This window comes from Tinamus guttatus, unplaced genomic scaffold, assembly GCF_059628265.1.
Source record: "Tinamus guttatus ecotype Peru unplaced genomic scaffold, ASM5962826v1 Tinamus_guttatus_pri_ptg000076l, whole genome shotgun sequence".
Classification (NCBI taxonomy): Eukaryota; Metazoa; Chordata; class Aves; order Tinamiformes; family Tinamidae; genus Tinamus; species Tinamus guttatus.
Genome location: NW_028288610.1, coordinates 634,516 through 706,604, shown reverse-complemented (window position 1 = coordinate 706,604; position 72,089 = coordinate 634,516). Strand labels below are relative to the sequence as shown.

General features: G+C 37.1%; 1 protein-coding gene across 1 annotated transcript; it reads right to left on the bottom strand.

The window, feature by feature from the left end:
- Positions 1-19,477: 19,477 nt before the first annotated feature.
- On the bottom strand, positions 19,478-46,582 carry SLC71A2 (solute carrier family 71 member 2). Its single transcript, XM_088519937.1, has 12 exons — positions 46,435-46,582; positions 38,770-38,865; positions 35,172-35,234; positions 33,023-33,150; positions 32,191-32,305; positions 30,151-30,369; positions 29,259-29,372; positions 28,545-28,616; positions 26,707-26,819; positions 25,001-25,098; positions 23,016-23,170; positions 19,478-19,869 (listed from the first exon to the last, which is right to left on the bottom strand). Exons 1-12 carry the CDS (start codon positions 46,564-46,566, stop codon positions 19,666-19,668), a joined length of 1,509 nt encoding a protein of 502 aa, XP_088376063.1. The 5' UTR covers positions 46,567-46,582; the 3' UTR covers positions 19,478-19,665.
- Between the last annotated feature and the right edge of the window lie 25,507 nt (positions 46,583-72,089).

Below are 72,089 nucleotides of genomic sequence, written 5' to 3'. Positions count from 1 at the left end.
AGTCACTTTGGAAGACAGTCTCTTCAGATCTGGAAAAATCTCTGCTTTCTTGCTGTCAGCCAAGGTAAGTTTTTCTCCATTATATGTGGGAAACAAGAATGATTTTTTCTATTTCATATTATTGTGCACTCTGCTAAGATTATAGAAAGTTTATAGAAAAAAACTATTTTTGGAAGCAGATGGAGAAAATTTTACATCCATTTCAGTGGCTCATTATTTTATGTTTCAGCTTGAAGAGATTCTTCTTCACAATAATCAATAAGTATAATTTCTATGAGTAAAAACATAAGAAAATTTCCTTCCATTGTGTTGTAATTTCAGCCAAACATGCCTTGTGATCTTTCAGAGATTCTAGGCTAAGCAAAAAGGCTCAAGGTGTAATTGATAATCTTTGATGATCTGTGGCTGAACAAAGCAGTCCTTAATGTAGGCAAAAAAAACTATTTTTACAGCTTTTATGTTCCTAAAGATTGATGATAATCTCTTTCAAATGCCATGACAATGTTACCAGAAAAGCTACCCTGAAGATTTGGAATTTTACTTCTAGAAGGTGTGATCAATAATTTCACAAAAAAAAACTTTCTTTGCTAAAATGATTTTGAAGGAAATGATATTTTCCTCTGTCTAAAAAGGAAAACCACTAGCAACAAAAGTGACATGCTATTCTCAATATCCTGCCTTTAAAAACTTACTTCATAATGACCAAATTCATCCATGACTTTAGCGAAATCTAATGAGGGATGAAATGGTCCCTGTAGCACTTTTTAGAACTATCTTCATGTAGAAATGTCAAGAAGAGTGCATTGTAGATGAAGAATTCATTTTCCTTTTAATTGCTAAAACTAAGCAATCAAAAGCAAAACAATTATGACTTTTACAGTATAAAATCAAAATTAACATCCAGAATTATAATAAACAGCCAAAAAAGCATCAGTATATACAAAACTATTTACTGCTTCATTTAAAGGTGAATTACACCTTACTTCCTTGCACCATTAAGAACACTATGAAATTTTCATCTGGAAGAGTTAAAGAAAATATGTTCATCGACAGGAAAGAGTCCTAAAACAGCTATACTTCCATTCAACTAATTGACTCTAAAAGTTTAAGGGATCAATAAAGCTTTGTTTGCTCAGAATTTACTTGTAAGTAATTAGGCAAATAAGTGTTACTTTATATTTTATTTCATTCACAAACACATGCTTGCATTTCTGCAGGCACAACGAAGAACTTACTTTTGAAAAACAGGCCATAAGGCATACTAGGTATTTTGGAAGCAACAATTTCACATGTCACGGGATTGCAGATTTCAGATTTTTAACCGTGGATTATTTGAAATGTAAAGTATATCCTCAGTTGGTCCTAAATAAACAATATTGACTTCACCATTAAACTCAATGCAAACAAAATGGGTGCTTCTGAAAATCTGATTTCTACAGTAGTCCTGAAATAATTGCAGTGAGAATCTCTAATGCTTGACAGATTAATAGTACAAAGAATATATATGACAAAACACCATAAAAATAGACCTTTTTCAATCATAAATTAAGTGACTTTTCGTTGCTTTTGTTGCTGCAATAAATTCAGTAAATGAAGTTTAAGTAGTAACACAGATGCAAGCAATTAATAGATCTGAAATGGGAAATCACTTCCAGACCTTCGAAACAAAATTGCTGGAGATGACATTTCCAGATGAAGTTAAAAGGTTTTGCCCTTCCCTATCATTACAAAATACTAATTTGTCTCCATCCTAGATAGGTTAAAAACTCTTGTGACCTCTCCCAAACCTTATTCCTTCAGAAGAATTTTACTTCAGGGCTATAAGGAAGCCCAGATCTGTAGATTTTGCTTGTCACAACAACATAGGCAATAGAGGAAAAAAAAAAAAAAAGGATATTTTAATAATTAAGGTTTTATGTTACACAAGATTACAACCCATGGACCATATTTGGATTAGGGTGAATAAATGTAATGGATCCGATCATTTCCTAATTCATGGAGGGCACAGAGGGAAAAGTCCTTCCCTTCAGAGCAAGAACCTTGGCTGTGACAGGCCCATGAAGAGCACCCATCAGTCCAGCCAGAAATTGTCTCGGAGAAATATGCTACCCTGAGATTTCCATCACATCAGATGGGTACAGTTTCAAGTAAGTTCATTCCTTCTCGCTGCAACACCTCAGAGGGTCATGTCTGGGGCTGGTCCTTGCTATAACCTAGAGGTGATAACAGCAGAGGTGCTGGAAAAACAGAACATTACACTGAATAACATAATAATCTCTCTTGCCTTCATATGGTTTTCACTCTCTACTTTCAATCTGCTGACACAGATTTTTTAATTAAGCTGAAGAAAAACCTGTAGCTCATTAAAATACATCTTGTTCCTACACAACCCAAAATATAGACTCTTTTTTATATATTATACTATGTAGAAATGTATTTTGAAAGACCAATCAATATCAGTCTTTAAGTTTATCACTAAACAGGCTGGATGTACTATAGTAAAAAAGTCTGATGATAACAGCATATTAAGTCTTTTCTCTAAGGAGAGGAATAGTGATTTTATTTATCTGAAATTTTACAGCATAGAAGGGCAGAAAGAACTCCTGCAAAGGAACTGTTTTTTTTCTGACCATCTACATCACAACCCAGGCCATAAAGACTAAATTCATATTTGAGCTAAAGAACAAGACCAAAATATTTCCAACAAGCAGAGCAGAAAATCTACCACAACAGCTATTATGTTGTTCAAGTACTTTATTGTCATTGGTGGCACTTTTACCTTCTGAATTCATCTAGGTTTGACTTCCATCCTTTGGGTCTTCTTGTATACCTCATTTTATACTGAATATACTTCTGACAGACCTTGTTAGCAGATTTCTGTCCCTCTGCAGATGCCAGTAAATTATAATTCATTCCCTTTCCCTTTGATAAGCCAAATCTGTTTTTCCCTGAAGTCTCTTACCTTACAAGAAATTCTTCACTCCTATGACTCTTCTCTGAATCTCCTCAGACTTTCCCTTCTTGAGTTTTTAACAGTTGTAAATGAGCCAAGATTCTGAGAAAAGCCACACTAGAGACAAATAGAGAACTGACATCTTCTGTCTTTCCACTCAAAAATCCCTTACATACATTATATTTTAGTTTAGATAATTAGGTGAATATAATTGAAAGCCTCCATACTAATTTGATGCAGAATCAGGATGAACTATACTTCGTAGGTAGCATGAAAATGATGTTTTACACTATAATTATCTAATAACTTGTTCATTTTCAAATCTCATAGCTAATATGGAAAGAATAATAGGGCAAAAATGTTAAAAATAGGCCGCATACTTTGGAGACTGGGTTTATGTGAAAATAGACTTACTAGGAACGGAATGAAGCAATCTCAAAACGCCTCTGTCATTAACATAATACGACTTTTGACCTTTACAAGATAATCGGATGCATTGTATAAAGTAATGAAAAAATTGTCTTACTGCACAGAGGGCTTAGCTGCAAGTGTGCAGAAAAACACAATGAGCAGTCCTTCGGAATGCACAATAACAGAAGAAATATGTAATTCTTATAGGGAGAAAGTAAATAAAATAGCTACCGAGTAGTCATACCTGAAGAAGTCAGAAAAAAAAATCCAGTATTTTGTTAGTTAGTATGTCTCCTACCTCAGGCCAAGAAAATTTCACTCTCCAGCTCTTGAATTTTAAGGTTCAAAAGGGGAAGAACAAAAAGAATCTTTTTTCTTTGCAAGAGATAGCAAACAGTTTAGGAAAAAAATGAAGTCAGATTTTATTTTATTAAAATCTTTACTGCCCATTAAATGATCAGGTGCAGTCCAGGATTCTGTGGGACTGACAAGACTATCTGAACATACATCACTTTACCTTTCACAAAAATGAAAATTGCCACATTGCTTCCTACATTTAAGCTAGCTTGCTCATATAACCTCTGACTACTGCTGATGTCAGTATCTGAATAAAGTAAATGTGCAGATGACACTGTTCCTGGTAGAAAACAGTCTTTCACAAAGTTGTAGAGCTGTAGAGTTGTAGAGCACAGTGCATTCTAACTTGATGGATTATAATGTATTTTTTTGCATCTGTTTAAATTTTTGTTGTGGCAAACAAGAGAAAAAAACATGTTAGAGGTAGATATCCTTTCCTTCCACTGTACATCTGGCCTTGTCAAAGGCAACGCTTGCCATCATGTCGAATAGTATTAAAATAAAAACTGACGGAATATAAAAATATATGAAAATGAAATCAGACTCAGAGCATGGACTAATTTGGAGTTCTCCCACCATTTTTGAATATTTTTCAGATTAACAGTTGTCAACACATTCTTAGGCAAAGGAAGAATATCCCAAAAGTCACAGTTCCATCCATTTTTCTAAGAAAAGCTGAGAAAGACCCACAGAAATGCAGAGTAATAAAGCTAGTGTCAAAACAGAAATACACATTTATCATTATAATACCACCTAGTAAATTTTATCTGCTATAGCCCAGCTCTTTGCAAAACTGACCATATAATCTCTACTTAGAGGCCTCTGGTGAGCAGTCTAATTCCTGTATAAATCCATCAAAGCACAATGATTTTTAATAACTCCTACCTATATTAGCTCCAGAGTATACATTTCAGGGAAGGTGCTGCCGTAAGAAGATGGCAAGGAATCAGCATGCAAAAAACATGTCAGGACACGGTTTGTGGTCAGTTATTTTCTTTTCCAGCTGCCATGACCTGAAGAGAAGCCAATAGGAAGGAAGAAATTAGAATGTAGGTATTTAAGGGTGAAGGTGTGATGTCACTTGTAATTATGATTATGAATTAAGTCAATTTTTAGATTATAAATATAATTACTTTCCACTAGTGAGCAAGCTCTTTTTTTCCCCCTTTCTCTATCATTGCACTTAAAAGCATCCATCTTTATGAATGATTATTAAGGAAAATGAGAGTAGTTTCCACATGACTTGAGCTCCACCTTGTCCCTTTTGTTTACCCGTGAGCGCCAGCAGAAACTTTATTTAGCACAAAAAGACATCTAGTGACTAAAGTTTCCTGAAGTAAACATTTCATTAACCTTTCTAAAGTGAACAGTTTCTCCCAAGAGAGAAAGTATGTTTCAGATAAAAGATAAAAGAACACCAAAGCAGGGTACATGATCAAAAGAGTTTTCATATTAAAGAGTAGGAGGCAGATATCAATAGCGCAAAAACCTTAGAGTTATAGAAGTAGATGATTACATACCAAAAACTCTTGTCTTTTTGCTAGCATCCAAATCACAGCCAGACTCCACTAGGCAAACAGCTGGCTGGAAGCCTTTATTATTATTATTATTATTTTTAGATTAAAGGATGCTACATCTATAGCTGTGCTGTTCACATAGCCTTTCACTCCAAAGACTGCAATTTTCTCAAAAGATGGGATTCTTCACGTATCAAGGAGCACTTCGGTAGCAGCTTTCAGCAACTGCTGCCCAGATTTCCACCAGCATTTTCAGGGCACTCTTTCACCTCCCAGGATCAGCAAAGAACAGTAGTCTACCCTCAACCTGTGCTGAATGTAAGTTTAAAATACCACACCCCATCCCTCCTACATGCCCCATTCTGGTGATTTATGCACTTTTTCTTTTCTTTTTTCTTTTTTTTTTTTCCTGTAATAACGTTCTCGCCATAAGCACTGTGTTCTTCTCCTGCTTGTTGCTAAAGGGACCACAAAATACTATTGACTGTAGAAAGGAGAATAAACAATGAAGACAGAGCACACACAAGCATGCTTCCAAATACACCAAGCAAACAAATGGGAACACGCCTGTTTTCAAATATCTCGATTATGTAAGAGACTTCAGACTCCTCATAAAATAACAATACTGAAATATTTTTGGTATGAATCCTTTCTTAAAATTCCTTTATAATTGATACTTAGATTTTATCCCATCTATTTCTTTTCTCCACACATTTTTTTTTCTTATCAGGATAAAACTTGATTTTATAATCCAGAATACTGCAGACAATGTTTTTAACCGATCTGCTTGTGTTTCATTCTCTTACATGTTTCTTCATGTTAAGAAATAATAAACTCTAAAGAATTGAGTGTCATATAAGTGCATGTCTCCACCTACTTGAAAGAGAGTTGATGGAAGCAACAAAGAATATATTGAATAACGGGATTTGAAGTGTATCTGGTGCATGAGAATGGGAATGTAGGCACCTTTTGTTGCCATCTTTACCCACCCTCATTGCTCTGAGCTTTTGAGCATTTTTCCTCTTGTTGAAGACAATGTTAAATGACGACATTGGAAACAAAACATAATGGATAGGTAGGAGGGGGTGGAGTTTAAAAGCATTTGAAGATGAGGATAAAATTCTTGAAATGAGCACAATGAAGACAACCATATAGGTATTTTATAGAGGTGTTAGTATAGTCCAAACTACTGACAGATTAAGATATTATACAGCCTTCATTTTCAACATACTTGATTGCTGGAAGTGAATAAAAAGTATTTAAAATTTAAGTTAAAACTAAACACGTAAAACTGGAGAGGCAAAAAAAAATCCTATAAGCAAAGGTTATTACTTCAAAAAAGATTTCTGCTCATTGTCCTTTCTATTTGCCTGCTAAGCTACACAGGAGCCTTAGTTGTGAAATATTCAAAAGTGTCCAGCCCCACTGAAATCCAATTTCTCTTTCTATTTTTAAAATTAAAGGTCTTGAGTCAACCCATGATATATTATGCAATGAATCTGCAACAGGAAGCGCTGTATAACATTGCCAGCTAGTGGTCATTTGACATCAAAACACAATAACTCAATTCTATCACAGTTTTAATATTTTTGAAATGTAATAAAACCTTTTATAGCTGTAGTTTAAGAAGATGACAAATAAATTGCAAACATATTTCTCTAGCTTAGCTATCAGAAGTAAAAATCTGCATGAAGGTTGCATTTAGTTCATAAATGTTACTCTTGCATTTATGTTTAGTTTTCCAATTCAAGAACGCATGGACATTTTAAGACTGTAACGGCACTGACTCCCAGAGCACAAGAAACTGTTACAGTTTTATGTTTAGTCTTGCTGCCTGTGCCAGTTCTACCATTTCTGACACCTGGATATTAATATGGATTTCCATTATGATTGTTGCAGAAAAATACTATATAATCAAAAGTGAACTCCCCAAAACGTGCAGATGTCAGCAGAACAAACATGAAAGATATGAAAGGGCAAGGAAAATGCAGAACAGTGCATTTATAGTAAGCTACACATTTAAAAGTACACATAAAATTATTAAGGCAGGTAACTTGTTCTCTAGATCCACTCTGTAGTGTAAGGCCTCACTTCAAACACCCTGTTTTGTGAAGTAGGGCATAAAGAAACATGTTTATCAAGTAATGTAAAACATATGGTAAGAGCAAGTAAAGGAATGGAAAGACCTGATCCTGTTCATATCCTGCAAAAACACACATGCTTAACTCTAGTTTTGTACATGGCTTCAGTGGTTACATTTTCCTTGTAAAAATTAAGTCGGCATTTGCAAATCAGGATGTAAAAGCTATAGAGCAGAAGATACATTTTAGGAGTGGACATAGGAAAAAAAAAAAAAAAAAAAGGGAAATTCACAGAATCACACGCAGAATGGTTAAGGTTGGAAGGGACCTCTAGGGATCATCTAATGCAAGCCCCCTGCTCCAGCAGGGACACCCAGAGCACATGGCACAGGGCGGCATCCAGACGGGTTTGGAAGATCTCCAAAATAGGAGACTCCACAACCTCGATGGGCAGCCTGTTCCAGGGCTCTGTCACCCTCACAGTAAAGAAGTTCTTCCTCATATAGAGATTAAACTTCCTATGTTTCAATTTGTACCCAAATCTTTATCTTAAGCTAAAATAAATGACCTATCCGGAAAAAATCTGTAATAAATTACAATTGATCAAAAAATATAAAGGCATTCCTGTGGCTTTACAAACAATTATTACTAACAGTGGCTACTTTTGGTTAGGGCACTGTTGAGATTGATTGACAGTATTTCAACAGCTATGCATAACTACGCCATTTTTTGCAAGCAATTTTATACTTTCTTCACACTCTAAGCCACCTGCAATTGGGAGCTACATTCACACAGCAATAATTGTAAGTTAATTCAGTGTTTTTTACCACAAGGATTGCAGTTAAGGGTCTCAGTTACCTGTGGAACAGAGTAGGAACAGCAAACTCAGAGGAGCAGGGAGCACCAGCAGGGCCTACCTGGTTTTTCCTGCAAAGGACCAGGCAAACATATCCTAAAAAACTACGCCTGCTTTAAGGACCTCCGAGTCTTGTGATCTGGTCCTGAAAAGATTTACACACTTGCTCAGCTTCATTCTGACTCCAGCAGACTACAGAGGATCAACAAATAGAAACCCACAGGACTCTTTGTAGATGTGGTGTTAGTAGCTAGAAGCATAGGGTGGGGAGATGTCCGAAGCTTAAAATAATGGTTGTCTTGAATCTTGTACATCCTCGAGAAACAGGTTTGTGTTTGTCAGTACAGTTATTTCAAAAAGAACTGAATATCTAGCCTAAACTCAGGATCCTTTATAATTATGTACTGCTTAAGATAGAAGAAGACTTCATTTAGGAGCTTTTATCAAAGATGGGAAGACAGATCTTGATTGCTGCATAAGCAATTGAAACTTCCAAGAAAACATCTCTTTCAGGCAGAACCTGCACTAGTGAATTAGTTCAAAGCAGTGGTGAAGTTCAGAAACAGTTCCTACCACCACCCAGCGCTGTTTCCAAGTGGTTTTCATGTGCACAGAACAGATTCCCTGGGCCTTGCCTCAGGATCCGCTGTCACAAGATCATCCAGTTTGGACTTAAACCACTAGGTATCTCCAAACTGCATGCATGATGGAGACTTCTGTCCAGGGGACAAGTCTAAGGACGACTCAAAGTAAATCCCGTGAACAGAACCTGTAGTCACAGCTCTAGTTTTTATCACCTAATCCCCTTGTATTGTGCCAAATTATTTCCTAACATGGGTTCAAAGCCAAGGGCAAGCCAAGACTTTGCTCATTTTTATTCAATGCCAGAAGGTTAGCGTGAATCATGAAGTGACACAAACTTCTGCACAATTCAAGTATGCCTAACTTAAGGCAAAACCTATTGAAGATCCATATCTCTGTGACTTCCTTCCACTTCCAAATGCAATTAAACATTTGTGCTATTGTTAGGCAGTGCTAACCAAACATTTTCAAGAACACACAAACATTTCTCATTAGCAGTTTTTTTAACTAGCCACAGCAGTGTCAGGTAAAGTACATCTGTAAAACTCACAGACACAAGCCACAATGCGGTTGAGCAGGGAAGTTAATAATTCTAGCTGGGCCATTGCTATCCTGGTAGTACTCAGGGAAAACTGTTTTTTTGCTAACTATAGCAGTACCTGTCTCATTTGTTCAGCTTCTGAGATTGTTTTTAAATATGTGAAAATATATCCAGCTGCTGGGAAAAGCATATTTTGAAATTGTGTTTCCAAGCAGTCAAGCCAGTCCCCCCACATATATTCCTATTCCTCCAAGTAGTCTCTGTAGTGATAACTCCTGTCTTAAATTCGGGCACAGTGGCCTTAGTTTTCTTGTGATATAGCTGTTTGCCTTATGTTTTTTCCCTGCTTTCAATTACAGGAAGTTTGCTTTTGTTTGTTTGCCAGAAGATGTTAGCAGTGCTTTTCTAGTGTTTTCTGCAGCTCAAAAAAAAGAAAAAAAAATTGTTTACAGAATCTAAAATGCTCCAGAGGCTACTAGAATTTCTGGCAAATCTCAAATGACAGTTTCAAGGTTTAAATTTCCCCAGAAGAAATAGATGTGCTCTACTTTAACAAAGTCTAACTACATATAAACAGATTTATTCCTTTCTTCCTACAATAACTAGTAAATTAATTCAATCTGCTCCTTGAGAAATGAGCCTTTTCTGATTCTCTTTCAGTTTCAGGCAAGCTTGTACAGAGTAGGGTCACCCAACTCTCCAAGCTTTAGTCTGTTCCATGTCAAGAGTTTCCTTTTCTGTTGAAGGGTTTAATACTCCTCAAGTTGCTCTGATCTTCACCCTTCCAGCTTCAAAACTAGCACAAAAGTTTGGTACGTTCTTTGTACTGTTTCTCCTGGCAAAACTGCAGCATGTTCTTTGCTCCTGTACCTAATTTGCGTGCAGAAAGGTACTACAGCTCCCGAGTGACCAACCCGTAGAGCAGGGAGCAGGGTGCGGGCAATTTCCCTCACAGTTTTCACTCTCAACAGCATGAAGTCTTTTGTGTGTCAAATGCTCATTGATCTCGGCTTCTGTTTTTTTACTCTGTCCATGCCAGTACTTGATTAGGGACTCATTTTCCTCCTTCCATCAATAAACACCATCAATGCACAAACATTTCATAGAATCATAGAATCATAGAATGCTTAGGGTTGGAAGGGACCTCTAGAGATCATCTAGTCCAACCCTCCTGCATACGCAGGGACACCTAAAGCACGTGGCACAGGACTGCATCCAAGCGGGTTTTGAAGATCTCCAGAGAAGGAGACTCCACAACCTCTCTGGGCAGCCTGTTCCAGTGCTCTGTCACCCTCACTGTTAAGAAATTTTTCCTTAAGTTCCTATGGAATTTTTGATGTTTCAGTTTCCGGCCATTTCCTCTAGTCCTATCAGTGGCCACCACTGAAAAGAGACCATCCCCGTCCTCTGCACTCCCTCCCTTGAGGTATTTATATACACTGATTAGATCCCCTCTCAGCCTTCTCTTCTCCAGGCTGAACAGGCCCAGCTCCCTCAGCCTCTCCTCATAGGGCAGATGTTCCAGGCCCCTGATCATCCTTGTAGCCCTGCGCTGGACTCTCTCCAGCAGCTCCACATCCCTCTTGTACTGTGGAGCCCAGAACTGGACACAGTACTCCAGATGCGGCCTCACCAGGGCTGAGTAGAGGGGCAGGATCACCTCCCTCGACCTGCTAGAGATGCTCTTCTTAATGCAGCCCAGGATCCCATTGGCCTTCTTGGCCACGAGGGCACACTGCTGCCTCATGGTCAACTTGTCGTCCACCATGACACCCAGGTCTTTCTCCGCAGAGCTGCTCTCCACAAGCTCGGTCCCCAGCCTGTACTGGTGTCTGGGGTTATTCCTCGCCAGGTGCAGGACCTTGCACTTGGCCTTGTTGAATTGCATGAGGTTTTTCACCGCCCAGTTGTCCAGTCTGTCCAGGTCCCTCTGGATGGCAGCACAGCCCTCTGGGGTATCGGCTACTCCTCCCAGTTTGGTATCATCAGCAAACTTGCTGAGGGAGCACTCTGTGCCTTCATCCAGGTCATTGATGAATAAATTGAACAGGACTGGACCAAGGACTGACCCCTGGGGGACCCCACTAGCCACAGGCCTCCAACTAGACTCTGCACCGCTGATCACCACTCTCTGGGCCCTGCCATCCAGCCAGTTCCTAATCCATCTCACTGTCCACTCATCTATCCCACACTGCCGGAGCTTGCCCAGGAGGATGTTGTGAGGGACGGTGTCAAAAGCCTTGGTGAAGTCGAGATAGACGACATCCACCGCTCTCCCCTCGTCTATCCAGCCGGTCATTTCATCATAGAAGGCTATCAGGTTAGTCAGGCAAGATTTTCCCTTGGTGAATCCATGCTGACTACTCTTGAGCACCTTCTTGTCCTCCATGTGCCTGGAGACAACGGCCAGTATTTGTTTGCCTTCTTTGGCATAGTTTAAGAGTTTTCCATCACACACTTTGCCTAGAGCAGCATTCCTGAATTCCCTATAAAGCAGTTCCAAAGCTAGGCCTAAGATAATGGAGAGACTAAAAACAAGAACTTCAAAGCTAGCTCTAGTCACCAGTGAAATTATCTCCTGACAGTCTTCATGTCTGGTGGCACGCCTTGCTTTGCAGACACAGAAGAAAGCACTCTCCAGCCATCCTCCACTCTGCTAAAGTGCTGTCAATCACAGCAGGGCTTTTAACTCACTCCTCCACTTCTTGGAGGTTGTTACAGCAAAATTCAGTGCAGGAAGGTGATTTCATTTTACAAAATGATCTCAGATGAACTCTGTCATATACTAACAAGCACCAAGCAGTCTGGCCAAGATGGCTTATGCATGATACACGAGGCTGCCTATCCAGCTCTTTCACCTCTTTCTGGTTGTCTATGACAAACAGATGAGGAGAGGTGCTTTCGATACTCCTCCAGTATAGATTCTGCTTCGATTCTTTCACCTCAGTAGCTTGTCTCGACGCTCTTAAATCTTACACAAAATCCCTGACACTCACGGTTCTGCTTTCAATAGGGCAAATAGTGTACTTCATGTAACACCCTTTCTTTGTTCTGCTGTTTTACAGTTTCTAAAGTTTCACATACTTTCCCTTCATAGTTTACTCATATCAAATAAAATATTTTTGCTACAATGTCTACACATGATTTCATTTGGAAGGATTTTCTCAGTTTACCTCAATTTGTTCACTACTTACTGAGCCATGTTATCCCACAAAGGCATGGCTCCACCTGTCTCCAGCTCCTTTGAATCACAAGTCCGTTTAACACAACAGCTTACTCCCAGCATGGGTATTCTGCCAATTCCCACATTCAGTTCTGAAACAGGAAAGAACTGTTCCACCTCCCATCATCTGCTTTGGCAAATGCATTCCTGCTACACGGAGAGGAAGCATTCTGGAAAGTTTTTTATTTTTCAGTTCGATGCAACCTAAACTAATTTATGCATGGACAGAAGATGTGCTCACGTTTATAAAACTTTGGGGAGACGTGGACAATAGAGACTATACTGCACCACGCATGTGTAGGTGAGGTGAACTTGATCTCTGTTTCCACCACTGGCATTTTCAAAGAGTTTAACAACAACAACAAAAACCCTTTCCTCGATGTCACTGTTGGTGGAGTTGACTTAAATAACAACAAAAACAATGTTTACATATTTGTAAAACATGTTAATAAAGCTATTTGTGATCCGTTAGGTCGAAAAGTGAAGTACGAACATCAGAGTTTTTTAGGTAGTTCCATAGGCAGCTGGAAGGCACAGGCATATGCCATAGGCATGTTTTCTCTGAGAGATGACAAGAAAGTTTCAGACTAACATTCAGAAAACACTTGATGTTTTATTTTAACATTTGAAGGTTGGTGCCCTAAACCACGTTCAAACTCAGTCAATGTGCTGGGTTTTGTGGATGGATGTGCTGCTTTTTCAGGATTTTCTGCTATGAATAATTCTAGGCTAATGAAGAGCTATAATTTTTTTTATAGGCACTAATGCCTTAAAGTACTGAGATCATACTGAAGAGACTAACACCGTGGCAACAAAAGTCAGAATTTCCTTTCTCCCTACTGATTCTAGGCTTTCCAGACAGCTGCAACATAGCAGAGAATGAAGGAGTTCTAGACGCTGCTCCCAAAAAAACTAATCATCTAAGCCTTGGCCAGTCACAAGAACAAACAAATAAAAAAAATGCAGTCAAAGCTCAAGTGATAAACGCATACAGTACTCTAAATAACACTGCTACATGACCCATTTCCTTTGACATTTAGATATTTTATACAGGACAGATACTTCATACAGAAGAACACTGGAAAGATTAAATGTGCTCTCAAGACAACAAACTTCTGAACTGTGATTCAAGCACAGATATTTGTTGCTCAGGCTTCCTGCTGTATTTACCTAAAGAAGTCTTCTCAAGACTGACGTGTTAAGAATCATATCCTTAGCAGAAAACAATGGAGAATGAGCAAATAAAGGTTAAGGTATTGGAATTAGGTGTATCCTTTGAAATAAGCTGTAAAAATGGCTACCAAAGACTGGCAGCAGATGGACTTTCCTGCTCCTATAAAAGATCGGTAGAAGGCCCACTGTGAAGATGATATTAATACTTAAAAGGTTTGTAACAACCAAGCAATCTCATGAGAAACTCTGTGGAGATGGGGTTAAGCCCTCGTCTTTGAAGGCTCAGTTCCACACTTTTCAGAGGAAAAGCTTAATATGCAGATTCTTATACATGCTTCTGATTCAGAGAATGAATTAAAAAAAGAACCTAGATGTCTTACAGATATAACCAGGGCCAAAATTATTGATCAATGGAATTTGAAAATAGTCAGTTTTAAAAATAGGTCTTACCACATGTAAAGAAATTTTTACCTAAAAAAAAAAAAAAAATCAGGTAAAACTTTGCAAACAGCACCAATCCATAATCAACTTCCAGATAAAGTTTGCTTATTTCACTTTTTTGCCCTTTTTGACTTTTTTAAATCAGAGCTGAAAACAGTAGAATATGAAAGCCAAGTTGTTTTCTTCCCTTCTCTCTTCAGCAACCCTATGCTATTTCAAATGCACTCTTATTATGCTTACTCTACTCTTTACGTATTACAGCATTTCCTATAGCTGTGTTGGAAATATAATAATATGGATTGCAAATCTCAGGTTGACTTTGCAGCTTTGAAAATCAAGATAAAATCTAGCTCTTTATTTTTATGAACATAGAGTTTCAGAAGACACACACTGAATCTTTCCAATACATTTTATTTTTATGGTCCCCTTTCCAAATATAGTTATGGCCAGCATTGAGTAAAAGCAAAGAAATTCTGAGTTCTTTGCCCTTGGCACCTTCCAGAAACTTAGAGATAAGCTTTTACTGTTGTGTATTACCTTATAAAAGACCAAGACCTTAACCAGCTGCTTGAGGCACTGATGCAGAACTTCTTAATATTATTGCAACATGGTATTTTGACATTTTTTCCCCCCTAGAGATGAGAGAAATAGGGCAAATGAGTTGTTTTTACTAGCTTCAGTTATTGCCTAGAGTTATGAGTTGTTTTTCCTTTTGACAGATGCTATAACATCAAGGTAGCACCAGCTCACTCTTGTAAGACTTTAACCTAGGAAAGTGTTTTGCTTATAGTCTACTGTCTGGCATTTCAGCCTTTATCACATTTTTCTTTCACCTTCAGGAAGGGCAAGTGTGGTTGTGTTGATATACTTCATATACAGACAAATAACATCAGAATTATTTTGAAACACTAAAAAATGAAGTCTTCTGTTTATCTTACCACATCTTCAGTTTTCAAATGATTTGTATTAGCACTCAAACAAAAACAAACAAACAAAAAAGAATTATTTTGGATCATCTGGCTCCCTTACAAGCTTCCAGTGTTCCATGGATCTCACTGTATTTGCCCCAACATGCTTTATCATTTAAGGAATAAAAGCCTAACTCATTGGTAAAGAAAGTTTTCTTCCTGAAGAAAAAGTTACTGTGCAAGCATATTAAATCCTTAAAGATTCCATTCAGATCTTGAAATAACAAGTTTAGAGGTGTACAACTTACTTCAGAAGTCAAAACTTCTGTCTACAAAGGCTTAGCAAAAGGCAACAGAGTTGCATTTAAAATCCAATGAAAACACTGGTTCCATTGAATTAAAACTTCCAACACATTTAAACATGAACATGAACTGTACAGGCTAGTCCAGCTGCACAAGGCAACAGAATTTTAGTGTTATGATTCTGTTACAAATTCATGTATATAACTGTTGATAGATACGAATTCAACCAATTATTACAGAATACATTTCATTAAATCATGAAAGAAAAAAGCAATAAAATGTAAATAATAAATATAATGAAAAAGCGCACATCTAGAAAACACTCTTCTGGAGCCATAGGCAGTATGCAAGGATGCTTAGACTTGTATATGCATTCTTTTTCTTGACAATAAACACTTCAGTGAGCAAAACACTTCAGTTACTGAAGAACTCCATCATTGGAATTTTCTAGTTTTCGCCTGGTGTTTGGGTAGCCCTCTGACAAAAGGCATCAAGTTGTCAAGAGTCACATTTGCAAATCAGAGAGTAGACACCCCTATATAGGATTAGAGATCTCTAACAAAAGAGGACTTATCTCATTCCAAGAGGATCGCAGCATTTTGCTAAAGATGTATACTCCTAGGCATAATTTAACAAAACAGCGGGGAGAAGGGAGGAAAAAGTTGTACATAAGACTGACTTATTTCTGCACAAAAATAGCAACAGAACAAAAACATCAACATGAGCTAATACAAGCGCATAAAAAAACATTAGACATGGGTGATGTTACTTACCTTTTGTTTGCTGTAGATTGTTGCATCATATCTAAATAGTGTTTCTGATATTTACCTGAAGATATTTGCCTTTCAGATTGAGCAGAGCTATCAGCAAAGTTGCTTTTCAATTCCACTTGCTCAATATAATCAGCTATATTGATGTGTGTGTATATATATATATGTGTGTGTGTATATATATATATATATATATGCACTAAGATTAAGATTCCAAAGCAGCAAGACAGTGCACTTGGGATACAACCAACTTTTTAAAAGCTATTAGCCTCATTTGGATATGCAAATACAAGTTCCTGTCACTTGTTTGCAACAAAACTAGGGGCTTAAAAAACTGAATGCAAAAATTATTAGGGTTTAATTCAGCTTACTGCATTTAGACTAGCCTGCTGTGCACTTCTCAGGGATTCAGCAACTGATTCAGCATCTACTTTCACACTAATGCAAGTCCAAGTGAGGATTTTAGTACTTTTAGGATGTATATGCAGTACACAGGGCACCACCATATGAATCACAAAACAGACAAGTCGTAAGGGCCAGCAAGTGTGACACCAGGCAGCATATCTTTAACCCTGTCCAATATCTTCCATCCCCACAGCATCCAGGACTGAGATCATACTTCCAGGTGTCCCTTTAAAGAACTGAGAAAGGTTACTCCTCTTTTGATGATGTAAGACAAGTAGTAGCATGGGTCTCAAAAGAAAAAAAAAATCTGCTTTCAAATACCTCTTTGGGCACATGGGGTTCAAGCCTTCATCTGCAGTCTTCCATTAGCATCCTCACCACCAAAGATACAATGAAGCTACTGAAGCTAGGCAAATAAGCCTATAGTTGGAAATCAAGATTATTTTCCTTCATAAAATACAATTTAGACCATTCTACTTGATTTTCTTTCATCCTGGATTCCAAGCATTTTTAAATCAGGTAGGGTCTAAATTTTGCCACTAAAGCTCAGTAGAACCTGCAAGTGAGGGCTTTTGGACCACACTAATAAGAAAGTCTAGGTATGACATTTTATGAACAAGTTTAATTTCTGTCTTTGCTAAAATACAATTCTGATATCATCACACAAGTGCTTAACATGCATTAAAAAAACGTCATAGCTCAAGGTTTTTCCCAGTATTTTCCAGGGCGTTATTCTAAATACAGTCATGATGTTCCATAAATGTATTTACACAGCAGTGCAAAATCTCTGCATGCTGTTTACCTTTGGTTAAAAAAAAAAAAAAAAAGTCAGAGTTAGTGAAGAGAAAGGGGAGTAGGAAGCAAGGAACCTGTGTGTAGTTTTTCAGATTTTTCATTTCTTTTCCCTTGTCCCCCATCCTTTTTGGGGGCAAGGCTATGACCATTTTCTCCAGGAGAAACTAAAGAACAAGTATATTGCTAACTGTTCTAGTGCAATGTTTCTCTGGGTCAGGAAAAATGACATTGTTTTAATGCACATGTAATTTACATTTTGCATTATAATAAAACATGCTGTAGAAGAACACACAGTCTGCATGATGTATGTGCATTGGCCAATCCGTTCAGATCTGTTTTATATCACAATAGAGGTAACAGGTATTGCTGGATTACCATTAACAGTAGTTAATCTGGTACCTGCTACTTTTAATACTGAAGTGATCTCTGATATTTCATGTCAAGCTTAAGATATTCCATACTAGGACCATCCAAAAATAAAATTATGACAAAGCACAGTGCAACTCTTCTTGGAAACCTGCAGGCATTCTACATTCATTTTTAAATCACGATCACAACTACAGTCCAGTCTACATTGAAAAAAAAAAGTCTGTTTTCTCTGCTGGATATTTTAAAGTCATAACAGGGTAAAAGGATATTCAAATTAATAATGAAAAGCTAAGTGCGAAGAGAAATGGCATCTGAAATCACTTTGTATATATATATATTTTTTAACTCACTCCCTCTCCTCTTCCCTCTTTCCTGCTCCAGCAGACACCATGCCATCTTCATCATATGAACTTCTAAGGAAAGCACATTTCATCATGCTGTCATGTTGCATGACAGCGACACATCAGAGGTAGAAAATTCAGTCACTGAAATACAGTAGGATTAAACTACTTTCGCTCTGAATCAGGAAGGCACAGAACAGAAGAACTCAGAAGAACACACACTTAAAACACAAAACCTAGGAAGCTTAAGATGCAGATTTATTACGCATTAGAAGCTTATTAACTTAAAAAACAAACTGTGTAATACAAAAGGTTTGTTAACTCCGCTCATGTGGAACAAGTTTCAAAATATATATTTTTAAAATTTGTTCAGTCAATACACAATCCTTTAAAAAAAGCTGTATATCTGTCAGTACCCTCATATAATTTATAAATACATGATTTACACAGCACCCCATCTGGAAAAATTCAAACTCCTTACAAATATCTACATATATTGCATATATATAAAACATTCATAGGAGTACTTCGTTAAAGTCACGTGTAATGGTCCATTTACACTCCAGCAAAATACACATAAAGGTATTTTTTTTCATAAAAATGTCTCTAAAAATTAGCACTTTTTAATCCTTTGTAACTTCTTTAAAGCATATTTTAGAAAGGATGTTTGATATATCTATGAGGTTCAGCAGGTCAGACTGATATGCAGGCTAAATATGATTAATAACTGAATGCTAATTAGCAGTTAAGGCAGGGGTGAAAAGAATTAATAGGTAAGATTGTTTCATATGGCAGATAAAGTGACAAAATGCAATAAATACACACACTTGAAGTAAACTTCTATGGTACCCACTGCCTTTCCTGCCTCAGAAGTTAGGAGTGTCCACATTTCTGATGCTGTGCATCATTACAGTTTCATTTTCCAATTAGCTAAACATTAACGCCAACAGGGCTCTCAGGTGCCATCTGGATCTGCCTTAATTGCTCAGCATAAACCCACATTTCAGAACAGTCTAAGACTTAGATATGATCTTCATTTAGGGTGAATGTCCTACACAATCATTCACCCTCTAAGGTCATCTTTGTTTTTATCACTGCCATCTAGTAACTACTGGATTTCAGGTTAGTAAGTAATATATGGGAATAAATCTTCAGGAAATCCAAGTTGATCTTTATGGATAAACAATACTTCAGACACCAGAACTATACAGATTAGCCCCTCTCAGATCCAGGCAGACTACATGCGACATGCACGTGGAGAAAAGGTGTAAGAAATGCAAAGCAACCTTTAACAGAAACTGTGTTCTGCCTCAGATCTGATCATTTTGCATGACTTTGGGAACTCAACATTCAACTTTACGTTTCCATTATGCCTGTATGTTGACGTTTTTACCCAATGCCAGGATGAGACATGCACTTGCAGTCACTTGCTGGCTGGAAAGCGACTCCTACACGAGACAAACCCTCCTGCAGTGCAGAGCCAGCCTGAGTGCAGATTTGAGCATTCGTACAGCACACACCCTCCCTTGCACATGACTACCTTCCTGTTGAAGGCCAGACACTCAGCACATCCTAGCCAGCTTCCAGATCTGCAGTTCATCACATGAATTTCTTCCAGACACTCCTCAGAAGTCAGCCTTCACACACTGCTATCTTGCAGCAATGGTTCAATGTCCTCTTCGCTACCTCTGTCTAGGCTGTTGCTCAGAGTACTGCTGATGCTGTTGCTGTGCTTTCTGCTACTGCTGGCTTTACTGTGCTCAGGAATAAACAAGGCTACTAGAAAAGCCAGAAGAACAATACATGCTCCAACCAGGAAGGGTGGACCAGGAATGATTGCTCTCTGCAAGGAAACAAGCATACCAAAAATAATATATGAAATTCAGGATACTGACTTCTGCATTAAGAATTACAACATTAGGCAAGAGATAATGGGGGATATTTACATGGTCTACAAACAGTATACAACTCCACATTTGCATTGGCGGGGGGGGAAAGATTTGTGCATCTACAATTCTAAACATGTAAACAGATGATCCATCTGATCAACTTTTGAATATGCCACTACTGCACTTTCATTGAAGGGAGTCATAAGCTGCATTGAAAAGTGCTCCTTGCTCATAGCATTGTTGGGTGTTTTTATTACTTCCTAAACACAGATTATGATTGTGCTGGTGCTATAAAGTGTATGGATAGATAATTAGTTTGATGCAACCTAACTCTCGTCTTAAGCTATCTAGTTCTGAAAACAGATATTAAGAGAAGAATATGCTTGACTTGACATTTATGATGCCATAGGAACCAGATATTCAATATTCTCTAAACAGAAGCACCATAACTTTTCCTAAAAGGGTAAGTATGACCTCACTGCAGCTCTCCTCTGTCAAAGAGAAAAAAAAAGTGATATTCAGTACAATATTTAAATTCTCTAGTTTAAGTTTACTCTAGAAGTTTACTCTACAAATGAGTAAATGCAAGTTAACAAAAAAGGGAAACAAAAACTTAAATCTCAACTGATTAAAGAAAGAAAATCCTTCTGCTGGCTTTAGGAAGGTCCATCAGGATTTTTTTTTCTTCATTCACTTGACCTATTTAATTACTGAAATTTGCAGAATTTCCTGTCAAAAAACTGTTTTAATATGAAAGTCTCCAAAAGCATTAAACAGTTTTAGAATGCTGCCCATCACAGAAAACTATATATCTAAAAAAAACAACATTATGGAAGCTTTCATCTTCCTCTAATCACGATAAACTCATCTTTTAAAATAGAATAAAAGACTGCTTTCCCACATCTGTGTGTCAAGAGTTACATAAACATATTAGTCTTTATATCAAGAGCATCAACAATAGCTATAGAAATAACCTATGTTGATAATTAGAGAACCTTTTCCTTTAGTTACTGGAACAACCAGTATTACAGTAAAGGAAACAAAGGAGGAAGAACCTTTCTTAAATTCACCTTGACACCCTGGATTAAATTGAGGTTTAGCCTAGTAAATGTGCATTCTCAATTCAGCTCTTGTAGACTCTTGCTCTTGACAACAGCAGAGGTGAAATTCATGAGCCCAAATATCAACAAAATATTTAACAAGGCTTATCCCTACTTAGCATACATTAAAATACATCATATCATCTACTGCAGCTCCAAAGACATTTGTTAAAATAAGGTAACCAGAATATCCAAGATTGTTATTAAAATCCTTCTTGGTAAAAGAAGGTTAGAAAAATTATGTAGCAGCTCCTACTTAACTTTTTTTCATTGGCTTGTGCACTTGTGCACGTTCACTTGCTGCATTCCCTTGCTTCTACTTTTATCACCTAAAAGATTTCTAAATTAACATATCATTAAAATATGGAGTTCTTTCCCACTGTTATACTAGACGTAAAATAAGAATTAGTAGGAAAAAAAAAAAAAGGTATTTTCCTGAATGATAGTTTAATATTTTGGGTGTCTGGTTGCTACAATAAGTAAAAAACGCAATTGTAGCTTATGAGTACATACATAATTGAACATAAGAACTGCCCCCCTGAAATCAGAATATGAGGAATATAGTTATGTCATTAATGGAGTTCTGCAAATACTTAACTTTTCTGCTGTACTGCTGTAAAATGTCTACTTGAAAGTTTCCAAAAACCAAGGAAGTACGAAACTATGCTTTACTTTACACTTGCAGCATAGAAAAAATAATGACTTTTTTAGCTTGTACTGCAGATTTATTCTTAAACCACAACTATATACGACCTAACTACAACTCATTAGAACACTCAGTCAATGCAAACACATCTGGACTACTTCAGTGAGAATACATGAATTTTCTTAAAGTAATATAAAAACTTTCAGTATTTCCTAACAAATGTACAAAGCCAACAAGCGAACTTTTTCCCCCCAGAACAGCTTTGTGTGGACTGATGCTTTAAGAAATTTCAGAAGCTGAAGTTTCACTAATGGAAGCATGCCAGAACTCTTGAAAAAAAATGAATTAGGTTATAAGAATATTTTCAATTTGATTATAGTTTCCTTCCTGTATAATATTAAGATAGATAGAAGCTTTAGCCCACTTATAAAAGCTCTGGCTTGCTTGAGCAAACCAATGAATTCTTCACCAGGCATGGAAAAAAAAAAAAAAAAAAAAAAAAGAGCAAAATACTCAAGCTCTGGTTACACCTGGGAAGATACATGGATTGAGAAATGGATAACAAATGATTGTTGGCACAGTAACAGCTTTAATCTGTTACTTATATATTCAAGTAATTTTTACTTCCCCCTAACTGATAAGCTGAATGAGAGGCAAAGAGATCTCTGAAAAGTCCAGTTACTTGAAAAAGCAATGTACTTGTGGCTGAAGAGCTCAAGGAGAACACACTAAAAAGACAAAAGTTCCACAGGAAATCAGATTCAGTAATCACGGTTTTAATGGAAAAAGGAAATAACAAAGCTGACCAAGAGGCACACGTGGAATGAGTAAGACTATTGAAGCGAATTTCACAGAAACACCGTATAGAAATGACGGTAGTTCGGCTGGAACAAGAGCCAAAAGGAAAAAAAAAAACGACAGAAACTAAGGATCGTGAACAGTATTAAACTGTCATTAAAAATATTTGTACCTCAGCTGTGTCCCAAAGCACTGTGTATGTGAATATCTAGCCTAGTACTACAAAATTCAGAAAAAAAATTGCTACTGTTTACCAAATTAAACAACGATCTTCTATTTGCTAGAAGTTCGTATTTTGCTGTGATCCAAATTATAGACAAGTTTTGAGTATAGTTACAATAAAAGCAAAAGTTGTTACTACAGCTGAAGCCAAAAGTTCTACTTCAAGCTCACAAAAATCAAACTTTAATTATGAGTTAATTTAATATTTCAAAAAAAATGGCAATTTGAAACTAAATAGTTCAGGAATTAGAAATCAAAACTTTAATCAATGAAAAATAACAGATTTTTACTATAAAGGATTCTCCAAAATGAACTTCACATGTTCTACACTTACCTCATCGCTGGGATCCTGCATTGTTATTTTTCCAGCATTCTGATCAGGCAATTCATTGAGCTCCACATGAAAGAGAAAGAAAATAAAGCCATACAACGCTGGTCCCAGGCCATTGCACAGACCTCTTATTCCGGTTATTATTCCTTGCACAACTCCTGAGAAGCAAAAAGCAAGAAGAAGTTTATTTTAGTATCATTATTATTAATCAAGAACATTAACAGTCCTTTTTTTTTTTTTTTCTCCTAATTGACTGTTTCAAAATGTCATATACTATAATGATCCTTATGTACAACAATGTTAAGAAATACTTCGGAGACAACGTTGCTGGATTAAAATAATCCTCTGCACGACAATCAGTCGTTTGAGTTTTGACACTTCGCCACTAAATCAGAGATTAAGAATTGCAGGCATAAGCAAGTCTAATCCTCTCTCTAGCAATTCTTCCAACCTTACCTTATGACTAAAATGAACAAGACAGAGGTTAAAAAGGGCATTTCCTTGTCTTATTTTCATGTAAAAGTTATACTAATATATGATGTGTTATACAATGTTACTACCAAATATGGCCAAACTACGAATTGTCCTCCCTTCTCTAGTCTAAACCAGGATTTATCAAAGTATCAGACAACTTATTTGGTATAGAAGAGCAGTAAATTCATGATACTAGTTTAGCTGTTGTTTCAGATTAAAATAAGTTTAATTAAAGTTCTGCAGCTCTATTTTTGCTTTGAATTTATTATGATGGCAACTAAACTACGTAACAACTAGATGATCTTAGACAAAGACGGTACAGAACATTGTTTTGATATTTGGAGTCCAAGCGGCCCCTTCCTTCTTTTGACAATATCTTGTAATGGACATTTTCCTTTGGACAATTTCTTTTTTGGAGTGTTTGTTAGGTTTTTTCAGTTTATAAACTTATAGGTTGACCTATAAGCTTAAAACTCTGCCTGCCACTAGGTGGCAAAACTTCACTCTAGAAACTATTGTATACTTAATCTACTAACATTAGCTGTCTTTGGTGAAAACAGAAAGATCAACGACTACTGTAAAAATTGCTCTTTAATTAAACTATTTATTTCATGACATGAATTGACAATAGGTCTTTCAGATGCCTCTATTAGAAACAAAAGAGCTTTCAGGAGAGAAGAAGATTAAAAATGATGTAAAAATATTGTCTTTGGCACCTTTAAACTCAACAGTAAAATGTCTCGTAGAACTGCATTTCCTTTGTTTCTCCTATAATAATGTCATTTACCCAACTTCTCATTGTACAACATTAAAGCCAGACTGATATTTATATGACATACAAACAGGACTAAAACAGAATATTGTAAATTAAGCTATTAGATGCCAATGCTGTGACTTAGTACTTTGACTCTTTCCCATATTTTAAACAAATACTTTTGATATGTTTGTTCTCCTTCAAAGACAGTCACATGCCATTTCTTCTTGAAGTCTTCGAAACACTCAGATCAACTATTTAATTTCCTTTTTTAATCCTTGAAATTTTGAGTAGTATAGCAAGTAGCCATCTTTCATCACACAGAATATAAAAATTTTGTGAATATATAACTTAGTAGATTAAAATAAGTTATGCGTTTAGTTTGCATTAAAAGACGATACTGTCAAATTAATACTGACTAGCTGCATAAAGATTATTACTTCCAATGGGAAAAAAAAAAAGGAAGCAGCTTGAAAGTTACCACATTTTCTTGTAACTTTTGTAATTAGCATTCATAAAAGAAGTAAGAAGAGAATTGAATGTTCCGATAGCACCTATACATCTTGCAGCGGAAATCTGACAGCAAATCTGAACCTTTGTTTTCCATACATATTAGTAGACATCCACTGCTAGTACCACAGAAACTCCTTACTCAGGCTATTTGAGAAGTATGCCTAGCTAAGCATCCTGCTTTCTAGTCAGAAGAATCATCCAGGAAAGCTTGTTTTGATGCTCAAACATAAGTTTATTTAATACTCACCTTGTTGATCTGACTCTGCATTTCGTGAAACCAGAGCACTAATTGCTGGGAATGTAATGCTCGACATAGCTGCTACAGCTCCTGCTGCCCACATCATCCTGTATTAAATACACAATTACAGTTAGAAAACAAGGCCAATAATTCTTTCACTCTGTAAGGCACTGTTATGGATTGTGTTTGTCTCAACATTGCTGACACACCATTTACCTGAACAATGCCCCAGTATCTTTTCTCTGGGAAGACCACCTCAAGACTCCAAACAAGGACATTATCTCTCCCCATTTACACTTCTTAACCCCGGTATCTAGTCCCTGGGAAGACTATAATATCAGCTATCTACTTGGCCTCAGCATGCTGTTTCTGGAAAGATCAGCTTGAGATCTGACTCAGCAGTGCCCACCAGAGCAGCTCGCATTCCAATCGGGTGAAGAGGAACAGCAAAACACACTGCCCGTATGACACAAATAACATGTACCAGAAAACTTTAAGAAAGTGGGAGGACTCTTTGAGAAGGGGGACATAAAAGGAGCACGCTCTCCCCCCCTCCAGGTGTGGATCATCACCTGCACCAAGATGCCCAGCTTCTTTCCCTGAACATCACCTGCACCGAGGCACCTGTACCTGGACCGAAGCGGAGCCAGCGACACTTAGCCGGTCTGGTGGTGTGGTGGTAACTATAATCTTGTTGCATCTCTCCCGCTTCTTTGCTTATCTATCTTTCTTTTTCCCTTCTTCTTCTCTCTGTCCTATTGTGCTTATGAGAATAAAGCTAACAAGGCTGTATGGCATTTGACCCCATTTGTGTCTTACTCTCACTCTTGGGATCGTATTGAAACCTCCCCCGACACTGGACTGGGACACACTCTCCTTCCTGCAAGTCAAAAAAAGCTACAAGGCCATCCTCATTTAGGGCTTATTTTTCAAAAGTACTGTTAATAGAAATAATTCAAGAGTGGCAATTACGTAGTGAGGACCTTCCTCCACCTCCTTTTCTCCAACATTCTCTTCTGAAAAAGCTTGTTGAAACAAAAACTTCTGATTCTATGCTAGCTATTAAAATAGGGAAAAGGGATTGCAAGTGAAATGCTGTACTGGCTTGCCCTCTACAAAGACTACACTAGATAAAGTTTCAGGTCTCTTGGTGAAGCAGTTCTGTACTTGTAGAACTGCACTAGGAAGCGCTCTGATGATGAATACATCACCAAGTTGTAGGATAAACTGTTTCTTTTAATGGGAAAAGCTGTTCCAGCTTCCTCTTTTAGTTCACTCTGCTTCCAGCAAAAGTCCCTGGAATAGCTTCCAAGAACAAAAGTAGCTACAGTAGCAGGAACATGGCAGAAAAAAATGAAGGTCTTGTTAGGAGAACCTAATGGAAATACTGGAGAGAACATACTGCTTTTCAGCCTGTGATTTTAGAAAGTTTAAAAATGCTTCAGGAATGAATACAAAACAAATCAGTGTGCTAAAATGGTACAAAGTTTTCTTTTTCAAAAGAAATGCTACTCTACAACTTACACTATAAATCCAAAAATTTCCATCATTCTTAAGTTTGTTAAATCCAGACCAAACTTCTGCAGTGTAATGTGGAACAGAATGTTTTATGCACATAAGACAAATACTCAAGATGACAAAAATAAAATAGTAGGGTTCCTTGAGAAAAAAATCTGTTCCATAATAGGTACACTTATGTGAAAATGCACACTTACCAAGGCTGAGATCCAAAACCATACCAAGCTAACTGAAGAATCTGAAAGCCAAGGCCAAGGAGAACGGTGTTTTTGTTCCCTATTGACCTCATCAAGATACTGAGAAAGACAGTCTGCAAGAGAAATTGATTCATCCAAAAGTTAATTTATATATATACATATATATATATATATATATAGTAGAAACAATTTTTACTTCTACACAAAATAATTCAGAAAACTTTCCAACTGCTGAAGAAACTCACACTATTCATGCTATTCATTTTCCCATAATAAAATTAAAATGCAGGCAGTGATACTAGCATTTGATATACAGACACTGTTAAGTATTAAAGTGTTTCTGCTTAAGTACTCTAGACTATATGCATTGTCTTCTCTGTGTACATTACAGTAGAAAGAGATGCCGAGATACAGATAGGATACTGCTTCCACCCCTAAAATTTATTTTCTCAAGAAATAGAAAGTTCCGCAATAAAACCCAGTCTTAACAGAGTAGAGATTTCAATTAAGAATTATCTATGGATGGAAAATGGAGGGGGGAAAACAAAGTTACTTTAGAATTTTTTTTTACTTGGTGGGGAACGGAGCAAGGAGGGAGTGGGACTTTTCTACTTGGAAACAAACCATGGAGCTTTTCATCTGACATTACTACTGAAGAGGAAGAAAGCCTCCATTCAGGTACCACAGCAAGTGGCAGATTGTTCCTAATAAGACAAACATCCAAACAGACAGCCTCACGGAGTTAAGAGCACAGTCATTTTTCTTGAACGTTACAATCCTCGTGAAAAGCCAGGGAAAAGGAAAAAAAAGCGACTGCAGAGAAAAGAATACTCCCTCTTTCCTGGTCTGTCTTACTGATTTTATTTTTCTTGTGCTCCCATGCTTAGTTTTAGTCCCAGTTACTTTAAAAGTTAAATACCAAAAATAAATCTAATGTTAAATAATCCTTTCTAGGTCTAAATGCCATCTTGGAAAACCAATTTTTATGCTGCAAGATTTACTTCATTAATTTCTGCTCTTCCAAATTCAAAAAAGGGCAAGGTTTTTTTAAATATCAAAATGCAGAAAAGTCACAAAGTAGGATGTTAACCACTGTACAGATGTTTTACAAAATATTAAGATTTCTGAGTAAATTACAACTGGGAAATTTAAGAGTGCATAAAAGCGTCGAAAGAAAACAAAGCAAGGGTTAAAAGAATGTTTTTTATTCATAATCAAGGGCACAACTGACACCAATAGAACTGGTGAACACTGAGGAACATGTTTATATCAAAACTGCATGAGTTCCATTCTGCTTACACAAGGAGAGCAACAAGCAAACAAGGAAACATATACAGTGGGTGGCAAAATTTATGAGGATGAAGAGATAAGGGATCACAGCATAATGATTTTCCAACTTCTAAAAGATCTATTCCAGCTCACTATTTCCAACTAAGAGGAATGAAAACTATGTACCAACACCTCAGAGGTCCCTCATTCTCCAAGTTGAGCCTACACAGCCTTGGCTTGGCTTGGACACAGGCAACATGCTTATATGAGAATTTGTTAGCATAAGCCAGTGAAATCCATGAACATTTGTGCAAATGTTTTTCAGTAAATTTATTGATCCAGTTTTGGTGAGTTTTGGTTACATCTTCCAATGCCTAAGTACCATGACTCAGGAAGAAAGTCTACCCAAAGGGAGAGGGATATACTCTGAGAATATGTATGAATATAGTCTTTAGCAAATACACAATCTATTCAGTGTTTCAAGAACGTAAAAAGTTTACAGACAAGCTTAATATTCAGTAGTGCTACAGCACCCAGTTTTGTACTATTTAATAAAAAATAAAGCTTACCTGAGCTATTATAGACAGGATTCCTACCACAGCTATAAATGCTGCAATGCTAACAGATCCAAAACCTATAATCTGAAGGGAAACAGGAGATGCTTAAAACAAAGCTAAATAGTGCTAAACAGCCTAGGAAAAGCACTAGCAAAAACATTTTTCCTTTTAAAGAAAATATTCATCCCTCCTTGTAATTCTCAAAAATAGGAATACTTCTATTAACTTTATTGCTTGTCAAGAAAACTCACAGAATGAAAATAAAAAAGTTTTTGCCCCAGCTCCCATTCTCCCCCTTCCTCCTGCTACCCCTTCTCTCCTCTCCTCTCCCCACCCCACTCCCTCACCTCCACTGCTCCCCCCCCCCCCAAAAAAAAAAAAAAAAAGTTATCGCTTTGGAAATTAAAGCTCCCCAACCTTCCCGCAGACACAGCGGGACCTCTTCAGCAGGCAAAATTTGGGACAAGATCCCAACATACTCCAGCTATGTCAGACTTTATGAAGTACCTTGACTAGCTATGACTAGGTTTCCCTAGTCAAGTGTCCAGTTTCATTCAGTTCTTGACTCAGTTAAGCACCTTGCCTTTATTAATCTGCATACCATATTAAATCGTATTTTGCCCCAAGGCAATTTCCATTCAATTTCAAGAGTCTTCAATACGAAACAGATCTCAAGGAACCCCTACTTAAACAGCATTATCCAGATAAGAATTGATCAACACTAACCTGTCTCAAATATAGAAAAAAGCTAGAGTATTGGCCAGCCTCAGGCAGATAGGAGAGAAACACTGTAATACAGATTGGGAGAACTGTAGTATCTTTTCTGACCCTCTTTAGAGACTAAAAGACAAAACAGTCAAAATAAGTATTAAAACACAAACACAAAGTCTAATGAAAGATACAAACATAAATACAAAGTCTAATAAAGAAGTCTGAAGTTGGATTCAATTTCATTTTATCCACTTTTACCCCACACATACTAATCAAATCCTAAGCAAATAAAATTGTACAAGGAAATAGACAAGCTAAACATTTAGTTAAAACAGCTATTTGTTGCATGCAGTTCTAACTTAGATTTCTAACTTATCCCTCAATAGTCTATTCTGAATCATGCCAGCAAACATTATAACCGCATTGTTACTCTGTCTGTTTCCATTGCCAAATTACAAAATTATTTCTCCAGTCTGCGTAGAAAATAAATTGTAGAAAACAAATTTAACTGCAGTCTTTCAATCATGTCATTCATCTCTCAACATTCACAAGAATTCCTTACAGGGTAATCAAACTAAGAACAGGTCATTCACTTCTTCAGATACCAGTGTGTAACACATACACAAATAAACCTCTCTGCGAAAGTAGAAAGCATAAAAATCATAGAAAGTCTTGAAGTATCAGTTGTTGGGGCTGTGACAGCATAGGAATTTAGCATTGTAAGAGAGAGGAAAACAGGGTAGAATAGTTAACTATTCCCCTTTGGATTTCATATCAAAACAAAGTTCTTTATTATTATTTACCTGGACCTTTTTTGTACAAAAACAGAGATTATGGTGTACTGAAGGTACCAAACAAACCTTTACAAAGAATAATTACTTAAATATATTATGGAAATGCATCTTACTGCAAAAGGGTCTGCTTGTTCCCATGTTATAGAAGCTCCCCATGAAGCAGGCCTCATTTTTTCAGGTAGAGATTCTGGTACAGCTAGCAGGATGAAACAAATGTCCACAACAGCAACCATGGCGGCCACAAGCACAACAAGATTATCCCCATAGCTGGCAGACAGGTATGCACCAATGGCAGGACTAGTCACCAAACTTGCAGCAAAGGTGGCCGATACCTATGCAGAAGAATAGTTCACAAAGTTGTCAAATTGCTTAGTCTGTCATTGCATGGTAAAGAACTAACTTTCTAATGAAAACATCAGAGTCCTGCATTCAACTTCAAACCGATTTCATTCAAAAGTCATATATGGCTGAAGATACTGGTTCCAATAAGAAATTTCTGCACCCTCCTCTACAGATGAAAGACAGACTTCACAGTCAGAGAACTGAATTTGGCTGAATCAAAGGAAATCAGCTTTTACAAATAAATGTTTAGTCTAAATAAAGTTTTCCTATTAAGAATCTGACAAGATTTGATTGAAGCATATTTCATTGTCAGCATATTTAAATGCTTGCCTAAATGAGCTTAAACTTCAGAACTTGGATGAATAAAGTAACAGATACTGCCTTTGTCAGCATTCTGAATTATAAATACATATAGTCAAAACTCACTGCACAGCAGTAAATTAAGAGATCAACTATAACAGGAAGTTCACAAACAACTGTGCTTCTTCATATTACATTGTATGGGCATATAGCTGGCAAATCACTTATATTCCTATACAGAGAAACATGCTGGATAGTCTGAGATGCTGTTTAATTTCACTACAGAAATCAACAGAAAGGTTTAGAAAAAGTTGGATTTTTAAAAAAACATTTACCACTTTTTTCCACATGAAAATAAAACTTCTTGTATGACTAGCCTGTAGCATAAGTGATAAATCAAGGTAGAAGCTTGGTTTTAAACCTACTAGGAAAATCTTAAGAAAAAGCAGGCATAACAGATCAACCTATTAGAAAAAGGCACAGATCCCACTGAAACATTTTCACCTTAGCATCTATTGTTTTATAGAATAAAAAAATCCGCATTGTTTCACTGTTTAAATGGAGGTGAATGGATCTTCCAACTATACTAATGACCCTTTAAAAGCAGGAGAAATAAAACAGAAGTTTCAGAATTTGTAATGCTGTTTTGTGCTCTTCTTTAACACCTTAATTCTTCTGCATCAAATTTATGCAAGTCCTTCATTTTCTTAATTGTTAAATCAACATCTGAGAATCATTAATTCCGAAGGTTTTATATCATTTTTAGATTACCTCTTACAAGCCCAAAGAACAACTGAATTCAGCACTGTCACTCAAGAAGCGAGTCTATGAAAAATTGTATAATGAAAACAAATGCACAGAAGATGCAAGGATAAAGTTGAAAGATAAAAGTCACTTATCAATGGGCCTCTGGTTGCACAAAACATAAACCACTACAAATACTTGCCAAAGTAAGATAGGCAGGAATTATTAGTTTTGGAAAAGCTGGTAGTGTAAACTATTTTTCTCTCCCCTTGGAGAGTAAGAAATGTCATGAAGAGTTAATAAAAAATTGCATTATGTGTTTCCCCTTGTCTCCCTACTTATGGCTGTAGAAAAGCCATTCTATCTAGTTCTATAACAAAAATAAATCATATATACACCAACACGCAAATCATAATGGAATAGAGGAGTGTCCAAAGCAGCAGCAAATAACTTGTACTGCTGTCAAAACCAGTGTTTATTCTTATTATAAAGCCTAAAACAACATGGTTTGCTAAATATGCCCCATTTGCAGGCACAGTAGAGTGTTGATTCTAACTTTACTATAAGCACAAAGCAATCTATGCAGCAATAGAAAATCGGAATTAGACCTCTTTAAATTTAACACAATGGATCCATGGTTCATTCCTTTATTTGCCTTGTTATACGTATCAGGAAACATTCTGTGCGTCAAAACACAAGCTCAATAAGAAGGTCAGGACCTTCTTGTTTGTTTGTTTGTTTTCAAACTTAAGTTTAGTATATCTTACCAGTCCATAGGCTGTAATTCTTTCATGTTCTTGTGTTACATCAGCTACATAGGCAAATATTACAGAAAAGGTAACAGAAAAGATTCCAGATACTGAAATCATAGCGAAGTACCACCTAATGATTTAAAAGCAACAATTAGAAAATTTAAGCTGAAAAAGACTTCTAGATCTCCTGCTAACCAAGACAGCTTTTATCTAGCCTACAAAAATAGTTTATCTAGAACTACTTAGGGCTCTATAGGAGATGAATTAAAGAAGTCCAGGAGTATTCTACAGTACTAGTATTGTAGTTTAGCTACAACACTACAAATCATTGCTTTAACTTTTGATACTGTGTTCACTATATATACAAGGAGAAAAAGCTTCTTAAGAAGGAGATAACTACATTTTCACACTGTCAAAGCTGAAGCAAGCTGAAATTGAGAGGAATCATTTTACCACTCAGTTCAGAAGTTATTCTAGGGCCAGTGCTAAATGTGGTCAAAGATTCATTCACCTTTTAAGGTGAACTACTGGAACTAGTGCAAAAGGTGAACTAAGATTCGTTCACCTTTTAAGAATACACTAGTTCCATTATCCTTAAAGAAAAAGTTACAGTTGAGCTTATAGCTACAAACTGGACAATGCTATTAAACCATTCAAATTACTGCCTTTCATTAAATATATATATATATATACTTTTAACAGCTTTTGTACAAAAGCTCCAGAATGTAATCGTATCTTAAAAATAAAGTTGTCTTATTCTCCCTCTGCCCCTTATGCAAGCTACTACTCCTATAATTGATTTTCTTGCTATACTGACAAGTTCCCTACTGCAGTCTGTACCACTTACCATGGACTTATTCTCATTAATGGAATTGGGACACAGGTGAAGAAAACTGTGAGAAGGAGAAAGGATTTTCTTCCACATGCATCTGATAGAGCACCTATTAGTGGAGCACTGAGAAAGGACAGAAAACCCTGCGACAGAAGAAAATAAAATCAATGTCTTAATTTACATTTCCAAGCTTCATTTTTACTGCAGCATAAAGAAAATGAATTTAAAAAAAAAAAACCCTTACAAAAATAAACTGCACTTTTTCTCCAAAAGTCTACTTTTGTGTGATTTGGATTTTTTGTTTGTTTGTTTTAAAATTATTAATCCTGAACGTATTTTAAAAGGCAGGTAAGGGATAAACTTTTTAAGCTCAATTTGATTCAATACAAAAGTATCACAGATGGCCAAGGCTTCTTTAAAACATCCAAAGCCTACAGTCAAGCTGCACAAAGAGTAACTTCTTAACTTTATTTTAAAGGCTAAGGCTTACTTTTAAGGGGTCCCAGACCAAACTCCCCTTTGACTTAGAGGAGACTGTACTAAGACAGGATTAATAGCTTAACTGTTCTCTGGAACATAAAAGCAGAACCACCAGGAAAACAGAATAATGTCTGCTGGCAATCCAGATCTGCCATAAATTCAAACATTAGTAAAAACATGGCTCTGCAAGTGCCTAAGGTACCTACTTAACTGAAGTTAGACTTCAGTGTAACTTTAACGAACCTGTGTTTAAATATAACATAATATAACATAAATAACATAACCATAAATAACATAACATAAGCATACAAGATACTGTACTAAAGCAGTATTATACCAAATCCTAACAGCTAGGATTCCAGTGATTTCAATAAAGGAAACTGAGAGCAAAAGCTGTAAAGTCAGACCAGATCATAACAAAGGTAAATGCCTTAAAACAGTTTCAATTAATATTTTTGCTCCTTCTAGCCAAAATTCACTAGACCAGACTAACATGCTTTGCTATTTGGAACCCAAAATAGTCTTAATGTTTTGTTAATAATGTTTTGAAGAATAATACATTGGACATAAAAGGTCAAGCTCATGCCTTTTATTACAGCTGTTAGAACAATACATACACTTACAGCATGAGTTTAATGTACTTTTCTTCTACAGATAAATTGTAGAAAATATAAGGAGAACCCTTCAAACATTGATTTTAAAAATATTACTCACAATAGTTACACTGCATTGTGAATGAACTAAGTTGGGAGAGAAAGAAATGGGAGAAACATAAGCTTTGCTTTGCTAAGAGAAGAACACAAACCTAACTGTATGGTCTGGTCTGAGACATCTCTAGATGCTTGCAGCGTGGGGTTTCTGAAACACTGCCAATCAACCACAAAAGATGCTAAGCTAGATATTCCTTGTAAAAAACTGCCACCTTTAAAAGAGGTTAGAACTTGATGTTAAAACTGTTGCTAAAACTGTTGCAACCTGTTACAGAATAGAGCTGAATAACTTCTTGCCTTTGTAAACAATTAGTGACAGTTTACACTAAGTGCTTTGAAGTCTTTCTGTAAGCTGATCAGGTGGGATGAATGACACTTCTGGAAGTTTTATCAGAGAAAAATTTTCCAGACATTTTTTTTTTCCTGTTAACAATACACCATGACCTAAACAACATTCTATCACAAGTAAGCCATAAGTACCACAATAATCTTGACAACCTCTTAATGTTTAGAAAGATCACTAAAGACCAGGAAAAAATGCTGAAAAAATCAATAGCTTTTATGCCACATATTGGGAAAAAAGGTATAGTGTAAGTGCTCTGTTTCTTATCTCAAAAGCATCAGCATGGTTGTATTAATCTGCTTTTGAAATGCAGATGATGATCTGACACCAAAACATAGACATTACTGTCCTTCTTAGAAGGATCCTTACCTAGATTACAATAATTAACTGCAACCTATTCAAACCAAAGGTATTTTATCTTCTAAAAAATATGTCACTTGTTTCACAATGCCACCATTTAACTGTAACTCTTGAATCAAGCCCAAGAACATGCAACCATGACAACAAGAGAAATAATCTGAGAATTTACTACATTCTCAATGTCCAGAATATTTTCATAGATAATAAATGAAAGAATGTCTACATTATAGGAACAAAGAATATTTTGTTCAGTGTTTCTAAGTAATCTTACCTTAACACCTTGAATAAGACCGTTCATTAAAAATGTATGATGAGAAAATGTTTCATGTAAGACCTGAAGAAAAAATAAATATATATTTGAGTCTGAAGAGACAAAGGAAAAAACAAAAATAAAAATAAAAAAATCAAGTGAAGGTTTACATTTGATTTGTAAAATAGGATACCTCAACTGCAACTTGTTAAAAAGATACCTTACCCCATTATTATATTATTTTTTTATTTTCTGTATATTTAACTCCACAAATCAACAAATGTTAACATCGATTTACCAGTAAAAGGGTTTCCATGGGCAAAGCATGGACATTTTCATTTAGGACAGTTTTCGCAGAAAGAGGATTAGTATAAGGAAAAAGTGCCCATATCATATAAATCACAGATTGTTTACAATGGATAATTCCTTCATATGATCACTGTTACTATGTAGGATTGAAAATAAGATTCAAGTAACTGTTAGTCTGTCAAAAAAAGTCAAAAGCAGAAAGCTTCCACAAAACACATAGGAAGAAAAACATGCCATATTTACAATTGCCTAACAACGTACTGTACAAACTGTTTCTAAACTGTATGCAGTAGAGGCTTCCACCTCTTCCTCTCCCCCTCCACAGTAGAGATTAGTCTTCATCTAGGTGAATTATCTCACTCTAAATTAGAATTAGGGGTGAGGAAGAGAAGGAAGGTAAAACAAGCCAAGTTACTGTTATCAGTACAAAATTTTCTATGATCACACAGTTGGAAACAGCTTTAATGAGCAATCAAACACAAATACTAGCAGCAGTTCTGAATTCAACAGTTCCATAAATTCAACAAGGGTCTTTAATTAAGGGCAAACTTGTTACTGTTACAGCTAATCCACCACAAAAAACTGTCCATAAAGGTAGAAGAAAATCAAAGGGCTTTGCAGGTGGCAATATATCAATATTTTAATGAAGAGATATTGATATAATCAAAGTGTGTATAAACATACTTGTCAGACATTAATACTAGGTAAGTAATACATAAACTAGCACCTAATTCAAGCTATTAAAGGATGATTTCAAGTTGGCTTCCTGCTTTTATCTATGAACAGAAGTGTCAACATCTGCAAAAATTGTTTGTGTATATTGAGAAATTCCCTATCTTGAAGAAAACACTTCAGTGTCACTGAAAGACATAAGCATCACTTTTTCAAGAATGGGCAAAATTCCCAAACCCACAGGTTTAAAAAAGATGTTGTTCAGACAATTCTGCTTCTGTACCCCTTTTCCTGCCAATATCCAACTGCTTAGGAATTAATAACAATTCTGCATCTGTTTGGCTACTGCTCCTCTGATGTGAGTAGAATTAAGATTTAAAAAAAAAAAAAAAAAAGTCAAGTAAGATGTAGGAGATCAATATAGGTACTCTAAAAGCAGATGTCTTGCAAGTCTTAACAAAAGCAGGAACCTCAAGTCAATCTTTCTATACAGTATTTTTTCCCAGTATTTCTGCTGGAAGCAACCAGCACCGATATAAGCTCTAGTTTGGGTCTATAAAGCAAAGGAAAATCATTTTCAAAATACAAGGAAAAAAAAAAAAAGGAATTGCCTTTGAGTAAAGCATTTGATATTAGATATTTACCTATTTACAAAAATATATGATATTGAAGACATGAAGTGATTAATACTATTTATGGTAGTTCACTAATTCTCTTATAGGCCCATACGTAAGAGTAATGGGCATAAACTTTGGGCATTCTGTATGTCCTTTGTATGTTTTATATAAAACACTTGAAATCTTTTCTTAACCAAGTATAGCACAACACACAAGACACCAAAAGAAGCTGAAAAAACTAAAAAAAAAAAATCACTTAATCTCCACTATGGTGGACTGCATGCAATTTACTGGGGTAACAGACAAGAAAATATTTTAATTTAAGTGTTGAGAATGATCTGGAGCATCAGAGCACAATCACCAAAACTTGAATAATCAAGTATTATGATGAGCACTTTTTTGTCCTTTTCTCACTATTAGACAAAACTGAACAAAAAATGAGCAGGGGACAATTCAAAGTCCAGACCTGGTTCACAGGAAAGTTCTCCATAATCTCTAATACTACAGTTTGATCAGCACACCCAAATTAACATGAGCATATAATGAAGGAGGGATGCAAATATCTTACCAGCTCTGAAATAGTTTAAAAGAAGATACACGTGTTTTAAAGAGCTGATTAAAAGTAAAGACAAGGCACATTCATCTATGTTTATTTTAGCTTACGCCACTATATTTAAGTTAGTGCCTAACAGTTGCTTTTGAACCAAATGCAACAGTCTTGCGATTATTCAAGATTGTAGAAGAAATATAACGTGCAAAACACAGGAAGACATTCACAATCACCACTTTCATTTCTGCATGTATAAAATCCAAATACTTAGGTCAAGACAGTAATTTTCCTTTAAGCTAGAAGCACTTCATAGCATTCCTATCAAATACAGTGCACTGAAAAATACTAAATCCAAGAATCACAATTTCGGCTGCATGTGACTAATGGTATGAATTTATATAAAACTTTTAAAATTGTGTACGACATTAGAGAAGACTCCCATCTAAGATAAAATATAGTTTTACTACAGAGATGTTGACGACTAAGAACAAATTACTGTCACATTACCATCCCTCTAAACTGGAGGTGCCAAGATAGCACAACTTGAAGGTGAGCACTTTGCTTTAAAAAGTAATGAAAACCCAACACACTTCCCCATACATTCACTCTGACAAGACACGATAGGACTGCAATCCACTGACACATCTGCATTATGGAAGTTTGCTAAAAATTTATGCACACTCTATTATTAGGCTATGTCAAGAAAAATCACCAAATATCTCTAGGCTATTACACGGACAGATTTTTAAGAGCAATGAAGACATTGCAATGAATACTGAGGAAGAAAAATGGGAAATAACAAGGTCTGGTACCCCCAAACAGTCACATGTTCAAAATATTCTCAGGTATCATCTGATGGAAAAACTAGGCTAAAAGACTTTTGATAACTAAACTTAGGCACATCTAGTTTCAACAAATAAGAACAAGTGTTCAGAAGAAAAGCTTCATATCCTTTTATCAAATGTTCCAACTATCTATTCCTTTGGAACACACCTACAATCCATAACACACTGAATACTTGTAAAATCAATTTCTCATATGAAAAACCTTTATATTCTACTTCAAGTTATATGTTGAGAAAACAACCAGTCCATATCGGATTGCAAACTTAGCCATTAAATAATTTACACTTCCCATAATTAAAACTGACAGAGAGGCTGGACTACAACATCTTAGAAGAAAATTCTAGAGATTCTTACATATATTCAGCTAGTCTAAAAGTTACTTAATAAAGTTACTTACTTACTTAATAAAGTTACTTAAAAAAATAGTATATATTACAAAATATCTTTTAGCCTTCCGCAGTCCAGCTCTCCACCTTAGAAGGATAATAGTATACACTGGTGAATGTTAAAAGATGCCACCCCTGAATTTCAGAATTCGGCATAAAGTGTAAACCAAAAAGCATTTTTTTCTAGCAAGTAAAATATTACCCTTTGCCATTACTTTAAGACAGACCAGCAATACTTACCGTTAACATTGGAGTTGTCAACAGACCCCAGGCAAAGAATTCTAGAAATATGACCACCACCGCATGGTATACACTTGGCCGGCCACAACCTTGTTGCTAAAAAAGAAAAATATTTGCAGTGGCTGTACACATCCAGATCATTACATGAGCAAAGATATCTTAAAGATATTTTGAGAACATAATCAGCTTTTAAGATGACCTACTGTCATGCCCTTGGGAACAATAATAAATCAAATAAAGGTGGAGAAGAACTATTACAAAATGACTAGAAATCTCCACGGAACTTTGAAGATTCTTCCCTCAATCTCCTGGTGACTGAAGAGAATTATTTTCCAGTTCCTGACACTGCCATACACTACCCTCCCCTTCAGGCTATATTTAGGTTCCCTTCTCCTTCAGCAATTCCCAGCCTTTGTAATAGGACCTAAAACTCAGCAATTCTCCCTACTACTACTGTAAGTTTCAGAAGAAACAGATGAGTTTAACAAAGACTTTGTCACCATTAGAACAAAACTAATACAACACGCAAAGAGGAGAGGAAGAGAATTTTGTGTTTGAAAAATATGAGCAAACTGACACCTTATACACCCTGTGAAGATCTCTGTTGACCAGTAATTTCCATACTTTGTGCCTGAAGACTACAGACCCAAGAGTTGTACTTATAGTCAATATATAACTCCTGGAAAGAATTAACACAGAAATACTTAGGCTATCATGAACACCCAGACATGCCATTCCACTCCAGAGAGATCAGCAATTCTTAGAAAGGAATAGTGCAGTGTTCCCATCTACTACTCCTATAAGAATCTCAAATTTACCCAACGGACAAAAGGATGCTTCTCCTGCAAATTGCGCAACCTAACAATGCTGGATGCAGTTCAAGAAACATCATCTAGTGACACATATCAGCCAGATTATCTCATTTGCACAGCTGGAGAACAAGGAAAACTTGAACCTCAGGAACTCCCACTAAACCTGAAAAAGTCAGGGAGTCTACTACAAAGCTAGAATGCAATTATGCTCTTATGTTTTTCCTGTCCTGTACACTTCATCTTGATTAGTAGGGATGACAGGATTAGAAAGCACTTTCAAGCAATATTCATTTAAATCTGCTGTCCATATTAAAGATTTTTACATATATATATATACACACACACACATATCTCCCTACTGTCAATACAAACTAAGTGCCTACTTCTCTGAGAATTTTGGAAACAGATTTCGAGTTTGTACCGGCAAACTAAAGCCAGAGATGGTAACTTTGCTTGTTGCTTAGTTTCGATGCTTTTTAAATGACATATTTCCAGCTAGTAAGATTTTATATTGTGCTTGATTATAAATTATAGTTTTAAAGAAAATAATTCTCTCTCCAGAGGAATAATATCCTAGACTATTTTATTATCATATCAGTGAGACACTTGTAACTTTCAAAAGTTATTAATATTTCCTCCATGTTACCATGCAGATTTTAATCTCGAAATAGCCACATTTCCAAAGATTTAAGATTTTATTCACATATGGAGTCTGCAAGTATTTCTGGATAATCAAATAGGGAAATTATTTTAAGAGTATTACTTTTGTCAAATATCTGTAAGTAAGAACACTGTTTAAGACAGTTTACACTTCAGTGTGAAGAACCCTTGCCAGCATGCTCCTCTCTGAAAAAGGCAATATCCACAGTAGAGAGCATTAATGGACTCCCCAGCCTTCTTCATCTCTAGCCTGCTTCCTCTATTGTACTTTGCCCACCTCAACATTACTAAGTGTGATGATAAACCATAAGCAATGGTGTTTCACATTCAAACACTTCTAATGCCACTTCACAGAATCACAGAATGGATGGGGTTGGAAGGGACATCTAGAGGTCATCTAGTCCAAACTACCCCGCTCCAGCAGGGACACCAAGAGCACGTGGCATAGGGTGGCATCCAAGCGTGTTTTGAAGATCTCCAGAGGAGGCTCCACAGCCTCTCTAGGTAGCCTCTTCCAGGGTTTAACAGATTAACATACATATATACTTCAAAGCACCAGAAAAATAAAAGTTTTTGTTATACAGAGATACCATCTGCAACTTAGATGGTCGGTCAGAAGATGCATACCCATATTCAAAAATACTTGCCTGTTCTTCACTAATCAAATGAGAATTTCTGTGAAAGGAATGTCTTCTCCTAAATGAATGTTTCTTGGAGATGAAAATAAATTTTTGGTAGTAACATGCAGCACCTAGAGAGTTCCATTAAATTAAAAAAGTAAACATGACCAAAAAAAAAAATCTCTATATTCTTTTGGAATAAATTGAAAAAGGATTTAAATCCTGAAAGTAGTAAGTGCCTGTAAAAATGAAGTCACGCATTCCAAATTAGAGATACAGTTTCATATAAGACATACAGACTATGTAGATCACCAAATTTGGTAACTAATGATTTTCAGTTTTCTTTACAGGGTCACAGACATTTAGATTATCTGAACAACTCCCATGCAAATGACTGTGAGGTAATTACAATCATGAGAAAAGGACTAACTTTGTACAACAGACTGATATAGATAGTTACCTTTAGATGTCTTTCCTGCATGCCCTGAAAGATCACCTTTTTTTTTTTTTTTTTTAAAAAAAAATCAGTGTCATGATTGTTGAACTGGAGAAAAAAAAAAAAAGCTTATGGTTGAACAAGTACAAAACTAAAACCATTAATTAAAATGGATGAAAATCTCTAGTGGCTTAAAAAACAAAGAGCTTTAGAAGGAGCTTCCCAAAAGTACTTCTCCTGACATGGCCTTTTAAGAAGAAACTACACCAGAAGAAGTGGGTAGGGTCGGTTTTTGTACTGAGAAAATATATTGCAACAGAAGACAACTGTATGCAAACTGTGTAAAGAGAACTTGAGTCCTACACATGCAAAGTAGATCTGAAGCACAAGGAAAATCTGAAGCACAAGGAGTTCTGGCATTCTTGAACTAGGAAATATGGGCAAAAAATATTTTTTTTAAAAACAAAGAAGTACAAATAGAAGGAGCTAGGACCTAGTCAATGTACAAATTGCTTTCTTTTTCTCCCTTCACCCATCCATAGCTTTTAAAACTTTGCTGAGACTACTACTAACATACTAACTCTTCGAAATTTGTCATAGGATTTCTTTCCATCCATGCGGATTTTTATACAACTGCCTAGTGCGTGGGCTGAGAAATTACTTACGTATATTATGGTCACTTTCAAATGCAGCTGTTGGTCAAACTGTTACACTTGCATAATCAATAACAGGCAAAACACTACACAATCTCAAATGCTTAACAAGGAACACTTAAGCCATTACTACAAAGCAAGTACCAGATGTCACAGAAGTTCTAACAAACAATCTGTTATTTCTCCAATTTTACAATATTTCTACTCCTGCTAAGCTCCTCCCCCTCCCCACCCAATTCTAAAAATTGGAGAGTAACCCACAAGTTAATTTGAAGACAACAATGAAAACTACTGGAATGTATTTTATTTTTTTCCCCGATTAGAACACAGCTGTTGAACAAAACCCATGAGAAGATATCAAGATTGTAAATCCAGATGGTGAGGAATTGCTCACACACAAAGCAAATAAATTACTATTGCATCAGTAAAAATACTTTCTCTTAGTCATTCTAAAGGAAAACAAGCACTGCTCAAATATTCCACATCAAGATACATTTTTACAGATAGGTCTACTCAAAACCTTCAGAGCAAATCTTGAATTTATACTATTTGTATGTGAATAAGTTTTAGGACAACTATTTGCCTATTAGATCAAAGCTGTTAGTCTCATTGCTCAAATTGGTTGCAAGAGTCTAACACAAAATTTCCAACATTTAACATAATGCATAGTTTTGCATCTATATGTAATGTTCTTAATCCAAACTCACTTCTTGAATGTTGAAGCATTCCAAACTTCCTCTGCAAGCTTAGTTAACAGAAAGTCTCTGAGAATTGTTAAACATTAAAACACTACATGATTCAGTCTTTGAGCCATGAGCCATTGGGCGTAGGAAGAATATCCAAAAAAATGCTCACCATGTGCACATCACATTGCAAAAACTGTGCTTTAGACACTACCACATTGGTTAAAGGCTTCTAGAAATAATACAATAGCCTGATTCTACACTACACAAATCTACAAAGTGATTTATCCACTTTATATAGCTTTCCTCCTAAATTATAGACATGAATAATACATGGAGAATTTTCTCTCAAAATCACAGGACACCTGTGCTTTTCAAAAGCATACTTGGACACCTCACACGCTGATTAACTACCGGGTAATCAGTGTTTTAAGTTTCAATTCCAGCGCTAGGAAATAAAGTCTCAGTTGCAGTCAAGTTCTTATTGCACTAGTCTAGCATAGCCCCATCCCAACTCAAAACATTCCAGACTCTTGCTAATGCTCTAAACTCTGACAGAAAACTCAGAACCACAAGAGTGACTTCCTAATGTGAATACAAAAAAAGAATGACTTGTATTTACCATAGCAGGTAGAAACTTTTACAATGGTTCAGAGTCCAGAAGCAGTGTTATTTTAATCCAATACAGTGTAAAAATACAGAGTGGCATTAAAAGTTTTGAGAAAAGAGAACAATTTAACTCTGATTATTCAAATGTAACAATCTACAGAAGATTCACCATGAAAAAGATCTTGTTGTAGAAAACATGCTCCACACAGAAACAGATTAATTCATCTGCCAACTCAAGTCACCTGCTTACTACTCGCAAGTCTCTTGAAATGTTACATTCAAGAAATAGAGAGCCAGGCTCACTAGCTGAAAAGCCTTAGTAGTGAAGTTTGCTAATACTTAAACAGTGCTTCATTAACCTCATTATGCTATATTTCTATGAAATATTAAAAATTCTGGCACTAAGAATAAAAATGTGCAATTCTTTAGGTATGTACTAAATGCATATCACTGCATAAAGAAGAGCTCAAGGAACAATAACTGTTAAAATTTATTTGAAGCTATACAATTTTAAATCTTATGAGGCTTTCATTCATTCACCAAAAAAGGTCTTGGTCTCAACAACAGCTATGTCATTTTATTCTGTCTGAGAACAGAGTTTTTTTGTATAACAAAAAGGTATGTGGGTATTTTTTCTCCTTTTCTATCCTATGTGAAGATTTCTACCTTAAGATAACTTTATTTGAACAGTACGGCATTGTATTTTGCTTAAAAGCTTCCTTATGGTGAAAGCTTGCTACTTATAGTCTAAATGAAAAGCAAGCACGTGTAATCAGGTTTGAAATATTTGTACCAATTTTTATATGATCAGTGTTCAAAATCTAGGTGGAACAACATTGTATAATGAGTAAAACAACGTCCACGGCATTACTTACTTCAACTTTTGAAGTTAACTCAAATCAGAGAAATACATCCAAGGGAAAATGATTCAATTTCAAAGGAATTCATTTAAATATGCTTTTTCACTTACTATTTTTGCATCAATAGCTGATTTTTGTAATAGTCACTTGTGCTGCATTTATTCTTTAGTTCCTCCACTGAATAAAGTCAGTGCTAGAGAAGATTTCAACACGGAAAAGTTACAGAAAAATAGAAACTTATTTTTCTCCAGCTGGGGATGGAGTGAACAGAAAGCCTTGTGCAACTGGATAGATGACTTCATAATTACTTTTTCACTTGGTCACAACAAATTAGCTTAACTTTTGTTCTAATTCCTCTGCCCTGCAGAGATATCTTTTACAGAACAAAGCAGATCACCAAAATTTCACTTCTGTAATTTCTTCTGCAGCAGCCCAAGGGCAAGTTTCCACTTTGAAATGCCAGAGCTGCATTCCCACGAGTTTCAGAGATCTCTACATTCATATCTAAAGCCATGATCTGGCCTCTAATATTTTAGATTGAATAAGCTTATTCAAAGCCTTAGCAGAGAATGTTCTGACAATATGACAACCACGTGAGTATCACATGGAGGTATACGAACTGCAGTAAAAAATAGGAGACAGAGCATTTAGTCAGAAACTGTAAAGCAGGCCTTAAGCTCACACAAGTATAATTTTAATGCAGCTATACCAAGGTACAGAGTATAAGGTTAGAGCCTGATATCTTCCTGTCTTGCAGGAGATTAACTGCAGGAACACAAGCGTGCACAAGCCTGGATTTTGGTTGAGAGATGACGGGGGGAAAGGAACAAGTAAATCAAGCAAAAGCATAGGTCACTATAAATTAATTTGTATAATTTGGTAGCTGACATTGCAAACTGTCAAAAGAGGATAGTTCTGGATCCAGAACTATTATTTTAATTGTTTTTCAAATTATAACAAACATTTAACCCATTAGTATGAAAAACAGAATAGCACCTTTGTTAGATATAACTATTCTCCATTTTATTTTAGTCTTCTTCAAAGTTACAGAAAGGTAAAAATTACTTGTTTCTTTTCGTAATGTCTGTTCACATTTTACTAAATTCATGATTTTTCCTTCTATGTACTAGCATCCTCTTCTATTTCTTTTACTATGTCATCCGTACTGATAAAAGTCAAATTGGTGATAGTACTGAAAGTTTATCTTTTGTAACTAATAAGTAAATGGGCCTCTGATACAGTTATTTCCCCATTCTGACTAGAAAAATGCAAGATTGCATCAAATACACGTGGAGTTTTAAAGAGAAGTTGCTGTAAGGGACTCTCGAAGAGCAAATATATCATTCATCAAATGTTAACTGAAGTTCTTAAATGAGTCCAGCAAAGTTTTTAGAGACATAACTACTTCTAAAAGAGACCTGAAAGACTCAAATGCAGAAGTGATACGCAAACAACACTCCCAACTGGTCATATTCTCAACATTATAATATAACAGTAACTGTGAAGCAGTCGCAGTACATGTATGCACTTCCCGTGTAAGTGATGAATACCACCCCGGAGTATTTTTTTTACATCACTTAGCTTCATCACTCATCCGAAGTGCTTTACTGCCTTTGTCAAATAACCTTGGAAGAGTAAGGCATGAAGAACCTCGTGATATCAAACAGTTGCTTTCAAGCCTTCAGGAAAGGTCTCCCTTCCCGCCATTCGGGTCCAGCCAGGGCCATGACAACATTGCACCCTTCACGTCAACGTACGAGTAAAGCATCCCCCTCTTCAGCAGGGCTCCTCTTCAGCACCCTCTTCTCCTGCTCATGCGGAGGGCAGGAAGACAGAGGAAATGCCACACGTGGCAGAGGTCACCCAGTCAGCAAAACTTGGGGGTGTTAATAAACAATCAGCATAAACAATGCTTCCAGCACATCTAATTTATGAGTAAATTAAACACATTGCTCAGGAACACCTGCACCTGACAGACATCTCAACGTAAACATATACACACACCTATTAAAAGCTCAGAAGTCAGGTTTCTAAGAAAGTTTGAGCCTCTTCTGAAAAGCTGACATCGCTTATGGCAGAAGTGACGGGGTCTTTGCCCAGCCTGGCCCGTGGGTGTCAGAGACAGCAGCTGTGCATCTGACTCGGCCCCTACTGCTCTCCGCAGCCCCGAGCTCGCGCCGGGGACCGCAGCGGGGCTCGTGTTCCTCTCGGACCGGCTGCAATAACCGCCTGCCCGGCAGAGCCGAACCCGCTGAACCCAGCGCCCCCTCCCCGCCCAGCAGCCAGCCGTTAACGGACGCCGCGCGCGGGTGGGCGGGAGACTCAAACTCACCGCACCGCCCCTCTTCACTAGCATGATGCAGCCGCCCCTCCTGGCGCCGCCACTGCTCTCCCGCGCCGCCGCCGCCTCGTCGTCCCGTGGCTCGTGGTGCGAGGCTGGCGGCGGCTCCGGCTCGAGGCTCATTTCGCTCCCGCCATGACCGCGGCGGCGCCGCGCTGGGGGCGGCCTCCCGCCCGCGAAGGCCGCCTCCGCCGCGGGGCGGGGCCGCGCCGCCGTCACGTGACACCGCCCCGCGGGCAGGCGCACCGCCCCCGGCCGGGCGGAAGTGCGGCACTGCCGACTCTCGGAACGCGCCGGAAGTCGGTGCCGAAACTAGGGGCGCGGCAGCGCGGGCGTTGCGCGCGGGGTGGGAGGGGCTTGGGCGGCGGCCCCGCCCCCGCCGAGGCGGGCGGTGCGCGCGGGCTGCGCGTGTTTCCTGGGAGCGCCGGACCGTCGGGTTCGGGAAAGTCCGTAGGGAGCATGGAGGCCAGCCGGAAGCCCCTCACCAGCGTGCCTGCTACACCATGTCCCTGCGCGCTGCATCTGCACGTTCCTTGAGCACTGCTGGGGCGGTGACTCCTCCACTTCCCGGAGAAGCCTGTTCCAAGGCTTCACCACTCTTTCCATGCAGAAATGCTTCCTAACGTCTAACCTGAACCTCCCCTGGCACAACTTGAGGCCATGTCCTCTTGTCCTATCCGTAGTTATTGTGGAGAAGAGATCAACCTCCACCTCACTACAGCCTCCTTTCAGGTAGCTGTAGGGCGCAACAAGGTCTCCCCTGAGCCTCCTCTTCTCCACACTAAATAACCCCAGCTCCCTCAGCCGCTCCTCGTAAGTCAGTGCTCCAGCCCCTTCACCAGCTTCACTGCCCTTCTCTGGACGCACTCCAGTACCTCCATGTCCTCCTTGTAGTGAGGGCCCAAACCTGAACACAGTATTCGAGGGGCGGCCTCACCAGCACCGAGCACAGGGGGACGATCACAGCCCTGGTGCTGCTGGCTGCTCTGTTCTGATACCAGCCAGGAGGCCCTTGGCCTTCTTGGCCACCCAGGCACCTTCTGGCTTGTGCTCAGCCGGCTGCCAACCAATACCCCTTTTCTGCCGCGCAGCTCTCCAGCTGCTCTGCCCCAGGCCTGCAGTGCTGCCTGGGGTTGTTGTGACACAAGTGCAGAACCTGGCGCTTGGCCTTCTTGAATCTCATGCAGTTGGTCTCTGCCCATTGATCCAGCCTTTCCAGATTCCTCTGCAAAGCCTTCCTATCCTCAAGCAGACCAACTTTTCCTACCAGCTTGATGTAATCTGCAAAATTGCTGAGGGTGCACTCAATCCCCTCATCCAGATCATTGAAAAAGATATTAAAGAGGACTGGCCCCAGCAATGGCCCCTGGGGAGCACCACTCATGACCGGTCACTAGCTGGATTTAACTCCGTTAACCACCACTCACTGAGCCCTGCCATCCAGACAGTTTTTTACCCAGTGAAGAGTCCACCTGTCTAAGGCATGAGATGCCAGCTTCTCCAGGAGAAGGCAATGGGACACTCTGTCAGAGGCCCTTCTGAAGTCTAGGTAGGCCACATTCATAACTTTTGCCTCATCCACTAGGCAAGTCAGCTGGTTATAGTCGCAGAAGGAGATCAGGTTGGTCAGGCAGGGCCTGCCTTTTGTGAACCCATTTTGGCTGGGCCTGATCCCCTCGCAGATGGGGACGCAGATGTTGTGTGATCACCCTCAATATGATCTGCTCCATAACTTTCCCTAATACTGAGATTAAGCTGACAGGCCTGTAGTTCCCTAGATCCTCCGTCTCGCACTTTTTGCAGATAAGCATCACACTGGCCAGTCTCTAGCAGTCTGGGATCTTATTGACCAGGACCACAGATTGATGACTTGTTTGTTTGTTGGAATAATAATTAATAATATTAAATTTTTTTTCTTTGTGTTTTTATGTTTTATACTTATTTTGTGAGTCTGTATCAAGCTATATGCTTGCTAAGTGCCATGCCTTGCAAACTTACCTTCTGCAACATGCTATATTCAGCAAACATTCTCTCCTAGCAAGATTGCAGCTGTTGATTGGAAAAATTGTATTTCTCTTTGTTTTTATTGTGACCTTTCTTAAAGCTCAGTCTAGGCAGCAGCGTTTTAAGAGGAGCTCTGGATACCTTGAACTAAAGAGAGATGCAAAATGCAAATGCAATCCTTTACTGTGTAGATATTGGCAAACCAGTGTGTATTCTTTAAAATGACTTTTCACAGCTTGCCCAATTCAATTTCTGTAGTTTCCAATTTCTGAAACTTCTGTAGTTTCATGCTTTCCTTCCACTTCTTTATAGCCTACAGGCTTTTAGATGAACTTTCTTTAAGAATAGTCAGCACTGTGAAACACAGGTAATATCTTGGGTCCTCTGAGGTCCTGACTGTTTTTCTATTGACCTAAACACATGCATTTTTCAGGGAATTCCTTCATGTAAGAGAATGAAAGAGATTCCTCTTAGGGATTTCATTCAAACTGTAAGGAATTCATTCCTTACAGATTTTTGTTTGTTTGTTTGTTTGATTGATTTTAATAGGCTGCAAGATCCTCAAGATTCAGGCAGCTTCTGTAACTTCAGACAGCATTCATCAACTTCTATAAACTGATCACAAGCTTCAGTCTACTGCATCACATTCATATCATAACCATTGTGCTTTGAGTACAGAATGTGTGAGTGTACACACTTAATCAAATTTGGATCTAAATCAATAGAAAGTTTTCCACCACGTTGGATGGCTGCTGATTTGGAACCAATAAAGACAGCTGGTAAAAATTTCTTATCATGATGCTGCGGTCTTCTCTAAAATTTAAATCTAAAATTTAATGTTAGAAGGTTTTCTCCTTCAGAAAAAAGAACACATTTGTCCTGTTCTCTTTCTTATACTGTGGTCTTAAATCTTGATTTTTAGACATATAATAGAATAAAATGCTAAAATTGGTCCTTTTTTGTTGGTGGTTTGGCATATCAATCCCACTTTTTTGTTGCTTGCCATCCTGAGCAAAATGTATATTTGTTAAGGATTGGTTAAAGAAATAATTGGGAAGAAAAAGAAGAAGTAAGTCTTCAGGAAATGAAGAGTGGATACTTAAAGAGTTTCCCTAGATTCTGCACTCCGTGCTGTCTGAAATATTCCTAAATGATCTGAAGGGGAGGACTAACAGTGAAAAGATTAGCTTTATTACAGAACTCTATTCAGTGTGATCAGAACAATCAGGAGTAGTAGAAGAACATCATGAATGTGAGTGAATGGGAAAATGTCACCTGAAGTTAAATGTCGATGGATGGAGATCATTCATCTAGGGGAAAGAAATTCTAATTAGTCATTGGGTATGTAGATCTCTGATTTAGCTATCCCTACTTAGGAAAGAGATGTTGGAAACCATGAAGGTGCATTTCTGAATGCTCATCTGTGTTCAAAAACAAACATAAAAATTATTAAATATTAGTGAATGGGTAGATGAGAAAAAATGAAAAAAATGTCAGCATGTCAAGAATCTGTGAATTTTCTGCTGTATCATCCTAAGAAAATAATTTAAATAAATGTAGAAGATGGAGACAAGAATGAGCAGAGTTACGGTGTGGCTTCAGTATGTGGAAGATACCCCTGAGGGTATCCCCTGAGGGATGGGAAGAATATAAAAGAGACCTATAAAATTGTAGCTGATATGGAGAAAATGACAAAGTTACTATTACTTGCTATTTTCTTTTTACACAGAAGTGCATGCACTAAATCAAAAGATCAAGTAAAACGACAGGTTTAAAACAACAGAAGCAAGTATTTCATTCAGGCAAAGTGTCATTATGTTCTGGAATTCATTTCCACCAGACCTTTTGATTCTAAAGTGTAAGTGGTTTAAAAGGCAGTTCCACAAATTCATGTTAGAAACCTCCATTAAGGGCTATTAAGCAACAGAAAATCCCCAAGCTACACATTACTAAAAGCTGGATGACTTTATTGGCGGAAAGGTCACTCTGCTCTTCCTCATTTTTCTACTGCTTCTGTAAGTACTGACAGATATCTCAGATATAATATCTCAGAGACATGATACCGGGATACATGGAAGTTTGGTATGGCTTTTATATCTGTTCTTATATTTTAAGGCTCTAATCTTGCCAGTCTAATAGACCAAAAGTTTTTGAAACAAAAATCACAATAGTTGCTTTCTGGCTAAATTTGCAATTCTCCACTGCCCCATTTGTATGAACAGGTGTATTCTCTGTAGTTAATTGATGGTCATTTGAATGTCAACGTTGATCAAAAGTACAAGTACTGATCAAAGAAGTATGAAGGATCGTGTAATGATTTGCACGGTCTTCAGAAAGTAGCATTATTGTTCGGGCCCAGCTGGGTGGAGCTCACAAAAGAGTTTAGTGCAGCCTGTGAGCAAGTGCTCTGTGCATCTGTCTTGGCAGGAGGCCGGTGAAGATGCTCTCCTTATACGAGCTGTCAACACAAACAGCTTAAGGGCTTCTCGGTGACGCTGCAGCACATGCGAGAGGCGGCCAGCTCCTTGTGCAGGACACACGCCACTCACCGCAGTGGCTCTGGTCAGCACCAGCCACGTACTACGACAGAGCGAGCTGTAGGTATTACAGACCTGAAATACCATCCATCCTGTGCTTGTGCCATGCATCACCTGGCAGAAAAGGCTTAGAGACGAGGAGTCATCCTGCCTTTTCTTTGTGTTATAACAGGCAAGAGGAGCAGGACCGGGGGGAGGTGCTGGTAATGCACTTTACCTCTGTACACAGACGGAGCTCATTATCGGATTGCTCAGTTTCATTATATCCTAGTCCCCACCAGTCCCTGTTCCCAGGCAACGATGCTTGATCAGGTAACGTGCTGCAGTGAGATTTTCCTTTGCAGCCTTGGCCTCCCTTATAATTTATCAGTTTTCATGACCACAGCCAACTTTGATAGAAATCCATACAGTCTGGGTAATTCAGGGACCGTTGACCTACACTACTTCTGTATTGTATTTTTTTCGATAAAAGTCTGTTACCTTACTCACAAGTGGATGGTTGTATTTTTTCCACAGTGTTACTCTGAAGTAGTAGTCCATCAAGATAACAGAATTCCTGTATGCACTGAGCCATTTTCACTCATAATGTAATCTTAATAGTACAAAGGATAGAATACTTTGACAACAACAAAAAAGCTTGTAACAGCCAAAGCTGAGGGTCTCCAGCTTTTTACTAACATAAAATATTCAGGGTAATAATAAGAAGCATATCAAATCCTATCACATAGCTATTAGAAAGAAATCCCACTAGATGGGGTTATAGTTTCAAATGAAGAGATTTTTTTTATTCTGGTTTGAGGGGTGTTTTTTCTTGCTTCTTTGTTCAAATTGTCCACCTATTTCTGTGTAGTAAATAGCTTCTTATCTATATTTTTTTGTATCAGGCACCAGTACAGATTAGGGGTTGACCTGCTGGAAAGCAGCTCCATGGAGAGGGATTTGGGAGTCCTGGTAGACAACAAGTTAACCATGAGTCAGCAATGTGCCCTCATGGCCAAGAAGGCCAATGGGATCCTGGCCTGCGTGAGGAGGAGCGTTGCCAGCAGGTGGAGGGAGGGGATCCTGCCCCTCTGCTCAGCTCTGGTGAGGCCGCACCTGGAGTATTGGGGGCAGTTCAGGGCTCCCCAGCACAGGAGGGACGTGGAGCTTCTAGAGAGGGTCCAGCGTAGAGTGACAAAGATTATTGAGGGACTGGAGCATCTATCTTATGAGGACAGACTAAGCGAGCTGGGCCTGTTTAGCCTAGAGAAGAGAAGACTGAGAGGAGATGTGATCAATATGTATAAGTACCTGAGGGAAGAATGTAAGGAGGATGTGGCCAGGGTCGTCTCTGTGGTGGCCGGTGACAGGACAAGGGGTAACAGGTGTAAGTTGAAACATAAGAAGTTTAATCTCCATATGAGGAAGAATTGTGAGGAAGAACTGTGAGGGTGACAGAGCCCTGGATCAGGCTGCCCAGAGAGACTGTGGAGTCTCCTTCTCTGGAGATCTTCCAAACCCGCCTGGATGCCACCCTGTGCCACGTGCTCTAGGTGTCCCTGCTAGAGCAGGGGTGTTGGACCGGGTAGTCTCTAGAGGTCCCTTCCAACCTTAACCATTCTGTGATTCTGTGACCTCCATCTTCTTTTTCAGCTTAGCATTGGACATGCTTTGACAGTGGCAGGCAACATAGCATGCATGTTTGGAAACTGTTTCATTTGTAAGATCTCTGTAAGTCTTATCTCTCTCAGTAACACCTTTTAAAACTTTTTGTTTTCTGTCTTTAGTACTACTAGATTTTTTTTTCTCTAATATGAGTATTTCCTTGTCATTGTAGAAGGATTCTGTGAATTTTGTGCTGCTGTGTATTCTTGTTCTTCACCCACTCCTCCCTTGGTAACAGTTTATGTTCTATTTCTTCTACCAGTCACTTGTGATTATCTTAGACACCTCTTTAATTTAAAAAACAGTCCTTACTATAGTATCATTATTAATGTCCTGTAAATAAAAATATCAACTTCAATCTTCCTCTCTCTCTCTCAGTCTCCCTCCACTAGGATGATCAGCCAGCATATTTCAATGACTTCTACATGTTGACAAGTAAAATATTATTAATCTTTTCTATTTGGCAAAGCTCTCACAGATTTATTTTTCCCTCTTGATTTTCACATATTTCACAATAATAGGACAGTCATTTGTACTGTATGTAAAATGTTACCATGATAGAAATGGTGAAGTACTGCTGAGAGCAAGATTGAGATGGTTTTACAACCATTTAAAAATTACAAAATCTTTTATATTCCGCTATTTTGTGTGTACAGAGAAATAAAAGTTGCATAATTATAATTCCCTGTGGTTTTTAATTTACTTCATGTGATCAGTTAGTGCCTACTCTCTCCATATGGTAGTTTTAGTTGGATGTACTTTATAGTCATTATTTGCTAACCTACTTTATTTATATATTCAGCTAGAAATATTTCATGTTATTAGAACAGTTTATTGTTGCTGCTAGGTAGCTGGGATATAGAAGGCCTTTTTCATTGCGATTGATAATTTGGGATTTTTCTGCAATAATGTCACAGAGGAACTTGACTTCCTTTGGAAAAGACAGGGAGGCAGGACTGTGAGCTATGTGCTTATAATGGTTTTCTTCCTAGAAGATGAATTGCTCACTTCCTTACCAAAAGAATCCATGTCACAGGGTGTTCTCTTCCAAATTAAAAAAAAAAATGACAACAGCAAGGTGAAATGATTATGGGAAAAATAACAGAATTATACCATGTATACTGTATTGGTCACCATCTTTCCTCTTTTTTCAGTGTGTTTTATGCACGTGCATTAAATGGAATACTGCTAGGCGTTAGTAGTCTAATGTTATTATTTATCAGCAATCACTCTCACCAATTTGACTTGGGAGAGGATACTGCAGGATGGACATATTCTTTGTAGTGGATAAGGACACACATTTTGGTAAATTGGAGGCATCTCTGTTCAACTAATCCTTGAACTATTTTATTCTATTTTTGTTTTGTCATCATAGCAATTATTTGTATGACATTTTCTTTCTTTCAGTGGTCAAACCTTGTAAGCATACTTTAAATGTCAATCCTTGCAAAAGTACATCTATACTTTTTGCGAAGATTGTTGAAAAGCAGAATTTCAATTGTCACTTTTAAAAATTAAATATCATATTAAACATATATTAAAAAGGAAGGAGTGAAATACTGTTGCAGCTATCTGCTTAATTCTCAGGCAAAAGTTGCAAAGGACTAAATTCGTTATTACAGCTAGCAGCAAAGAATATTGTTATGGGTATATTTTGTGACATAAAAAAATATGCAACAATATGCAACTAGTAACAGAAGTAAAAGCATTTATCCATGATACATATAAATGCATCAACAGGAACTGCTTGTATTATGTAAATGCCCATGAGCGGTAAGTTGCAACCGTTGCAGGCAAACATGCTTAAAGGAAAGTTTGTGTAATTCTGTGTTCCACAGTGGCAGGATATGGATAATTTCGCACTTTTGATCAGCAGTTGTAGAAGCAAATTTCAGTTTGATTTCGCTTTAGTCTGTGTAGAGCCGTAAGAGTGATACATAAAAAAATGTGCATGAGAATTGGAGTTTTAAAATGGATTTGCTTTAAATTTATCTAGGCAATGATAAAGACTCTGTTTCCAGAAATTCTATTGATAGGTTATTTAGGGAACAAAGTGTTGTTTGTGTGTGAACTGCAGAAAGCAGTAGGCACATTTTACTTTTGTATTTTATAGGAATTCATCTGGGGATAGACCTCTACAGACATCCTTTTAAAAGCTGTGGAAGTTTCATTGCTGGCGATTATTTCTGAGTTGTTAGTGTAGTCAGAGAAGAAGACCTGGCAACTTAGTATGTAGACATTTTAAAAGATTGTTTTTATGTTAAGTTGTAATGACTTGACAAGCTGGCTTGATGTTTTTTTTTTTTTTTTCTCCTGCTATTTGATGTGAAATTACCTCATAGCTGGGGAAGGGATTGGGAAAAGTCAGCTGAACATTAGCGTTTTTCCCTGGGGTAGTGACTATTTCAGCTTCTATATCAACTAGAAAACAGTTGTTCAATGTGTTCTATTGCAACACGTAGGACAGAGAAGAGCTCCAGTTAAAGCTGAGTAGAGACGCGTGGTGTCCGCTCAGTGACTCAAGAGAACTGCTAAAGTGATAGAACTGTTCTGTTATTCATTCAAAACACTAGAATAATAGAAGACCATGTAGCTGGAATTCAATGGAGGATTACGGTTCAGGGATGCTTTGCCTAAGTTAGTAAAGATGCAAATGTTTTGGATCAAAGTTTTCTATGAAAAAGTAGCTGCTCTGTATAGGACAGCCTTGCCCTTTCCATATAGGCATAATATCCCCACAGATGCTATTATACATGAAATAAAAGCAGAAGTGTGTTGACTTCATAACAAAACACAGAGAATGATACATATTTTTGCACACATACACATTATAGTATATTTATATTTAGGAGCCATCTTATATTTAGGAGCTAAGTGCAAGGTCAAGCTAAGACAAGGTCAAGAGCAGCACTCAGTGATATGTCTGTTTTGAACAGCAAATTCAAGAACAACCAGCCTAGACATATCTTTGTTCAACCTCAGGATCTAAATATGGCAATGAAAAATGCCTAGTTTTAAATGCAGTCACACATTACATTTCAATTGGGAATGCTAGTTAGGATCAAGGGGAATCAATATAAAAGACAAATGAGACCTGTTAAAACTACCCAGTTATTCAGTCTATTTTTTTAAAAAACAAGATCAGGTCCAGCACCTGACAGTCTTTTGCATTAGTTACTTCAGAATTCATAGAAAAGACAGATAGTTATGCAGTGATGTATCTGTCAGAAGAAAAAAAATAAGACAATTAACTTCCTCCCGCACTGTAGGAATTGCAAGAGCTTTATCTCTGAAACTCAAACCTGACAATTCTATGCATGTCCCTTTAAAATTACTTTCTTTTTTTTTTCTATCTCATTTGGTCTCTCTGCTTATAACAGAGCGTTCTACTAGTTGACTGTTGCATAAAGAAGTATACTGTATAGCCCTACACTCCTACTTGAAAACTGTATTTAAGGATTTATGAATGTCAGAAATTAAGACACTGATACACTCAGCAAGGCAGAGAATATGTGGGCTGTGTAAAAGGGCATGTATAAGCAAACATGCAGGTCACATTTTTTCAAAGCTTATTATCTAAATGTGATTACCTTAAAGTGAATAGACAGATTTTCAGCTGTGCTGGGCAACTGCAGCTTCTTTTGACATCATCAGGGGCAAGGCAGTGATTTCCATCACTTTCAGCTCTAATGAGAACCACAGATGCTTAGAACATGTCAGAATAGGGACATGAGAGAGAGATAGACCCTATGCTGTAGGCATATATAGTTAAAAAATCCACAGCCTGTCTTTAATTTAAGGGCCTGCAATCCTAAAATTCTTTTTATTGATTTAATTAAATACTTATTACTTCCTGCATAGCCCCATATCATCTTATTACGGATGAGACATGGAGGTTCACTGAATATCCTTATTACGAAAGAACATATTGATTCAGTTCAAAATACACAGTCTGCTAAAGCTATTGGCAAATATTGAAAGTAAGCCTCTTATTATGGGCTGGGAGGATTAAGGGAAGCAGGACACCTGTGCAGAAGTCAAAACATAATCTGCTTTCATTCAGAAGAAGAGTGTCAGCATCAAGGGTAATGCAGGCACAGGCATTATGGGAAACCTTACCAGCTCGCAGCAGTGATTTAAAAAAATGCATCACTTTTTAAGAGCCAGTTAAGATATATAGTTAGTTTCTGAGGGAGGGGAAAGTAGATTGTTTCACAAGGCTCTGGAATCCTCAGTTACTTTGGGGGGCAGGATTACTCTAGGGAGAAAAACATATATTCCTGCTTTTCATGCAAAAGCATACTGCAAGTGCATGTTTGGCAAACAAGGAAATTTATGTATTTCAATTAACTTTTCTTTTACCTGCAACAACTCTCCACAATGCTGCAGGCATGCATATCACTTTGCTAGACCTTTACATATGTTTACATCTCAGGACTAGGAGGTAATGGAAGGAAAAGAAACATTGCTGTAAAAATTAGAGCATTATCAAAATGTGTCTTCATCAACTGAGCAAGATCCAGATTTGGGCATATACAGGATTATTAATATCTAATTAATATGTTCTATTGCCTTCAAAGAGAGTTCAAACTTAAACTAGAAAACAGAAAGATGATATTTGACTTTTATAAGCACAGAACATACTTTATTAAAGCTAATCCCTACATGAAATTATTTGCTACACATAGAGCAATGGAAATAGGAGCGCAGCCTTAGCTGTAGTGGGCGCTACTTACCCACGTTTTATCTCAAGAATTACATCACTGAACCACAGTTTCAGTTTAACAGATTGTGTAATTTAACAGACGAAATAAAGAATTGAGTTCAGTCAATTCAAAATACTGAGAAAGGTCAAGAAAGCTTGAATATTGAATATTTTAAGTAAATAAATAAGTAAATATATTCGATATTTACTTAAATTTGAATTTTCTTGAGACAGGAAGTGTAAATATGAAAGATCCAATGTGTAGAGCTTTCCAACAAGATCTTTTGTCTGTTGGAATTTCAGCTATCACTGTCTTTACCCACTTTATCTATTGCTGGTAAAGCTGTTCCTTCCCCTCTCTGGCATGAAGCAAAAGGTTATTGAGGCATAGCCGCACCTCAGGCTCAGTACTTGGGCAGTAGAAAAGATATGATTACTGTGATGACTTGGGTATATCCCTGATCGTAGATATTGCGTATTCCACCAGTTAAAGAATTCCGTTTTCACTACTTTTACTAAAATAATAGGATTTGATCTATAACAGAGATTTAAGGTGTTAGATGTAAAAGAGCATAGAGGCTGGAACACTTACAGCACTTCTCTTTGAGTGGTATATTCATATGCTGCGAAATCTTGGAAGGTGTTTTCAGTGGCTTCCTGCACCAAGGGTGGTCATCACCATCACCACTGCTTGCCCTGTGGCTCAGATTTCCCATAGGGATCTTCTGTTCAGAAAATAACTAGCTACGGTTGTTAGTTTGCAGTGTGTGATGAGATAAATAGCTTGCAAAAGTATAACTTCACATTTTTAACTGGAACATTAATATTATTCCTTAAATTACACATTATTTTGTATCCCTCTTTCAATTTGAAAAAAGCATCCTAAAATATATACCAGCCTAGAGCTGGTTCATTCATAGCTGGTGATTAACAAAGTAGCGCTTTAAAGTGCCAGGATAATTAATAAAGTGAACGTGTATATGCTCACAGCATACTCCATCAGCATATCTCTATAAATTACAGGTACAGAGAAATTGTGAATTTTGGTGGTACACAGCCAATTAAGGCCTTTTCTGAGAAAGTTAGAAGTTATGAACATCTGCCCTCCAGTACACAGCATGTTAAACTTTATTAGAATTAGTTATTTCCCTTGCAGCTGTGTTTATACCTGTATAATTTTTCAGAATTCCCTCTTGGATGATTATTTGGCTTTTCTGCATGGTTCTTTTACAGCTCTTTGAATTTATTTTGTATGTCAACCTTGGACTTTGCCTTCAGAGCTTCAGAAAAGATTAAAAAAAAAAAAAAAAAAAGCAGTCCTAGAACTGGCAGAGTATGGGTGCACTTTTAGGTCATTGTAAAGTGTCTTGCCTTTCATACAGGATTGGAGTTCTCTATAATTTTGCACAGCTGCAATGGGATAGAAAGGAAGAGCAGTCATTTTGCACAGCGAGCTCCTCTCCCCTGCTTCCTATTCATGTATATCCTGTCATATGATAGTTAAACATTTTTTCAAAAAGTGGGTGGATAATGATAATGTTTTTTTTCCCAGTATGAAAACTTTTTTAAAATATTGGTTTTTTGTTTTTTCGAAGATCCAGTTAGAAGTATTCTCCTTCATTGCATCCCTTTGGCTGGGGGGACTTGATAAATGTCTTACTGCAAAGAGTCTTGTAAGCTTATTTATTCTATGCAAACTCGGCAGAAGGATGGAAGGGGACAAAAAAAAAAAAAAAACACGTAGACATTTGTATGTTTAACCCTTTTCAAACAAATGACTACTCTTTTCCCAAAGTGACAACACATATGGTTCCTCTTGGGCAGAGAGGAAAAAGGTAAAAGGCACTGTCTTTTATTTTCTTTTCCAACTTAAACAGAAGCTTTTGTGAATCCAAGTAGGAAGTCACTAGCCCACTTAGCAGGCAAACATGCCTGTCAAGGATTCCCTTTTCTTGTAAAGAATTCAAACTCACATTCTCTGTGTTAGTGTGGTAGATGAACTTCTTGTGTTACAGTGGACCCAAGTTGCCTCCAGTGCCACTGAGGACCTGGAGAACTGAATCCAGTGTTTCTTACAAAACAGTAAGATTTGCAGACTGTGGCTTTAGGACTTCCTCTGAAACTACCAGTTACAGTTGAAGGAAGCATAAGCCAACTGTCCTGAATACTGTGGAGCCATAGCTTTAACTGCCATCAGCTGGGAATCTCTCATTGTAGGAGGAGGCCAGTATGGCATGGACTGGGCTCGGACTGTATGTGTCTCCCTTGCCTTGCCCTGGCTTAAAGCCATCCCTGTAATCCAGCTTAATATCATGTGTTGTGTGTTTATTTTCTACTCTTGGAAGCTCATTACTATATCAGCAGCGTACACTAGCACATCACTAGCATGTCACAAGCTACTCATGAGTCTGCAGAAGATAGTTCATAAAAACATTGCAATCAAAAAATAGTAAGTGCCCCAGAGGAAGGTTCATTCTATTTGATCCTTTTTCTATACTCTTTATTTTGATTTTGAAATAAAACACATTTTAGTATAGCAGTGACATTTTATTTACATTACATTATATACAGCAGTGTTCAGCCCCTTTGCCCACTGCCTACAGTAGAGGCCCGTAGGGGTATCTGTGTGTGTGTGTATGTGTTTTAAAGAGATTAGATAGACTATTGATTAAGAACATTGAGGAATGCTGCTGTAAGGGAACAAAATGAAGATGATGTGGTAGGAGGTTGCCAACTGTGCTTAAATTAGAGATACTTGTTTTCATATAATTATGTTCATGTACTCTTGTGCAACTGCCTAGTGCAACATGCTGCACTGAGGTGAAGCAGAGCATTTGCTGCTGCAACAGTTTCTAAACTAGACAAAGCTCTGCTCCCAGTGCCAGGCTTCTCAGGAAACACACACCAACAAAACTTCGTATGCTTGACTGCAGTAAACAATCTGCCTGCTAAGTGGAAACAAACCATAGAAAACATCCCCCAGCAAAAGATCACATTTGTTAGCGATTTTAGAATCATTTGTAAGGTTCCTTAACATCACCCCTGATTTATGCTGTTGTCTTCACTGCCTCTTGCACAGGCTTTACCCATATGGAGCCAATTAGTGTACTGGAGAAAAATGCATTCCTGAAGGAAAATGGAATTTTTAATCTAAAAAAAAAAAAAAAAAAAAAAAGAAAAATCAGAACATTGTGCCATTTCTAAGAATCCTGAAGCTCTTTAGAGCATCAAGTAATCAAAACTTGCAGCATTCCTATGAAGTTCCTTAATTCTTTTTTAAAGATGAAGGAGTGAAAAATAGAGCTATTTTAGTGTTTTTACAAGCTTGTGGTTAGATAAGCCCTAGAAGCTTGGAGCCTTGGTTGTCTCCACTCCCCTCTGGACTGTGCATTTATTTGTCACTAGAATATGTACTCTTGTAAATAGAAGGATTGTAGTAAGCACTTAAAATTTGTTACTCTTTTCTCCTTTCAAAAGTATTTTATTTTGTTGCTGTGAGGACAGCAAATAAACCAAAAATGTGAGAGTCAAAAGAGTTGCATGGAAGGGAGTCTTTAACCATGAGAGACACGTGGAAGAACTGTCAGGAAAACAGCTGGCATCAGTGTGCTTTGAAATCATCTGTTTTTGAAACACATATTTATATCGCTGTAAGTTCCAGTGTCCCATTTGGAGCAGTGTTCCTATCGTAGTAAACTTTTTTTTTTTTTTTTAATCGGATTCTCTCTGTGTAAACATGAGTACTGAGTATACAAGACCTGTGAGATGATTCACTTAAACTTACTGTTGTTAAATAAACTGATTGCATTTTTGCTCTATATATGTGTGTTACTGGAACTGTATCTTTATTTTAGAGATATTTGCTTTAGAAAGAAGAACATATCAGATATACCTACCTTTTTCAAAAATAGGATAATGGATTAGTATGCTGGAAAGGCATACACATTCTTTAAACCATATAAGGATAAGAAAATACACAATGTTTAACCAGGAAAAATATAGAATAACTAGAGATGTGCAATAAATCTGTGCTTAGAAGTGCAGCACAAACTTCTTCAACAAGAATGACTTGGCAATGATCCCTGTAAGTAATGAGTTGAATATATATCAAAGCACTCACAATACTGAGTATGGTATGCTGGTGTGGGAACGATGATGGAAAACATTCGTATTACTATCTGTAGGAAAATGAAAATTGTAGAAAACAATGTAAAAGTTAAAACAAAATTGAGGGAAATATAACTAGAATACAAAACTCCATATTAGGCAAATTGAGGGAAGAATCACATGGTTCCATTTTAACAGCAGTGATGAATTACACTTGAAGGGATAGCATCAGCGTGGTTTTGCTTCCCAGATTTTTAATCTACAGATTATTTTTCCTTGAATAAGTTAACACATTTCCACTTCGATGTTAAGAGGAGCTACCATGCTGTTGCCTTGATTAAGAAATACTTTGTTTTTGTATTTTTTTAGAAACATGAAAATAAAGATATAATCCTATATTTTTAATTTTTTTAGAAGCCTGAAAAAAATTAAAAACTGAAAATATCCTTACAAATGCTGTCATGGATAAGTTGGAATGTTGGTAAATTGTGATTTGACAGAAACAGTGAGTCATTTTAGGAGATTCAGACTGTTTAAGGATGTGTCGTAAGGACAAAAACAGAACTACTTTTTCCAGTTACTCTGAGGTGAGCTGACAGTATGCCTTCTTAATTCTCAGAATCAAGGGACAGCTTTCTCTGCAATATTTCTGAAATCTGTGCAGTTATCTGCCTCTGCAATATTCTGAGAGTAAAATAGAAGGTGTAGAAGCAAGAAATGTTCAGCAAAGATTTTAGTAAGATTCCAAGTGAGGTTTAGTCTTCCTGAATCTAAGAATTGGTTTACTCACATGATTCACTATAAAGAATAAATCTAAAAGAACATTGATCTTTTAGAAATTCTGCTTACTCATTCAGGAGCTGTTTTATGAACCAACCATGCAATCTTTGCCTTACATTACAGTATAGTGAAAGGAAAGTTACGTTTTTCTGAAGGGTGTTATACCCAGGATGCTGAAGATTGCCTTCCAGGAGCCTACAGCTTTCCTCTTAGTGAGTATAAAAGTTCAATCAAAATGTATACTATTGGCAATGATAGCTGCAAAGAGTTGCGGTTTATACACAAGTATAACATTTTTTCTTCAATATGGCTGTGTAATGGAAGCTAGTAATGGGAATTCTCATAAACTCAGCCTGTAATTTTTTACATCCTTATCAGGTGCAAAAATGTGATATCTGTATTATGAATATATTAATATTTATTATAATTTCTCATAGTATTATATGTTATTGAATATTAGATATTATACTATGTGTCAAAGAAAACACTAATTGCTTTAGAATCTCATTGTTTTCAAATATGAAACCTAAACAAAATCTATCATGTGTTCTAAAAGTTTCAGACTTCTAGTTCCACAGAGAAACATAGTTTGAAACAGTGAGCTGAACACTGGTCCTTTCAGGAATATCGTTTTCAATGTTCATACAAAACCAAGAACTTTACATCTTGAAAAGCATTCCCAGATATTGTGTATAGAGGTTAATGGGAAATATCTTCAGAATTTCCAGGGTATTCCCATACTTTCAGATAAACTCAAGATATTTTAAAATTTTCTCTCTCTAAGTCTCCCAGAAAAATTACTAATACTAAGAATATGTGATCAGGACATTTCCATGGGATATGGGCTTCTCTAGGTCAATTTGTAGGTCAGTTTGCAGAAATTGTTACAGTTGCTAACAGAGCTGTTACTCTGGTAGGAAAGATCTTCAAATTTACCCCAGAATTTTTCTGTTTTTGTTTGTTTGTTTGTTTGTTTTCATAGCCATTTTCATAGCCAGAATATGCCCCTTGTATGTGCCAGAGAGAAGTTCAAGTCCCTGCCTTGAAGCAGCTGGGGTGAAGCTTTGAATGTTTACGTCTAGGTTTTTAGCTTCCCCCCAGAACAAACAAATTATCAACTATAGAAACAAATGATAAAAAAGGGCAGATCCAACCCAAATATGCAAAACTGATACATCTTAATTTTCTGGAAGAGTGGGTGACAGAAAGGTAAAACAACTATAACAAGATAGAGTGATACTGAGTGTACATTTGTACTTTCATAGTACTTCATAGTACTTCCATATGAAAGTTATGGGTGAGAGTTCCGAATTGAACTGATGCTCCAGAGCCTGTTCTGGATCTTGCCTGGGAAAGGAAGAGAGGTCACTGATATGTGGTATTGAGCAAGGCTTTCACAAGACAGGCAGTAGAATTCATTACTGAAGCAATTGTGAAGAGGGAATAGCAAGCGAGGAGCCAAAGGGCGAAGTCTGACCTGATGTTTTTTATATGCAGATGTGATGGAGCACGGTAATTTTGAAACTAATGTAAGGGAGATGCCTACAGAGAAGTTTTTCTCGTAGCTTTCCTGGTTTCTTAATGAATGAACAATTTATTAAACCTAGCAAGGTAAGATGCTTTGCAAATTGTGCAAGAGTTGTGCAAATTATTTGGTTGAGAGTGTTTGTCTTTTCTAGTAAAATGCACATCCTGCAGTATTTTCTGTCAGCCAGCTTAACCAGCCCCATTAGGACTCACTCAGAATTTTATGTTGTGTAATGTCGAGTGAGACCTGGATCTGTGCTTCGCACTGAGGAGGAAAAAAGATCTGACTCATTTTGCTCTTCAGTAGATGAGGAGGCAGAATATGAGTAATTCAACCCATTTGGGGTTCAGTTCCTTCTAATTATTAATTATTCCTTCTAATTATTAATTGACATATCTCTGCCTTCAAGTTTTACAAGTGTCTTTGAATAAGAATTTTGCTTGCAAGGTCAATTTTGGTTAGTTTTGGCCCATTTTGTTTAGTTTCTTTATGAATTTTTTTTTTTGCTTTTTTTTGAGAGAGAGTTATTCTGAGGTTGAACAGCAGGGGTAAAATATATCACTACTAAAGAGGTGATAGAAAATTCTGAGGTTCAATCAATTCGAAGCATGAGTACAGTTGTTTCTGAAGAAGAAATATAGGATTAAATTTAGGTCTGTGGCTGCATCAGACACATGTCCAAAAATCTACATTTCTGAGGACGGAAAACTAGACAGGACTGGACAGGACTTTACAATCATTTTCCAGGATCCTAGAAATGCCATTCTTGTCCCAAAGATAGGTACATCTGCCTGGCCAGATAGAATACAGGCTGTATTGAATACCAGATGTATCTCAGACGAACTGCGCAATTTAGAAGTTGGAGGTAGGCGAAAGGAAAGCCAGTGCCTTTGCATGGTACAAGCTTGTTGCTAGCACTGCCAAAAAAGAAATATTTTTTCATGTTAGGCAATAGAGAGTACATCTGGACTTGATTTTTCAAATGTTCTGTAAGACAAAATAATATATTTTGCTTTAGATATGTTTATCTAAAAATTGCCTATTTTGTGGCCTAAAGAGGATTTGGTAACTCTCTTACTATATGTACTTATGGTAAATTGGCTCTCTCCAAAACTGATCCCACACCAGAGCCATTAGTAACTAATATAAGATATTACTATTTCTGTCCAAATCTTGCTTCCTAGTACTGCTAAGAAATGACTTTGATTTCTTTCCAGGCAGCCAAATCTCCTACCTGCAGCTAAAAGATCTCAGAATGTTATAGTCACAATTTTTGTATTTTCTCCAGCACTACTTCCTAGCACCTACACCATCATGAAATCATTATTATTCCTTCTATTCTTCCCCACGCTTTTAGTTTTGCAGTTAGTTTTCTCTGTTTCAGTGTGCCAAGTTGAAGTCTCTTCGCTGTTCTTCCTTTACAACTTTACACTGTTAGTCTGTACCATTCTTTCTTACTGTCTCATTTGACAACTCATCATCTTTAGCAGCTCATGGTCTTCTTGTCATCACACATCACACATTTGGATACTCGTCTGTGTCCTTCTTGTTTTGCCTCATCCCTTTTCTCCTCTCCTCCTACCACATATGCACATCCTTTGATGTGTATATTCATAGACTCTGATTGGGATTCTCAGGGCTATCAGATCATATTCTCTTTCAGAAAACAAGGCAATTTTGTTAGGTTGCTAAGTGGTACTGAATTCCTTCTCCATCTCGTCTCTGTGCTGCAACAGTCTTTCTCTTCTCAGCTTTAGGGCTAGTTACCTAGCTCAACACATAGTGAAAATATACATGATACTGTGGGTTTTCTTTCTAAAATAAACACAGTATGGAATCTGAGAACTGCTGAAGTTGGAAGAGACTTCTCGAGATCACCCAGTCCAGCCTTCTTACTCAAAGAAGGGTCAGCCCGAGCAGGTTGCTCAGGACTGTGTGCTCAAGAATGTCAAATACAGGAGTATCTCAAACCAAAGCTTAGAGATGCCACAACTCTTTTGGCAATCTGTTGCAGTATTTGATCACCTTTAAAGTTAAACAAGTTTTCTTATGTTTGAGTAGAATGGCATAATATTTTAATATTTTAAAAGACAGATTTATATATGTTTCAGACACTGTTTCCAATAGTATTTCCTTATAAGGATTATGATAACATATGTCTCCCTATGCTCCCCTCAATACATATTCATGCAGCTATGCAAAGGTTATTACACTACAACCTCTTTCCCCAGCCTTTCCACGCTCGAAGTGAAAGTGCCTGGGGATCTCTGCCTACCCATAATGTGCTGGTGAGGAAAACAAGACAGCAGGAGGTGATTGTTTTAAAGAAAAATGTATGAAATGAATTTGGATACAAATCAGAGCTCTGCACACCTAGGTAACACATTTTGAGAAACTCAATCATATCTGTTATCCATTGTGGAGAGAAAACTGATCAAAGCAGAGAAGTGGGTTTTGTTGGTTTGTTTGTTTGTTTTTGGGGAGGAGTTGTTTATGTTTTTATACCATTTCTATTGTTACCTTCTTTTTGTTACTTGGTACAAGATGAAAAGCATTGGCATCACAGCTCATGCACTCAAACACAGATCAGCTGTGGTGGGCAATGTATCTTTGTATGTCATGAAATCCACTATGGGAAAGTGATTGGAGATCTGTACATGATCAATACAAGTAAACAAAACTGTCCTATCTTCTTTGTGTTTAGGGAATATTGCTCACAGTGCTGCAGCGAAATACTTGAGTACCAGAAAAGCTCTTTCCAAACCTTGCAAAAATAGCAGCTGGAAAGCTGTGTTGGCAAAAATTAATACTATTGAATAAAGAATATCATTAAAATAGCTGACTTGCAAACCTTTGGAGATATACTATATAAACGTGAATCTTAATAACTGAATATGAATTTTAACAAGAATCTTAATATGAATCTTAATAACCTTAATAAGTTTCTTGCCACCATAGGATAAATACATTGTAAGCCTTAAGGACATGTACATAAGTCACTGTCTTTCAGATTGTATTATTTATTTGCATATATGCTTAGGCACTCATGCTCTTAAATCAGTTGAAACTCACAGGAGGAAGGAAAAATGAAAAAATTGTCAAAATAAAATGAGCTCACATATGATGAAGGACTTTATCAGCTGGTTTCAGCTTCAAACTGCAGTTTGAAGCACACAGTGTACAACTCTGTACTTCTTTCCAATATCCTTTTAGGAAAAAATGTCATTTTTTCTGAGATTTAAACATATAGAAATAATACATTCTTGTTATTTTTAGGTTATGACATAACATGCATAAGTTGATATGCATATTTAAGTTAGAAGTAAATAGGATACATCTATGTTGTTAAAATGTTGTTCATTAAGAAAGTTAAGTGGCCTGAGATAAAGAGTATGATGAAAGAAATCAAATTCAAAGTAAAATAAGTAAATAAATAAATAAAATCTGATGAAGAGGTTATATAGACGCATAAGACCCGAGGGAGGAAAATCATTCTGCAGGTATTTCATCTGCAAGTACTGAACTGTTCTCAGATAAAACATGAATGTGTGCACCTAAGTTAGAAAACCTTAAAAGACAAAAATATGAATGCTTCTTTATATGTAAATCTTAAAGCAACTTCAATATTTTTTATCATTATTGCTGCCTCCATACTGCAGCTCTTATATAATAACATTTTTGAGAACTGCAATTTTTTTTACTGTAATAGATAAGAAATAGTACTTTTGTTATTAATAATCCGCAGCACACTTCTTAGCATAACAAATGTATAAGAGATGAATGTGTGGCCAGTGTAGAAAACATTAAAAGAGACAGTACAAAACCACAAAACACAAAATGACAAATTAACAATTACTGTGTACAGTATATTAAAGAGCAAAAAAAATCTTGATTCATTCCTCAAACAGCTTCCTTGGTGGTTTACTTTCAAAGTAAGGCTTTTATACAGTTTAAAATTAAAGATTAAATCCCACTATGTATGACAAAAAAACATGGACAATTTAATGCTGCTAAGCCTACAATTCATTGGAGAAACACTGGAAAGATTATCTTTCATACCTACTGCCATGAGAAAATGTGTGGAAGAAAATGTGTGGAAGAGCTAAGCAATTCTTTGGGCTTTAAAGTAAACTCGAAATCATAGAATCATAGAATCATAGAATGCTTAAGGTTGGAAGGGACCTCTAGAGATAATCTAGTCCAACCCACCTGCACACGCAGGGTCACCTAGAGCACGTGGCACAGGACTGCGTCCAAGCGGGTTTGGAAGATCTCCAGAGAAGGAGACTCCACAACCTCTCTGGGCAGCCTGTTCCAATCTGTCACCCTCGCTGTTAGGAAATTTTTCCTTAAGTTCCTTTGATGCTTTAATTTTTGGCCGTTTCCCCTAGTTCTATCAGTGGCCACCACTGAAAAGAGGCCAGCACCATCCTCCTCACTGCCTCCCTTGAGGTACTTATAGACACTGATCATAACATTTGCAGACTTTGTTAGTGTTTTTTGGAAGCCTCATTAAAATATTTTGAGTTTTAATTCATTTTCTTTGCATGTCAGTAGTTGTATCCACCTATATGACAACCATTTAAGAATTTCATCAGACATTGTTCTTTTCAAATTTTGTTTACAGAAATGGGAGCAGGGAAGTAGTGTGATTTTATGATTTGTCTAGTATCTTTAGATCTTAGTACAGCTAAGTGTTTACCTACTCCATCAGTGGAATTCATTGTAAGCTCTTACTGTATACAACTCAGTGAGATTATACCCGGACTAGTAGCTCACCTCCTCCAGAACAGGACTTTGAAAACTGAGAATAAAAACTGACAGTTACGGTTTATGCTCACTTTCTTGCTGTGGAAAATCTTCCGACAGTAATGAAAAGCAGCTCCGTGGTTGACATAAACATTTGCTGCCAGTCCACTTCCCCACCTTGAAGGAACTGAGCTTCAGGATATGTCCAAGGAACTGAACTGCTGCTGTTGCTGCTTACTGTCTGTTGCCATCTAACACTTTAAGACTTGCTTGAGGGTCTTGATCTATCATAGCAACACAGAATCATTATGATTGAAAAGATCTTGAAGATCATTGAGTCAAACTGTAAACTCATCACCTCATGCCTCCTAAACCATGTCCTTAAGTGTCTCATCTGTAAATTTTAAGGTTATAATTTTTAGGGTTATAATTTTACAGAAGAGAGTAAGTCATTGTGACAGTTAAAAGAAGTCTCCTCACAAACATCTAAAATGTTTGCCTTTCAGCATACCATGCAGTTTTAAAAAGTCTTCTCCTTAAACAATCACATACATACGTACGTACGTACACACAAACATTCATGTGCACATCATGCACACACGTATTTTTTAGGTAGATGTAGTAATTTTAAGGTCATTTATCACTTCTGTTTTAACACCTTGTAACTTTGCCAAGAATAATCATTAGGGCTACAGTTTTACAAGGCATATGTCTCTTTTCCTTGATGCTCGCTATTTTATTTTGTTTAAAATAAAAAAAATGAGCAAATTGTCTTTTTAGAAAGCTTAGGTTTGGAATAGCACTGTAAATTTTGTGCTTGGTCTTTTGCTTGTCCTTTTGGTCTGTGCTCTTAATGTCCTTTTTCCCTGGCTCTTGAGTTTTTAGTTCAGCAGCGAGGAAATAGACAACTCAGCATAACTCAGGGTTCCTGAGATTCAGTATTTTTTTGGTGCCAACAAAAGCAGGAGTATCTCAATCTTCAGGGATTGTCCAAGTAGAGGCTGGAAAAATGTCAATTATTCTGTTTCTTCAAGTACAGAGCTCTGTGCAGAGAATCTTAGATTTCATGTCCACTGATGACCTGAAGGAATCATAGAATCATTATGGTTGGAAAAGGCCATCAAGATCATCAAGTCCAACCATAAGCCCTTCAACACCATTCCTGCTAAACCATGTCCCTAAGCACCTCTGCATCATTACAAATTTGTCATTATAATCTTTTTGGATGGTATTTTTGTTTTCCCATTGTTTCTTTTTATATCAGGAAATGAGCAGTTTTCATATTGTGGAGTCAATCAAGTATAAATTCCATTGGGGGAAAAAAACCAGTAGGCAATTGTGAAATTACAGGCTCAAAATGCTCTCATTGCACACACAAGAGCGATGACTTAATCCTGCTTGTTTTCTGACTTTACAGCCTGTCCAGGGAAAACAAAAAGAAAGAAAACAAAAGAAAAACAACAACAACAAAAAAAAACAGATATTTGATTTGCCTGCAGCTGAATTTTTGAAGTTAATAATAACTTTTAAACAGTTTATGGATTTGGGTTTGGAAGTGTTACCAGTTTTGCTGGTATCTCCTCACTTCAATGCAATGTCTTCAAACATGAATAAACAAGATTAGTCACATGAACTATCCATGCATTACTTTCATCCAAAATAAACCCTTTTTTTTTTTTTTTTTTTTTACAGAATGTTAGCTTATGGGAAACCAGCTACAACCCCTCCAGTGCGTTGTAGTGGAGTATGCAGCCTTTCCCTTCTGCATTCCTGCATAACATTCAAGTCATAATTTGTTAGTTTTAAAATGCAAACCATTATATCTATTATAAAATATACCATTACATAACATTTGATGGCTTCTCTTCTATGCACAATAGATAAATAGACAGAAAATTATTCCGGAACACACTTATCTTAACAGTCATTGTGCAGCAACCAAGAATTGTGTAGAAGCAGAGGCTTAGCATATTTTCTTTTCCTGTGAAGACATGTCCAAGTCTCTGCTAAGACACTTTGGCCAAATAATGAAATTTATAGCCCCATATGTGTATTCTCAGGCTGCTGGTGATGGGACTTGGAGTTTATATGACTCTAGTTTTCAAATCTAACAACGGAGTTCTATTCATTAATACCAATGTAATGCTTAAGAAAGGAACAGCAGCATATATTCTTAACGAGTTTACAAACAAGCCACTGCTGCCCCCAGGTGTCCATCAGGCACTGACACATAAGCAAGAATAAAACACTAGGATCCTTAAATCGGAGAGGTGGAACATGTAATCTTGTAGTGACACGATACGAGTATCTGGATTTAGTCATAATACCAACTCATATTATCAAACCAGCAGAACTTTATATCTGAGCAAGCTCTAGAGGAATAGCCATCATTATTTAGGCAATATGCCAGTCATTCCCTTAACAACTTAACCAAGTTGTTGTTGCCCTGTTCTTGCGGTATTTCCGATTAAAACATTCACACAGATGCTGAAGTTCTGAGTCATTTTTAGTTCAATTCAATGCATTTATTAGCTTATATGTAAATTTTGAGAAATATCATTCAGTATTCAGTGAATAACTGCTAAACATTTGAGGAAGATATGCCGACTTCTACACACATAACAAAGAAATTGAATTCCTGATTTATACACAGAATTGAACTCAACTGGGGTCTCACCAGTATCTCTGAATGAATTATGCCCTGGAGCCCAAGTCAGTTCCTGCATGGCATCCATCAAGGGAAGGCAATTTTTTAAAACCAGGTAAGACTTCTGTGCTTTTTAAAGAAACAATTCCTAAAATGCTTCTGCACCTAAAACTGTCTCAGTAGGATACTGCTTACCTAATGAAAACCAAAGCCAGAATACTCATAGGAAATCCTACCAATTCCTAACCTCTTCAGAAAAAAAAAAAAAAAAAAAAAAGGAACCAACTAAGCAGTTATTAATAAATAATCTGACTTTGGAAATCTAAAGTATGCTATAGGAAGGGAAAATTGCCTTGAAGTAGATATGAAACTAATCTGTCTAGGCTAACTTAAATATTGTAAATGCTAGAAACTTACAGGCCACTACCACTGGAGTATTTTCTTGCCGGAGTAAATGTTACTTGTTCATTCAGATTGCTAATTTTTATATATATATTTTTAATATTTAAAAGCTTTATTCATGTACAGTTCATCCTAGCAATGAAAGATGGCAAACGAGTGTTTAGGTAAAAAAAAGGCGTCTTTTCCGTCTTATCTCATGCAAGAACATGAGATGAGAGTTGTCCTCGACAAATACTTACATTACGAAAGTATGATAAGAGGTGTTTTCCACTTAATCTGAAGCTTTAGACTCCCTGAAAAATAGAGTTCGCTGAGGCCCCTTGAGGCTGGTAAAACAAACAATTTTGGTCCTTCAGGAAAACATTGTATTTTAAAATGAAATGTTTCTAGTATCAGTAAAATCAAATTATGTATTGTGCATGGGAATGATCTGTACTATAGGTCTTTCTCTTTGCATCTTTGCTTAAAAGATCAAGGGAGTTTAGTTGTGAAATTAATTTCATAACCATCTGCCATCTTCTGTGCTTTGTTATTTCTGTTTTA

Bases quoted from the DNA above. Each gene is read 5' to 3' on its own strand.
- SLC71A2 (XM_088519937.1), bottom strand. From the start codon at position 46,566: ATGAGCCTCGAGCCGGAGCCGCCGCCAGCCTCGCACCACGAGCCACGG. The intron at 26,820-28,544 runs GTAAGCTTTATT...TTTCTCTTGCAG, and splicing joins TCCTGTCTATAATAGCTCAG to ACTGTCTTTCTCAGTATCTT. The intron at 19,870-23,015 runs GTAAGTGTAGAA...GTTTCCTTGCAG, and splicing joins TGCAGGATCCCAGCGATGAG to AGAGCAATCATTCCTGGTCC.